Consider the following 72,089-nt stretch of genomic DNA (forward strand, 5'->3'; position numbering starts at 1 on the left):
AATGTCACTTATCAGAGACAGAGATGTTACAACTCTAATTGAGAATCTACTAGTTAATGGCCATTTTTATCTTGTGTTTGATTACCGTTGGTGTTGATTACTTCCCCAACATTTATTAATGAAACTACCCTTCTCAATATAAAATTATATTTTTGTGTCATTTAACACCATTTTACCTTAAATTCTCTTTATTGTTATTCTTACTTTAATGTTACAATGTTGGGAGTCGAAGAAGGGCCTGTACACATAGTAAGCCAATTTTCTATTACTGAACTGCTCTCAATTTTAGTTTTATTTTAAACATTTCTTTTTTTTTATTCAGTTTTTTTATTTATTTAATACTTAATAATAATTCTTTGATTTCCAGGCAAACATCCCCCTCCCCCCTCCCCTTCCTTATGGGTGTTCCCCTCCCAACCCTCCCCCCATTGCCGCCCTCCCCCCAACAGTCTAGTTCACTGGGGGTTCAGTCTTAGCAGGACCCAGGGCTTCCCCTTCCACTGGTGCTCTTACTAGGATATTCATTGCTACCTATGAGGTCAGAGTCCAGGGTCAGTCCATGTATAGTCTTTAGGTAGTGGCTTAGTCCCTGGAAGCTCTGGTTGCTTGGCATTGTTGTACATATGGGGTCACGAGCCCCTTCAAGCTCTTCCAGTTCTTTCTCTGATTCCTTCAACGGGGGTCCTATTCTCAGTTCAGTGGTTTGCTGCTGGCATTCGCCTCTGTATTTGCTGTATTCTGGCTGTGTCTCTCAGGAGCGATCTACATCCGGCTCCTGTCAGTCTGCACTTCTTTGCTTCATCCATCTTGTCTAATTGGGTGGCTGTATATGTATGGGCCACATGTGGGGCAGGCTCTGAATGGGTGTTCCTTCAGTCTCTGTTTTAATCTTTGCCTCTCCCTTCCCTGCCAAGGGTATTCTTGTTCCCCTTTTAGAGAAGGAGTGAAGCATTCACATTTTGATCATCCGTCTTGAGTTTCATTTGTTCTAGGCATCTAGGGTAATTCAAGCATTTGGGCTAATAGCCACTTATCAGTGAGTGCATACCATGTATGTCTTTCTGTGATTGGGTTAGCTCACTCAGGATGATATTTTCCAGTTCCAACCATTTGCCTACGAATTTCATAAAGCCGTTGTTTTTGATAGCTGAGTAATATTCCATTGTGTAGATGTACCACATTTTCTGTATCCATTCCTCTGTTGAAGGGCATCTGGGTTCTTTCCAGCTTCTGGCTATTATAAATAAGGCTGCGATGAACATAGTGGAGCACGTGTCTTTTTTATATGTTGGGACATCTTTTGGGTATATGCCCAAGAGAGGTATAGCTGGATCCTTAGGCAGTTCAATGTCCAATTTTCTGAGGAACCTCCAGACTGATTTCCAGAATGGTTGTACCAGTCTGCAATCCCACCAACAATGGAGGAGTGTTCCTCTTTCTCCACATCCTCGCCAGCATCTGCTGTCACCTGAGTTTTTGATCTTAGCCATTCTCACTGGTGTGAGGTGAAATCTCACTGCTCTCAATTTTAGTTTTATTTTAAACATTTCTTAATATACAAAGAATATATAGTTTAATTTTCTCCACAGGATATGAACCTTTGTCTTTAAGTTTAAAATTTAGTACAATTATCAATGCAATTATTGATAGTTACCATGATTTCTAGAGGATTAGCTTTCTGTGTTTTTCTTCATGCTTTACTTTCTGTTATGGTAGGCGATGATCTTCTTGAATCAATGTTATCAACCCAACATATCCGGTTGATTCTCATGTGATTTGAAGATGTGTAGATGTGTATGCTTTCGTTTTTCTACCTCTAATTGTATAACTGTAATAGTATCTCTTCATTCCAAATAATTCGTGACTTTAGATTCATATCAATATTGCAGCTATGATATATAATAATGTTACATTACGCTCCTTAGCACCATATCTGTAGCAAAAGGAGGTAGGATGGGGAATGATCAGCCACTGACATCTGTCACCCTAAGCTAGACACAATTTTCAAAGCCAAAGTCCTCACAGTTCTGGGAAATGCTTGCTTGTGTCTGATCATTTAAATTATTCAAACAGTTGTTGCAATAAGAAGACATGAAGATGAAGGGGAAATTAAGACCTCACAAATTAGTGTTTGAAAGCCATGGAGACGGCTTGCTTTCAGGACGTCAGCAGTTCCTATGAATAATGTTTGTTCAGCGGGAGGAAAATAATAAAGAAATGAAAATTTTATCAGGACTACAGAAATGCAACTGTTTCCAAGGTTAATTTATGACCAGCTAAACTCATTGTAGTGTATGCAAAGGAAATGAAGAAGAAATCTTTGGGAATAGATAACATTTTTTTTCTTAATTGAAGAATATAATTTTAAACTATTTCTCAGTAAGATCCCTAGCAACTTTAACATCAAGGTGCCAATGAATATAGGACCAGAACAGAAAGTTATTTCCTGCACAGGAGAGATAGTGACTTTACAAATCCATGGCACTCACTTTATCTAGGGCACTGCCAGGTTCTAATACCCTCCTTGCCTGTCTCCCTACAGGTGTTAGATGATGAGGAGTCATTAAATCCTTGCAAATCAGGGCATCACTCCCAGGAAGCCTACCAGTTACATTTCAAGCAGAAGCGCATACATGACTGTTCTTCTGAGAAGCCACTGGTAATGGTTGCTTCCGTACATACAGCTCTGAGTCACAGCCTATGATCCCTTACCACCCCTCGCAGCTCCCAACCTGAATACAGAAGCACAACACAAGTGTTAGCTCAGACTTTGCTAATGTCTTCGTTTTCTTCGCTAAGAGAGGCAGCCATCTTTAAATGAGATTAAACAATTTGGAAAAGATGTGTGGTGCCTTCAGTATCGTGCCATGATGTGGCACAGCTTGGCGCTATTAACGATTTTCTTAAAACTCATCGGATGGAGGGCAGAGCTTCGAGATGCTGCCCTCTGGATGTGACACGGCTGTTGTACACGCAAACTCCCAAAAGCTATGCTCCCCTCATAAAATCTGCACAAAATCGAGCCAGTTAACAATTCCAGCATGGAGAAGGCTCGTGGAGCCTACCTCTAGCTAGGGAGGAATTGGCAGTTGAAGGCTGCTGGATAAGGAGACACACTTTGCTTTGGCAGTGTGACCCCTGGAAAGTTGGCCATGCCCCAGTGGGTGACCCACATCTGTATGCACTAATAGAGCTTTCTAATCTATAACTCGGCAGAGCATCTGTAGAAATCGCACAGGATTCTACCACTCTCCATGTCTTGTCCACAGTGATCACAATTTAAGCCTTTCCATTACTTTCCTCTATTGTTTCTTGTTGAGAACTGTCTTAGTCAGGGTTTCTATTCCTGCACAAAACATCGTGACCAAGAAGCAAGTTGGGGAATAAAGGGTTTATTCAGCTTACACTTCCACATTGCTGTTCATCACCAAAGGAAGTCAGGACTGGATCTCAAGCAGGTCAGGAACTTGGAAGCGGGAGCTGATGCTGAGGCCATGAAAGAATGCTGCTTACTGGTTTGCTTCCCCTGGCTTGCTCTCTTATAGAACCCAAGACTACCACCACAGGGACAGCACCACCCACAATGGGCCCTCCCACCCTTGATCACTAATTGAGAAAATGCCTTACAGCTGGATCTCATGGAGGCATTTCCTCAAGGGAGGCTCCCTTCTCTGTGATAACTCCAGCTTGTGTCAAGTTGACACACAAAACCAGCCAATACAAGAACCTTCCCTTCCCACCTTTAAAACATTCATTAGATATTAAGTTCAAAGCTAAAAGAATAGAGTCTGTCTGGACGAAACTACTTTAAATATTTTTAGTAATCTCTTCAGACTTCAGAACCAGGACCCCAGGAGAGACTATTCCTTCTTCCACTAGAACAACCACATAGGAGCTCTCAACAAGATGAGCACACACAACCACCTTTCCTGTCTTATTTTGTGTCCAGTTTACTCTTCTGTGCTTCACTCCCTACTAAACCCTTTTAGCTGAGACAATCTTCCCTTGTCCTCGTCCCTTGTACCATGACCAAAGGCCATCTTCTCTACCTGACTTCACACCAGCTCACTACCCTGGCATCTTGCTCATGCTCAAGTCTGAACTGCCAGCCCCAGAGGACTGAAGGTCAGAGGCCTCCTTTCCATTTTTGATTCTGTACCAAAAGCTGAAGATACTAAAAGGAAGTCTAAGCCTCTGCTTGTTCTTTGCTTATTAATAACACTGAGCTTGATGCATGCAAGAGGGTCTCTCCATAGATACATATTTGATGAATGAATAGGGTAAACAAGAATGTCAATGGAAAAATGAATGAAACACCTTTTTTGGAGTAATTTAAACAAATCTCATAGAATCTATAATGCCCGTTTCCTCATGGGTAACAACTGGCTAAGTTCCTACTTATAAATTAAGGAAAACCTGCACCCGAATGTCTTCCTTACACCCCACCAGTTCAATTTATCCAAACAGAGGCTCACTTCATGAGAAGATTCTACCCTCCTGTCTGTAACATCTTGGCCCCCAGCTCTATCATATGCTGTAAACCCATGGGATGGCCGCAGCCCTAGAGCATCCTGGTGATGTTTGCAGTGCTCATGCCCTGCTCTCTATACTGTAGTCTCCACCGTCCATGTAGACTTCCCCCTGCCTCACCTGGTTTCCCAGTGGAGCTTTCTACAGTTGTTTTATTTTTATTCATTACGGAGTTACCTAAGCATTATAAACTACTTTCCCAATTAGAAATTATCACAATGAAAAAAGAGAAAAATCACCTAATGACTATTTAGCAGATCAATACTAGAAACCAATATAATCTGAAGTCATTTATCTCAATGATGAAGCCCAAGTTTGACCATACAACTTTGTTCTCCCAACACCCAAAACACTCAACCCAACATCACCTTTATAAGTACTTCTTCATGTGTGTTGAAGTCTAACCTTGTTTAAGGGTAACTTCTGACCTTAACACAAACACTGTATGTTTTCCATATAGGACCAGTCTCAACTTAGTTTCTTGCTAAATCTGTCCTCTATTCAATTCTTATGGAAACATTGGAGAATTATCCCATGTGGACTAGAGAAAAGTTGGTGAAGTGATTCGTTGAATTGGTGAAACTGGAGTTATGATGAAAGTTAAGACACCAGTGACCTTGGCATCCTGCAAAGTCAAGGCTCTCTACCATGAAAGTAGCCATATTGACTGAGCACACGGTTCTTTTCTGCATCCAGTGTAGAAGGGAGAGTGTGAGGAATTGCAGGAGTCTAGTGTACCACACACCATGCAATGATTGCAGATAGAGAGAGTTCAGTTGGACATTCAGGTACCATCACAATAACTGTGGTGGTTTGAACAAGAATGACTAGGCTCACACAGTGAATGCTTAAGTCATTAGGTGTGGGCACTATTTGAAAACATTAGAAGGACTTGGAGGTGTGGTGTCCTTAGAGGAGTTACTTGGGATGGGCTTTGAGGTTTCCAAAGCCCATGCTAATCCCAGTGACTCTCAGGTACTGCTCCAGCCTATGCCTGCATGACACCATGCTCCCTGCCATGACCATAATGGACAAACACCTTAAGCTGTATGCAAGCACTTAATTAAATGCACTCTCTCACAATGGTTGTTTCGGTCATGGTGTTTCTTCTCAGCAATAGATCACTGACTGAGACAACAATGAAGTCACAGAGGATAGATAGTGACTGCAAAGGCAATTCCAGCACTTACAAGTGGAAAGGTTTTATGTGACTGTCTTGTGTTGTAACAGAGAAGTCTTGCATCGGGCCCACTGGCAAAACTGTGCCCTACTTTCAACTCATTTTTGGAATGAGAATGTAGTTGACTACTTATTGTTAGCCTCAAAATAGTTAATCTACCCAAGGGACTGAAGTTGGGGATATTTGTTTGTCCTGTGTGATTTTTAACATTTCCATATCTAATTCTAAAGAACAGGAAACACTAATCTAATATTTGGTTAACCAAAATATCTACACCTCTCGTACTGCTATCTTTGCTTTTTTCTTCCTCCTGAATTAAATAGGAGCTTATCGTGAAGCAAAACATTTCACTTTGAGTTTGCCTCTTTCAGTTTGCTTTCCTACTTCAGGATTCACTATCTTGTTAACATGTGGTTCCTTGACTTTATATGGATTTCTTTGATGAAAGCCTCAAGGTAAATTGGTTCGCTTTACCTCCTGAGATGGTAATTTAGATAGACAAGGAGAATCAGATTCCTGAACACTCTCATTGGCCTTTCATGATCGAATCTTCCCGTAAACAATCAGAAATGGGCAAATGTGATGGATTGATTATTTGCTAACAAAAAGAAGTCATTCTTAGGCATAATCACTGCAGAACTCTCACCTAGTCTCATCATTGTCTCCCAGAAGACCTATTCACAAGGCCACCCGCCATTTTTAGTACTGAGAACCATAATCACCATAGAAGGTTCTGGTAGTTGTCCACTCTTCTCCTGTTTCCACTCTTCGATATGGAGACTTACCTCAAGTATGTGACCCAAAGTCTAGCCCAAAGAATCAACCATGACTAATGCCACTTCTAGACACACATCCGTAGGCTCAGTTTCCTTGAATCAGAGAAACCTTAGGAAGAAGTGTGTGCTTATCCTGGAAGATGCTAAGGATTTTAGAGGCCACACATTATATAAGTTGATAGAAGATTAGCTCACAGGTATAAGTGGTACAATCTTCCTGACTCTCAGAATAATCTTCTGTGGAAGGACCAGAGCTGAAGGAAAACCATAGAGCACAGGAATACTGAAGCTGTTCTGCCAAGTGATGTTCATGTTCAGTCCATGTGGACCTCAGCTGTAGAGAAGGAGCTGAGAGTCTGTCCTGCCCAGACCTAAAGATGAGGACTAGAGAGAGAGGCTGCTGGAGAGGGAAGAGAAGGTAGTTGGCATCTATTTTTGATAATCTTCATTGATTAGCATGGAATGTGTCTCATGTTCTTTCAAACAGCTGGCCTCTTTTAAATATATGCATATTTATGGATTTTTAAGAATCCCATTGAAATATGAATGACCAGGAACTCTGTCTTCATCTCTGCATTTCCAAGCTCTGAAAATGTAAATGCTACAAGAATATCAAGGTGAATGCAACTGAGCAAAATCCTTGGCTGGGGTCACTTTGCAAGACTAACATTAACAGATTTTATCTCATACATGAGAATAAGATGAGTATATTAGTTATTTAATCACTGGTGTGTACATGTAAAAAGCAATTCCTGGATCAGAGTCGGTACAGATATCATGGCAGGGTAGGTGTGGCACCAAGCCTGAGACATTGCATTTGTACGCAAGAACCAAAGAGTGTTGAGAACTGGAGCTTACCTCTCTTTTTCATTCAGCCCAGAACTTCAGCCCAATGTGTCACCCACATTTAAGATGGGTCTCTTTACCTCAGCTAACCCAGTCTAGAAAGTCTCTCTCTCTCTCCCTCTCTCTCTCTCTCTCTCTCTCTCTCTCTCTCTCTCTCTCACACACACACACACACACACACACACACACACACACACACACACCCTAGGTGATCATAGAACCCGACAACTTGACAACCACTATTAACTATTTCAGGCACACATGAAATAGTTATTTTAGGCTCCCACTGGGGAGCTAAATGCTGCTACAAATTTCATTGTACATCTATCCTGGCCATAAATCTGTGAAATGGCACTTCACCTACAAAACGGTCTACCTCCCAGATGCACTGCATTCTCAAAGAAACTGGTACACTCTTCTTGTCCCTTCCAACTTCACAACCAATTCATATCTCAGCACACGTTGTCGGCTGCTCTCAGGGATGTGGAAACGTGCTTACTCTCCCCAAAGCCTGCAGTTTCTGGCTTGGTTTTGGGGTTAACTCTTCTATTACATAGTGTGCTCCCAACAGAGCCTACCTCACATCTTCTAAGCAGCAGGGAGAGTAAGATTCTCCACTAGATAAGAAAATGCCTAAAATTTATTTATATGGGCTACTTAAGGAAATGTTAATTATTCTTTTTATTTTTGTAAACAATACAATAACATACATAGGGAACTATAAATATAAAGAAATACAAACAAGTCAGGTGCAACACCCTAGGACAGCTCCAACCAAGAACTCAGCCACTGGCAGCTTTATTTGACAATATTGGGTCACTATCAAATGCTCTCTCTATTCTTCTTAGTGAGAAAATAAGGATTTCTACCACCCTAAAGTCATTTAATTCTTTCTTCCCATTTAGAAAACAAGCATAGTTACTCACAACAGTCCGACATTCCCATGCATTAATCTTAGAGGTTTGCATGTGTCCTGGCCAGTGGTTTACTCTACTGGGTAGTTTTATGTCAGCTTGACACAAGATAGAATCACTTAGGAAAATGTCTCCATAAGATCAGGCTGGAGGGAGGCCTTGCAGCATTTTCTTAATCAGTGATTGATGTCGGAGGACCCCATCCATTGTGGGTGGTCCTGGGCTGATAGTCTTGTGTTCTATGAGAAAGCAGGCTGAGCAAGCCATGGGGAGCAAGTCAGTAAGCAGCACCCCTCCATGGCCTCTGCGTCAGCTCCCGCCTCCAGGTTCCTGCCCCATTTGAGTTTCTGTCCTGACTCCCTTCAATGACGAACAATGCTGTGCTGTAGAAGTATATGATAAACCCTTTCCTCCCCAAGTTACTTTGGTCATGGTGTTTTATCACAGCAACAGTAACCCTGACCTAGACTTTTACAATCAGTGGTAAATGTACAAATAGAAACAAAACTCACACATTTCTCTTCTTGCTAAGTTTGTAAATTTTCCACAATTTAACCAGGTGCTATGGATAGTTAAGTTCCAACATCACTTGTTTAAAAAACTCTTGCAAAGCAAATCCTGTTGTAAATGTCCCTCCTTTTCCTCTGCATCTAACACAGGACAAAAACCCTTCTTTGATGTCTATGATCACTTTTCAGGTTTATTAGATCTCTACCATACGCCAGCATTTCTCCACCACCAAGTAACTGAAGCAAAGAACACCAGGTTGATGTTAGACTGTCAGTCATGATTCACCAATGTGTCAGCCCCTCTCTCCCAGAGAGTTAAAGGTTGTACTGTTCTGCTTCACTGAACAATGGAATGAGAATTATATCAGGGTGTTACTTCTAGGCTGATGCATTGAGAGCAAGCATTAGGAGCCAGGAGATGGATCAACACTTAGAGTACTTGCTGCTCCTACAGAGGACCTGGATTTGTTTCCCAGCACCCACAGCTCTCAACTGCCTGCAACTTCAGTTCCTGGGAATTTCCTTCTGGCTCTATCTACCTATACTCATAGGAGGCATATAAATACACTCAGGTACACACATTTACATATAATAAATTAAATGAATGAATTTTTTTTAAAAAAAGAAGCACTACTTATCTTTCCCTTGTCCCAAGTAGCTCATGATCCTCAGAGGATGTCTGAGGCGCCAGGGAACTGCGCACGTTTGGATGACTACAGGGAAGTGACTTAGTGGGGTGAGCCTCTGCTGACCAGTGGCAAACTGAAGACAGCACGCCTTTGGATTTTTGCTTTTGTTATTTTGGCACTGAAATGTCTGTAACTTACCTCATGTAATGCAGAGTCAAACATTAATGATAGCCAGAAGAATGGAAAATATAAATATATCGTAGCTTTGCTTAGTATTCTAACTTGTGTTACTCATGCGTGTGGCAGCGATGAAACACAGTAACGAAAACCCACCTATGGAAGGAAGGTTACAGCACATCATTGCTAGAGAGTCAGGAGTTCAAGACACAAGCTGGTCACAGCCAGTCAAAAGAAGGGAAATGAGTCAATGTGAGCAGCTTGCTCTCAGCTCCTCTCTCCTCTCTTAGTTCAAGAACACCTGAGTAGAGAATGTGCTCACCGTGATGGCTTGGTCTTCTTGTAGCAACTAAAAATCAAAATACTCTCTCGAGATACCCCCACAGCCAGGGTGTTTTTCTTACTTCAAACTCTCCTCCCAATCAGACTCTCGGCTTTGTCAAGTGGACAGTTGAAGCTAACTGGAAGACCTAGATTGGATATTGCCTGTTTCTTTAAGTGAGCCATTAGGCGAATTATTCAAGCTTTGGAGTCTTTGCTTCTGTCCAGGCTGTTTCACTGAGCCTTAGAAAGCACAAAAACATAATTACAAGCGCTGCTCTTGTTAAAAGGACAGACATCAGCCACAAAGACCCTCCATTACTGTGGGCAGCTGAGGCAGGACTGATCTGTTAACTGAGGGCAACTAAGGATATTAGGAAGTGAATAAAAAGATAAAAATGAATGGCCCCTGTTCCCTGAGAGGCTGTACCTTAAGATCAATCATATAAAAGCTTTGAGAAAGACTAGATTTGGACAGACATTTTCAATGTGTCAGTGGATAGAGACAAAAGTACAACTACTCCCTGCGAGGACAGGTAGAATAGGAGATGGCAAAGCAGTGGGAACCATGAGGTCAGGAGTGCTAGGACGAAAGGCAGTGAAATTGTGTGTGTTTTAACAATGTTAAAAGGCCCTTGAGAGTGTGTGGTGTATATCACATATACATATATGTTCTAATATACATATAAGTACACCTTATATACATTGTCTATTCCTGCACAGAACATCATGACCAAGAAGCAAGTTGGGGAGGAAAGGGTTTACTCAGCTTACACTTCCACATGGCTGTTCATCACCAAAGGAAGTCAGGACTGGAACTCAAGCAGGTCAGGAAGCAGGAGCTAATGCAGAGGCCACGGAGGGATGTGTCTTATTGGATTGCTTCCCCTGGCTTGCTCAGCTTGCTCTCTTGTAGAACCCAAGACTACCAGCCCAGGGATGGCACCACCCACAAAGGGCCCTTCTACCCTTGATCCACTAATTGAGAAAATGCCTTACAGCTGGGTCTCATGGAGGCATTTCCTCCAGGGAAGCTCCTTTCTCTGTGATAACTCCAGCTTATGTCAAGTTGACATACAAAAGCAGCCAGCACATACATATACATGTATATTCTTATATATCATATCTCACATACCCTCATATATATGTATATACATTACATATAAGACATCACATACTCTCAAATATACAAATATCCACTGTTGAGGTCATCATCATCTCCCTATGTCTTCAAGGAGAAAAACGAAGGCTCTCACATGTCCAGTAGTGTCACCTCTGTAATCAGAATCCAAGCAGGGCTGTGTGACTTCAAAGCCCACATCCCTCTGGCCGGCCTCACTTCGGCCTCTTTGAAGACAGCTGTAAGTGGCATTTCCCGTCACGTATGAACCTGAAAGTGCCGGTGGCATATTCCATTAAAGACCATGCCCTTTCTGCCTCTCTCCCAAATGAGGTGGTTAAATTTTCTCTTCACCCAGGCAGCTCCCAGTGCCTGTGGGGCCTAATTGAGCTGGAGCCTCCCTGGGGCTCCTCTCTGCTGTTTCCTGATGAGTATGGGGAGAGGGAGTGAGAAGGCCGCCGTTCTCATTAACAGGGGGACCCCCACTTGTCATTGCTGTTACAGACATCATCGCTATGTTAATTAACCATCCTCGCCATCAGGCCTGCAAATAATTGTCTCAGCACCATCCGTAACACAACTATGTCTACTTTTAAAGGTACAGGCTTTTCCCTCCCTCGGCCCATGCTAATTACAGCCAGAGTTGTTTAAACTCAGTGTGCAAGGCCCGAGAGTCAGGTAGGATGTGACCCTCATTAACACAGGAGAAGATTACAAGCCCTGCTGCTATTACCCTAGCCCCAGGACCCCTTCTGAAAGCCACCACTTACTGACACTTACTAAGAGGGACTGTTGGGCCCATGTAGACTTTTACCCTGTAGAGAAAAGTTAAAACATTTTCTTTTACCTTTCTGTTTGGAGGGCAATTTTTTATTTAAGCAGCAGGTAAAAAGCAAAGGAAGAAAGGCCGCCCAATGTCTCACTGTGAAAAATTATTTATATGAAAAGGGTGTACTCTACTCATACAGACGGTAAGGTACAGGCTCTCCTGAGACTGATTCAAGAGTAAAATCACCCCAGTGGTCTGAGTTCACAGAAATGCTGACTCTGGAGATGGACGTGATGGAGAGCCAAAGTAAATCACATGGAAATCTATAGAGGGCATCTTAGAGAAAACGCTTTACAAAACTGTTTCCCAGTTCAGGAAGCAGGGCTACATTGTGACCACAGAGCTATAATGCGACCACAAGCAGTTGGAAGTGTGACAAAGGCTGGTCATAGGTCCCCATTTCCAAAGCACAGCGTGCTACCGCCTTGATAAGCTCACAGTGCTCCAAAGGCCTTGAGAAAAGCAAAACTTTCTGTCAACTCTTCCTCCCCTTCTGCCATGGGTGCTATATGAAGTAGCCCCACAAAGGCTCATGGGTCAAAGGCTTAATAGCCCTGCAAAGGCTCATGGGTCAAAGGCTTATTTCCAACGCAGCCATGTTCAGAGGTGAAGCTTTGGGGGGGATACAATATCATGAGGGCTATGACTTTATCAGTGGGCTAATCCATTGCCAGACGCAAAGCTTGATTGAATAATTAGCAGGTAGAAAGCGGGTTGATAGCAGCCTGCCTAGTAATATATAATTCGTCTCCCAGCACCATTCATTCATTCTCATTCTCTCTCTCTCTCTCTCTCTCTCTCTCTCTCTCTCTCTCTCTCTCTCTCTCTCTCTCTCCAACCCAGGAAGCCACACTTCTACTCCTATAGCATTTAACCACAAATGTCCAGGACATCATTGATAACTGGGAATTCTACTAATTCTTAATCCACTCCAATTTAGGATCAACAAAAGGAAGGAAAACATATACCTTAACCAATCACATGTGCAGCCCTGCATCTGGGTAACTGAAACAACCAATCTAGACCAACACCCTCCAAGTCAGGTCACATCTTTAACAATCCCCTCCTGGCCTTCCTCTTCTACTGCCTCTGAGTCCCCATCACCTGCTGGTGAAGGCAGCTGATACGGCTCCCAACAGTAGTGAGTTCTGAATCAGTAGCCATTATCTCTCCCATGAGAGAAAGTTCACACGTTTAATAACTTTCTAGTTCATTATGAACGACTCTGTGTCTTATTCTCCAAACCCATCCCAGGTTAATCAGTATGTTAGTCATCAACTGTGCTAAAAACTATTCTGCCTTATCGAAGCTTTATCTTAGCTTGTGTATGTTAGTGAACGTGTATGCGTGCATGAGTGCGTGCGTGCGTGTGTGTGTGTGTCTGTGTGTGTGTGTATGTGTTGTTGAGCCTGATGCTACTGTCCTCATGATCCTTCAAAGCTACAAGATCCCTCCAGGGACTAGCATCTTCTGCTGACTTGGTAAGTCAGGAAATGCTTTCAAATCAGCAGTGGTCAGTGGATATCAGCGTGTTGCAGACCTGACACACTGCAGATTGGACCCAAGGCTCCCCTGTCCTCTGGCCACTGTTTTTGGTTCTCTCCCTAGGGAAGCTCACGGCCTCACTCCTAACTGGCTTCACCAAAGTGAGCACCACAGTGAGAAAGTGTCAGACATATGGAAGCCACTGTCTTCCAATTCAAGCTCAGAAGCAACACCTATCACCATGCCTGTGTCAGCTCAATAAGAGAAGCTTGTCAGAGGAGCTAACAGCCAAGGGTGTGTGCACACCAGGGGGAGGGATGGCTAGCAGGCATTTTGGAGGACTGCCAACTATGGTTGGCCAGAGAATATCTAGCCTGCTGTCCTCTGCCTTTTCTGAGACTCTCTCTCCACATGAATTCCCACTAATCTTCCTCACTCTTTTCTTCTCAAAGATTACCAGCAAAATCCTTCTCTTCTTCCTTTTCAGGAAACAGAGGCAGCCCCTTTCTTGCTCAAATTATTTTGGACCGTTTTCACTTCCCTTTCCCAAGTCCTATAAAAGAGGCAGAGTGGGTAGTACTTTTTACGGACTCGAGGGAGATGATTTTTGCCTTGGGCCAGTAACAACAGGGCCAAGACTGCTGCTTGGATTCCCATCTGTCCTTCCCTGTCTTCAGATCACCAGACACATTTCAGGGCTGCCTGGAATCCTGCCTCAGGCCATTGGTAGGATCACCTGGGTCAGTGGATATAAAATCTCCCTGCGAAAGCTGAGAGTGATTGATATATGACTTCTCAAATTAAGGATGCTTCCTTCCCAGCTGGGTGGCCTTGATGTTGTTAATTGCACTGAGGTGGAAACTAACGTGTATGATGTCTGGTGCTCAGCTCTTGCACACAGGTACCGTGGGGTGGTGGGTATTCTGAACTGTCCCTGCAAAATGTCAAGGAGAGATACAAAGAAACTTTATCTCCAGCAACAATCAAGAGACTCTGGACAATGAAAGGAAACTCCTTCTACAGGCTGGAGGGATGTCCTGGTCCTTTTAAATAACCTTTCCTGGGCCAAAGGTTGATGCCTACAATAAAATCCACCAATAACCTCCCCAAGCTTAATCTTATAAGGCTCAAGCCAAACTGCCATTAGCTGTGTCTTCCCATTTATTTGGGAAGGACAGGAAGGATGCAATTTTAACTGACACTTTCCTAAACTAAGGAAATTCGAAGACGGAATTTGTATATAACGCTCATGTGTCCCCGGCATAAACCCGGAGACATAGGAAGCAAACGCATTGAGTTTAAGGCACCTTCGTGAAGAAAACATTCATAATGCTAACAACCCATAATTCTCTAAGCATAACTAGGGGATAATACCATATGGCTATGAAATGAAGTTAAACGTACTTTATAGGATTTTCCTGGATCCTCATGCTATACATTAAGTACAAAGGTGATGTGTGTTTACCACACTTACTGGGACAAAGACAAAACACCTAGTCAGTGCAGTCTGCTTCTAGGATGTGGCCATTGCAGGGAAGGCACTGAACTTCCCACATCCCAGATGAGCCTTCACTGCCCATCATCCATATTCACACTCATTTCTACGTGGTCACCGAATACTGTGTTACTCCCTGTTTGGGTTTGGAGATCCTTTGATGGCGTATTGTAGAATGCCATCTAGAAATCTCCTTACAAAAGCAACATGGTGGATCAGGCTTGGTGTCTAGAGGTCAGAAATCCAAGGTCATCTCAACTACTCAGCAAGTTTGAAGCAAGTATTCATAAAATAAATAAATGAAATATAGCATTCATACCTTGTTTGAGCACTGCCTCAAGCCACCTATCCAAAACATTTATGAACCACCAATCAAAGCCCCAGTGTAAATATTCTTTTGGTTAAGATACTATGATCACATCTCAACATTTTCATGTATGTTTACACATACATGTATGTACACACATGCATCTAGAATAAACCAAAGTACTTACAGATGAAAATAAATGCATGCAGTAAATGAAAACCGCTATTACCACCAATTGCTAGCTACACTCAAGTTTCCAAGCAACAGAGTGAAATTGTGTGGGTTTTAATGACTACTGTCCAGGGACCAGCGCTATCTCAAGATAGAGAAGTCAAAACCATCTCACCCTTTCCCTCCCATGATCGGCCTCCTCCCGTCATGTGATCACACCAAATGAGTTTCATTAGTCACCAGTTCCCATAGTGTATTCTTCCTGGCTTTGGTCTGCCCACCTCTCCTCCTTCCTGCCTTGTGATAAGAGCCTACCGTTTGCTCCCATGTGCTCTGAAATCCCTGGGATTTCGAAGCACTGTAGATCAGGTAATCCCACTGTCATGGCTTTTAGAATGAGACCTAAGGTGCTTTGAGTTTTGACTTTCTCTTGTATCCACATAGAACTCACTTAACAAGTCCTGAAATAACCGAGAACTTTGTCATCTTGTACCACAGCCTCTGTGCCTACCCTGATGCACTTATCAGAGCATCGTGCCTGGATCCCTGCAGTATCCTCTCTCTGGTTTATTTGGTTTTGGCCCTTACCTCAGGCCATCCTCATCAGGGAAGACAGAAAGAGGCTTTTCTGTTTATTTTTTCTTTGTTTAAACAAAAGTCAGATCCTATTACTAATTAATTAAAACCCTTCAAAAGTTCCCCTATCCAAAATATCTATAATTTTTATATAGATATAGATTTATAGATTAGATATAGATTCGATATTGATTAGTTATAGAGATGAGATAGAGATAGAGATAAAGATAGATGATGGTTCAAGAATCCCATCCGTATCTGTGCCTACACCTCTGCCTAATGTCGGACAGTTACCCTCCCTCATCTCCAGCCATGTGCTCCCATCTCACCTCACTGCAGCCACACCCATCTCCTATCCATTCCCAGATATCCAGGTTCACTCTAAGACCCAGACCTTCATGCATGCCTTCCCTTCTGTCTGGAAGACTCTCCCTTCTTTAGTCCTGTCAACAAAATGACCGAATTCCACCTCAGTAACAACATGCCATCCCAACCCTGCCAGATCCCGCCACTTCTCCCTCTGATTCTTTCCTTTGGCGTGTGCTGTCCCCAGACAGACCACACATTCTCTTTGTATTCTTGATTTTTCCCTGCAGCTTTATTTTAAGTTTTAAAATATTTCTGATTAAAATAATTATGCCACTTTCCCTTTAAATTTTCCCACATACACACTCTTTACTACACACACACACACACACACACACACACATACACACACACACATACACACACACACACACACACACACACACACACACACTGCTGAATATATAAATAGAACCTGATGTGTCTATATAATGTTACCAGCATGTATATGATATCAAGGCGTACCACGTGGTATTGGAGAACCAATTGTGAGTTTCTTCCCTGTGGAAGACAATTTCTCCCACTCTCCTTAGTTGCCTGTACCTTTTCGTCTAGGCTTGAGGCCCCATAAAATTCCCCTTCACTTTAGCTTGCCTATTGATATCATCCTTGTTCATATCTTGCTTGGGGCAGCCATGTTGATGATGGGTCACGGGTAGAGTTTCTCTAACATTACTAGGAGGTAGAAGTGTGTAAACGACCTTCCTGTGTCTCTGGTTCTCACAACCCTTCTGCTCCTGCTCCTGCTCTCTACGATTCCTGCACCCTAGGCATAGGAGTTGTACTGCAGATATACCAGTTGGGGCTGGACACCACTTGTTCTGTTCATTTTGATTGGTGGCGGTTTTCTGAGATGGTCTCCATCTGTTGCAAGGAAATGTTTCCTTGGTGGGGACTGAGACCTCTAATTTTCTGTAAGCATAAGAGTAAATATTTAAATTTAGTTAGGAATTACGCTGGTTTAGTAAAGTGGTGGTTATAGGTTCTTCTCCGAGATTCATGACTTCACTAGTTCTGGATGGTTGCCTAGGTTTCCTCTGGTACCAGGCTTGATTTCCTTCTTGTTAAGCATGCTAAAGTCCAATTAGGAAGATGGTCATCACGTAGTGTGTGTGTGTGTGTGTGTGTGTGTGTGTGTGTGTGTGTGTGTGTGTGTGACTATTGCATCCATGACATGGATCTCTTGCCATGTTGGTAGTTGTTGCAGTCCATAAGCTATGTAGGACTACTGCTTGTTTCCCTCCCTGGGAAGCTTGTAGGGTATGGAAAGGAACCTTCAGAAATTATTTTGTAAGGGGCATAAGGGATACCTTAATTGTTAGGAGCACTTACTGTCCTTGTAGAGGATCGCGGTTTGAGTCCCAGCACCAATATGGAAGCTTACAGGCATCTTTAACTCTAGTTCTAGGTCATCCAACATATTCTGGTTTCTTTGGACACCAGGCACATACACGACACACATACCTGCATGCAAGCAAAACCCCCATATGGTGTTTCACGTTGTGCAAATTATTTTGTAACTGAAGAATCTCAGAACCTAACATATTGCCAATTTCCCAATGAGTACTTAACACTCAGAATAAATGTGTGAATTTATTACTCCCTTGCTTGTGGCATTCTGCCCTGTATCCTGCCCCAGTGTAGAAGGCTCCATCCATATCCTTCCTGTACAGCAGGGATGTAGGAGGCTACTTTCCTTTCAGGTTGACTTACTTCTTCCCTACCTCCCTCTCCACAGACCTTTATGTAGACCTCTGCTATATTTTCTGAGATTACTCTGGTCATCTCGCAAGTGTCTGTCTCCACCAACTTCTTAGTCCTTCTAGCTTGCCATAGTATCCAAAGTAAAGTAGATGTGCAATTTAAAAAAAAAAAATGCTACATTCTCCATTGTACAGATTACAATGGAGGAGTGACTTTGAAGACTGGTTTGTACATTCTAAGTATATCTGGGAAGCCAGCACGGCTCCAGGCAAATCTAGAATAAATTCCACAAATATTTGAATGGTGATGGATCTAGAATTTCACAAATTTACCTCATTACAAAATGCTGCCTGAAAAAAATGTATTTTTAAAATGTCTTTTTTACAGGATGCATTCCCAGTCTGCCAGATTAAAATTCTGCCAGGAAAGAATCCAGAAGACCTGGTTTATTACTAACAAATACCACAGGGGAGTATTATGACTGTGTAAATTTAGGGAAACTGTGGGCTGCTAAAAACAGCACTTGAAGCAGTGCCTTGAAGCTCACACAGAATCTCTTTTATTCCTTTCCCTTACTTTTTTGGCTGCATGGGGGTGTACATTTTTCAGCACCAAATCCTTCTTTCAAATTTCTAGAGCAGAATTCTGAGCTGGTGTTTGCTTGGGCCCCAAGGAGCAAAGAACCATGGGATTTCGTCAACGTTTTCTCATAGATTTGCAAGTTCACTTCCAGAGTTGTGTCTTCTGTTGGCCTCAGTTCACCCATCTGTAAAATGAATAAGAAGCCACCTCCTCACAGGGGATTGGGAAGTTTAATTATAGTTTGAAATCCTTTGCATCTGTCAAGGAGTAAAGACATGCAAGATGTAATTAAGAGCAAGCTACGAGTTAGAATTCTGGGTTATCCTACCGTTAATGTCATATCTGCATTTAAATTCACAGATTAAAGAGCCCCTCGGTTTTCACAGCATTAAGCTCCTACACTGTGGAGCTCCAGTGCCAAGTCTATAGATGAACTGTGCGTGTTGCAAATGGTAGATCATGAGCGTTGGGGCTGCATAGTAGACCCTAAGTAAATCCCAGAGGTCTGACCCTGGGCTTCCTACTATGGCAGAGTTTAGTTTTGCTTTTATTTGAATGTGTTGCTGTACCATGGTTCTCCCCTTTTGGAACAAACAATCATTTTACTTGTTTATTTTTTTATCCTACAGAAACCCATGGTTGAGAGACTATTTCAGCAAGGCTTTACACTTTGAAAGAGACTTAACTTTTACACTGTTAACATTTCAAAGATCATAGGACTTCCAAAGTTATGTTTATATCATGATACCCTGCTGATAAACAAGGAAGTTTATTGTTTAATAGTGTTGCATGGCTGTGTAAAGTCGGTGAGGGGACAAATTGTCCTGGTTGTATCTTTTCCAACTTGACACACAAGTAAGGGTTACCTATGAAGAGGGACTCACAATTCAGAAAATGTCCTCATAAGACTGCTCTGTACGAACCCCTGTGCGGCATTTCTTGAAAAATAATTAATGTGAGAGAGCACAGCCCATTGTGAGTAGTGTCACTCCTGGACAGATGGTCTTAGGTTGTAGAAGGAGGCAGCTGAGCAGGCCATGGGGAGCGAACCACTAAGCAGCCTCCCTCCATGGCTTCTGCTTTAGTTCCTACCTCTAGATCCCTTGACTTGAGTTTTTAACCTTGACTTCCATCAGTGATGGCACTGATAGAACTGTAAGGTAATGTCAACGGTCCCCTCCCCAACTTTCCTCTGGTCATAATGTTTGTCACAGCAATAGAAAGCCAGTAGGCCACTTGCCTTTTAGGCTACTCCACTCACCACAGCTTGAGAGTGTCTGAATAATATTCAATTTTCAGGGTCATAACACTTTCGCCCTCCCAAGGTTCAGAGCGATCTCAGATATGCAATCTGAGAAATGTACCAAGCTAATTGCCTCATAGGTAAGGAACACTCCATGGTCTCAATAACACAGGTAATGTTCCTTTCAGTGATTTTCAAAAATGAATTTGCAGGGAGACTGATGCACTGTATGGGAGAAGGTATCTTTGGGGCATCTTTCCAAACACTCCTCCTTGGAAACAGGAGACTCTAGGGACAAGATGCTTTTATCATCCAGGAGGAAAAAAAAAAGAGAGAAGGAACAAGCTCAGAAATCTGAGACATGGGAAGGCAGAAATAAGGCCACCTTGTATAAGGGCTGATTTCATTGTCTTGAGTCTGAAATCTGAAGAGCCAGAAGAAAGTTCAGTATTACACAAAATGGAAACTTCATTCTTCCCTTCTAAGACTCCAACTGACTGGATTGATAAGGCCTATTCACACATGGAGGGTTAACCTGCTTTACTCAAAAGCCACTGATTTAAATATTCATCAAATGTGACTTAAACTCATCTTAAGATATACAATTATACAATCAAAAATAAATACCTTATATAACCTTGACACAGAAAACTTCCCATTTCAATATTCAATTCCATATGAGATTACTGTCATTTAGCAAGAAAAAGACTAGTTGTTTCTGGTTCTACTGGAGATGTAAGACAGATAGCTATGATGTCAATTCCTGTGACCCTGTCACTTTTATGTTGGAAATAAGAGGATCGAGAGTCAAGGGCTGTATTCTCTACGCAGTGAGTTTAAATTCAAGGTAAGCTTGAGTCCAGCCCTACCTACAGAAAACTCTGCCTAAATAAATAGTAAGATGGGGAAGTAAGCAAGCAAACACACGGCAGAGAGCGAAGGCCATGCATAATAACACAATCTACATGCAAAACTACTGCCATTTTCAAAGAAACTCTAAGTCGCTTTTCCAATCATAGGCCTCCCTACAAAGCCTCAGCCGTGGTTAAGTCTGTGTCTGCTTCCGTCCTCACAGTTAGTACTTTGCATTTAGAATGAGATGTCTGAAAGAACTAGAGAAATGGGACTACCTCCTCCGGGAAAGAAAGAGAATAACTTATAAAGTGTGGCAGTGGATAAAAACAGGAATCTGGAAGAAATGTACAGAACCTGGCGCCCAGAGAAAACGCTGCCTACACAGCTTTCTGCCCAGGTCCATGTTAAGTACGACTCCTCCTAGCCTGGAGAAGAACAATCCTCTTATCTTCTTGGGCCAGCTGGTGCATGGCGTTCTCCAGGCAATCAGCATGGTTTCCATCCCTCGGCTTCCAATCAGCAACCCAAGGCCCTCCTCCCCACCTCCTGCCATCCAATGACGCTTCCTTTTCCAAAATGAGCAGGAGTGGATACAATTGCTGGTGTCAGGGGCACCATGGCGTTTGGATCCATTTTGCAGTTGGAAATATGAAGCGTCGTGACAAAGGTGCTTTACAGAGACAGGGTCAGAGACGGCAGTCGGCATAGCTATTCCCACAGCTGGCGAATGTATGTGAGCATGCTACAAACCAGCCCAGTCAGAGCTAAGTGAAAATCACGCCATTCTGATCCGGTAGCCGCTAACTTTTGGTTCTTTGAGGTTTGGGGAATGCCACTTTCCACAAGATCATGATGACGGTCGCCATCATGATGACAAAGCCATTTACTGACCTTTTATTCTGCATCAGACCAAATATTAACTCTTCGATCAAGGTAAGAAGGTTAATTTTGCAAAAGAAGAAAATGAGACCTATCATTACCCTAAGCCAGAGCAAAAGACCATGTGCTCAGAGTCTACTCGGGTCTAACTAACTGACCCTTTCCCCAAGATGGTAACATTGAAATACAGCAATCCATCACCAACCCTGATCTAATTGCACTCAAAGCTGTGATGTTCCCATATCATGTACAATTATCTATTATAAAATCAAGATATTTAATTTGGTCAGATCTCACAATTCAAGCATAAAGAAATATTTATCATTAATGTGTGTGTAAGTATGCACATGTGCTCACATTTGAGGAAATGGGAACGTACTTGACATAGCACATGCAGGTACGTCAAAAGACAAACTATGACCATGGGCTTTGCCTTCCACACTGTTTGAGACAAGATTTCTTGCTACAGTTGGATTTGTCCGGCAGGCTAGCCTGAAGGCGTCTGGGGACTCTCCTGTCACCCACCCACCCCCCATCTTGCAGAGCCGTGACTATAGATGTGAGCTACCAGCTACCAGATGTCTAGCACTATGTGATGGACATCTGAGCTCACGTGCACATGTCTTCACCCCAAGTGCTCTACCCATGAAGGCATCTCCACTGCTCAACTTGAGGAATCTTTAACCCAGAGTTTCACACATTATCACCCTGCGGCTTCATTACAGAGGGCACACATTTAGCTTAAGAAGGGGCTGGGGATTCTGCCATAGAAATCCAAAGAGGAATGCATTCTTTTTTTTTTTTTTTTTTTTTTTATTAACTTGAGTGTTTCTTATTTACATTTCGAGTGTTATTCCCTTTCCCGGTTTCCAGGCAAACATCCCCCTAATCCCTCCCCCTCCCCTCCTTTATGGGTGTTCCCCTCCCCACCCTCCCTCCATTGCCGCCCTCCCCCCAACAATCACGTTCACTGGGGGTTCAGTCTTAGCAGGACCAAGGGCTTCCCCTTCCACTGGTGATCTTACTAGAATATTCATTGCTACCTATGAGGTCAGAGATTTCACCTCACACCAGTGAGAATGGCTAAGATCAAAAACTCAGGGGACAACAGATGCTGGCGAGGATGTGGAGAAAGAGGAACACTCCTCCATTGTTGGTGGGATTGCAGACTGGTAAAACCATTCTGGAAATCAGTCTGGAGGATCCTCAGAAAATTGGACATTGAACTGCCTGAGGATCCAGCTATACCTCTCTTGGGCATATACCCAAAAGATGCCCCAACATATAAAAGAGACATGTGCTCCACTATGTTCATCGCAGCCTTATTTATAATAGCCAGAAGCTGGAAAGAACCCAGATGCCCTTCAACAGAGGAATGGATACAGAAAATGTGGTACATCTACACAATGGAATATTACTCAGCTATCAAAAACAATGACTTTATGAAATTCATAGGGAAATGGATGGAACTGGAAAATATCATCCTGAGTGAGGAATGCATTCTTGATGGAAGTAGATGAAGCCATGGTTTGGAACACCCGTATGCTAATAACAAACTCAGCTGAACTCAGTGTGTAGGAAGCTCACTCTGGCTGATCAAGACGGAGAGGCATCTAGGAAGTCAAGAAGCTAGCCACCGTCTCTTGCTCTGAAGCTCTTCCCTCTGTTACTTTTTTTTTTTTGTGTTAATACTTTTTATTTGCTGTAAGCTTCTTCCTGTTAGAAACCCCATTCAAATATTTTGGAGAGGTCTCATAGGAAAAAAAAAATATTTCTTGTTTTCCAAAGAAATTGCCTGGGAATCGTGTTTGCAAGAGTATGAGCATCCTGTTAAGTGATGGCTTGGTGGGCTCAGAAATTAATTTCCTTCACGTCTCATGGCCTCACATGCTGGTCCCCACTGTGGCTTGTTGCTCATACATCACTCTCTCCAATTACAAACCCTGCTTGAGAAGAACTGGCTGGAGGACACGCAAAAGTGGATCAATCATATTATCTACACCCCTGGGAAGGAGCCCATTTCATTTCCCTGGCCCTCGAATAAAGTATTAAATTAACTTCCCTTTAATTTATCAAATGTAAGCCATTTATTCATTCGTGTATCTAGTAAATATTTATTGAGTGCCTACTACATATCAGCCACTGTCCAGGGAGACAGGAGGGACAAGTCAAAGGACAAGTGGCCCTCATTTTCCTCCAAGTGGCACCCAGGTGGGCACATGCACACACTCAGAGCTTAGAAACGACGTGAACACTCGGAGGGTTAGGCTGTTCTATAGTTTGTTGTTTTCCTTAACTTTATTGCCCTCAGTTACTGTAATTATCTTATCATTGGTGAAGTACGGCATGCTTAAAATTCTCACTGCAAAGAGAGGAAGAAGAAGATGACACCATGGGTCAAGCGAGATGACTTGGTGGGTAAGAGCACAGGTTGCTCTTACAGAGGACCTAAGTGTGACTCTCAGAACCCACCTCGAAGCTCCCGGCCTTCTGCAACTCCAGGTCCAGGGATGGGATGCCCTCTCCTGACTTCCACAGGTTCCAGGCACATGAGTGGTACACAGGCATTCATGCAGGCAAAAGATCCACAGTAAAATAAAATAAAATTTAATTTAAAAATGGCCTTGCATTATCTGTAGATAAAACTATTATCTGCCTTAAGATTCCTATTTGCCCTCTCGGGTGAGTAACCCTCTTCTCTAATATTACCACCAAACAAAGGTCTGAACTGTGCTCCTTTCCCAATGGTTGTGTTAGAGTGTTTGTGTGTGTGTGTGTCGGTGTCTGTGTCAGCATGTGTATATGTGTGCATGTTATGTGTATCTGTATGTCTGTATGTGTATGAGCCTGTGTGCATGAGTGTGTGCATGTGTGTGTGCATGTATATGTGTGAGCATGTGTGTATGTGTGTGTGCTATGTGTATCTCTATGTGTGTATGTGTGTGAGCGTGTGTGTGCATGAGTGTGTGCGTGTGTGTTTATGTGTGTGTGTGTCTGTATGTATGTGTGTGCTTATGTGTACCTACCTGTATGTGCGTGTATGTGTTTATGTGTGTGTGTGTGAGAGAGAGAGAGAGAGAGAGAGAGAGAGAGAGAGAGACAGAGAGAGACAGAGAGAGAGAGATCTATACTGTTATATGTGAACCCAGTTTAACTCATTAGACTGATGTCATGACTCATCACAATTTATTCTTTGTTTCCCTGTTGTAATTCTGGTTGTTTGACTTGCAGTCTGTAGCTGTTGATGCTATTATGGACATTGTTTCTATCTATGTGAACGTGTATGTGAGTGTGTGCGTCTGCATGTCTGTGTGTCTGTGTGTCTGTGTGTCTATGTATATATGTAGGTGTTTCTGCAGAGAGAAGACATTGGGTCCCCTGGAGCCAGAGTTACTGGTTGTTTTGGGACCTGTATGACATAGGCTCTCGAAACCAAACTCTGGTCATTTGGAAGAACAGCAAGCTCTTCAACAGCTGAGACAATCTCCCCACCCCTGTGTGGACAATCTTACATATACATTTTGGAGGCTGTGGCCTTTGAAATAAGCATCTAGTTAAAAAGCACAGGCACGTGGGCTCATGGTTGGTGCGCTGCCTAGTGGCTCCCTGCACGGATGTTCTCTTTGCCTCTTGCACCTCCTCCACATCCTCAATGATACTTGCTGTTCTGTAACTTTTCATCTTTAGCTGTTACTGCATTTCGCTCGGGCAAATGGGCCATTTATGCCTCTCAGGTGACTACTAATGTTGAGAGCTCTTTGGACTGAACGTTTGTGCTAATGCACCTCTTGAAGTCTTTTGTCCTGTCTTGTGTGGTCTCACACTTTCTCGGGTGGGGGCTGTAGTAATTCTTCGCGGTGGTCTTTTGTAGTATTCCAGTACGTCTCCCTACTTGGTAGCTTTCTTTTCCCTCCTCATATTCCTTTGTATGTCTAAAAACATCTTAATTTTCAAGCAGTCTGGCTTCTCTGTGTTTTCTATGCCCAGCTCTTTGGAAAGCCTCCTTTTGTGGTTTGAGTTTTACCAATAGTCACCCAGGCATTTTGTTTCCTTTTCCTCTGTAAGGCATATTATGTAAACTTTAGAATTTGTGATTATAATTTAACTGAAATTAATTTTTACATTGGCACTATTTATGGGTGGAAATTCACTCTTCATTGGATATTTTAGGGAGATGACTTTTGACAAGAATTAATTCAAGAACTAGAACAGATGGCCAGAATATTAATATCTAATAAGAATATAGCCAAAATTTTATGTATAATCTTAAATGCAAGTACCGCCTTGAGCATCTTTTATATGCAATTGATTTGATTGGTGTGTACCACTTCTATGCTATTACGGTTCCCATCTTACAGGTCAAGAAATGAAAGTTCAGAGACAACAAGGAGTGTTCTCTAGCCAGAAGATGGGAAAGCCCACACTAGACATTATGTATTCCAGCTGTAGAACTACCTCTCGCAGCCACAAGACTATACATTGCCTCTTGAGAAAGATCTCCTACAGTGCACCTTTTTATACAGGCCGAGCCACAAAATCCATACTTAAATAGCCAGTTTACCCAGGACAGATTTCATGACTTAAGAAGCGTTAGGTTTGGGGGGCATAGCTACAGGATGTTTTCGTTCCCACTCTGTTACTTTCCCGGATTTGGGTACCTCTGCCTCCGTTGCAGGCAGGCAGAACTTCTCGGCGGCGAGCAATTTCTCTTTAATTTACAAGAGTGCGTCGTTATCAGAGCTTCCACCACCCTAGGCATGCTAAAAATGAGCCACAGAGGTCTGCATCCCATTACGTGCGTCTCCTTCAATCGTTGCTATGATTTTACCGAGACTCCAAGCAGTCTCCTTCCCAGCTTCCCTGTGTCTGTGGCTTGAAGCCAGCCCTTTAAAATCAATTTCGCTTGCCCTTGGCTCCAGTGGTCAAATTTCTATTTGATTCCTATACCGCATTCTCTTATTTGAATCCTGGATCCCATCCAAAAAATGGAGCAAGACGAGAGCCCAGACTTTTGGACACCGATACCACCAGCAGACTGTAATGGGATAACCCACTATTCTGACTGGAACCTGCATAAACCATATCCCAAGTCCACTGACTTGTGTATGTTACCTCCCACCTACTTCAGTTGCAACATATACTTCACCAAAGTGGAGCGTTCAAGGTATAGAATGAGATTGGGGGCTTTTGGAGACAATACTTCGTGAGTTGAAATCAAGAGGCAAATGTGGGCACTGGGAGAATGCAACCGATGGTCCTTCTCAAGCAATGAACTCAGCCCTCCTCACGTGAGCTGAAGGCAAAGGTTTGGAGTGGCCATATTGTGATGTTCAGTTCTAATTAGACTCTAATCCAGCAGCCCATGTGATTAAACGGTTTATAAATAGAGCTTCAGATACAGGAAACAGAACTACAAATGTTAAGTCATGACTGAATGAGTTCAATTTAATGAAAAGTTATTTGAGATGGTGTTGGGGGATTGTCGCTGCCTGGGCATCTAGAGAGACCAAGGTGGGATTAGCTTTGAAGTACAGACCTCAAAATGGAATCTTGATGCTTGAAGACCTCGGTGCTAAGTGCTGGAGGGTAGAAGATGCTATTGCAAAGCTCCAAGAACAGCCAGGAGCCCAGTGGGATAAACAAACCCAGAGTAAGTTCTCCACAAGGAGAATCATACAGAAAAAAAATTGTTTGTCACAGGCTTGAAAACATTCCAATGGTGTGCTTCTTCTGTGTCTCACGAGTTCCACCATTTTGGTTTTTTGTTTTGTTTTGTTTTGTTTTTTTGTTTTTGTTTTTCAGAGCTGGGGCACCAAACCCAGGGCCTTGTGCTTGCTAGGCAAGTGCTCTACCACTGAGCCAAATCCCCAACCCTGAGTTCCACCATTTGTAAAACCCTCTGGTATAAAAGTCATTTGCCGACACCATGACCTCAGTTCAAATTTAGCAGTGGCATGACCTTGAGAAAGTCATTAGCTACTCCTCTCTGACCTAAGTGTCTCAGAGGCAAGGGCGTCTTTGCAAACATAATCTATTCCAGTCAAGACTCAGATTTTTGTTTTGTGAAGAAATGAATTATGGAGGAGATGCTGCTAGATGGTACCTAACTTCTCCTTAGACCTAAATATGCTGTATCTATTTAATAATGCCTCATAATGAGCAGTTTGGAGATGTGCCACCTGTGTTTACAGATCCTAGTAAGTAGTAAGAGGTGAGGTGGGGGATGGGAGAATGGTTCATCCTGTAAAGGAAAAATGTTGGAACACTGATATGGTTTAAAACGAAAATCAGATGCTGACACTCAGTGACTGACTTTATATGTTGATTTTAGTTCTGTTTTAGACTGCATATTGACCATGCAGCCACTCACTGGCAACTCACCTGACCCAGTGATAGCCACCTGAATGATGAATTCTAGCTTTCCAGAAGTTTTTGCAGGATCACATTCTGTTAATATTTATTCCATAATTGCTTTTCTAATAAAACTCAGCCAGATGAGATAAAGAAGAAGCTTTATAAGTAAATAGCTTCTTGTATTTTGGACAGGTTAGGCTCAACACAAGTCATTAATGAAACAATTGTAGCATGCATGCACGTAGCTCGTCCACACACTCTCACACACATACACACATACAGATACACAAAGCACACACACATACACACATGCGCACATGTGCGCACGCACGCACGCGCACACACACACACACACACACACACACACTATGGCTCCTCCTATTAGAAGAGATAAATGACAAAATTGTTTGACAGTTCTTGGAACTAAAGAGTGCTCTAACCAGTGGTGGTAGCAATACCAAAGGAAAGAGGAATACTTCAAAACTTAAGTCTCAGTTGGAACTACTTGGCCTTCTGAGCTGTGGATTACTGCAGGTACCAGACAACTCTGCCATGCAGCTCATTCTCGGTCCTTCTAATCTGTACCTGTAAGACCTCTACTACCAAGAGCCTCTCTCCACTCTAAATTCTTAATTCACTTCCCAGACATTTTATGATCATTTACAGAATTCTCCTAACAAATACTCGTAAGACTTGGATTTCCCGGTTAGGATGGGAATGATGTCACTTCTTGTCTGCATTGTATCTCCCATGTCTCTCAGAGTGATGCTACAAAGAACTGATGGCATTCAGGGTCTTCATTGATGTCTCTGAGGTAAGACAGTCACAATTAGGTATCAGGGTCAAGCGATCCTCCTCAGTTCTCCACCAGGCAGCAGCGGGATGCTTGCCCTACATTTTTCATCAGCCACCACTACCCCAAACTCAGGAAGTGCCCAAAAGTAAAGCAGGTCCCAGAGCATTCCGCTGACAGGATTAGCTTGAAGTAATTGACTTCTGAATGATAAGTTTATTCTTCAAAGAATAAGGATTTGGTGACAGTAAGAGTGATGGCCCCACAGGAACTGACAGCCAGTGAGCTGGTGAAATGATTGATATGCATGTGAAGTGCCTTCTATAAGCAACTATATTCTGTGAGCACACACATACACAGGCACACACACATACACATATACTCACACAAACACATACACAGCACACACACACACATGCACACACACATACACTCACACACACATACACAGGCACACACACATCCATAGCACACACATTCACAGACACACACACATACATACATACACATACACAGCACATACACACACATACACATACATAGAACACACATAGACACAGCACACACACAGCACACATACATATACACACATACATACACATCAACAGCACACACACATACATGCACATACACAGCACACATACATATACATATACACATACACATATACAGCATATACATATACACATACACAGCACACACATACATAGCACATACACATACACACATACATACACATACACAGCACATATACACATACACAGCACACACAATAAACACGCTTACATACACAGCACATACATATGTACACATAAACAACATACACACATACATAGCACATACACACATACACAAACAGCACACATATACAAAGAGCACACGTACATATAGACACATATACATATACACACACATACACAGCACACACATATATAGCACACACCCATACATATAGCACACACACTTACATACACAGCACAGAGAAAGAGAGAGAGAGAGAGAGAGAGAGAGAGAGAGAGTTGCTGCGACCTGGCAAGGGTATTGCCGTCCAAGCATATTGCTCCTTACATACCAGGCATTGTACTGGGCACTGAGCCTTGACAAAGGCCGGGGAAATGAGGATGATCACATGAACAGGCTGAGTTAGCACTGGGAATGATGAATTCTGCCAAGGACACTGGGGAGAATACTCAGAGGGGTTAATGGCCAAGCCGAGCTCTGAAGAACAAATCTGATGAATGCATTGGAGAGCTGACTCACTATGGCAGGGATGAAATCGCTTCATTATCTGATGCTCTGCTCACTGACTGTCTGTCCTCCGCAGAGTTTCGAGCTGGGAACACGGGATGCAGATAAGCTCATCTGGGGGGTAGCCAGAGGCTCTTCTGGGGCGGTGAGTTGGCAGAGGAACTCTACAGATGCATGACTTCTCCACAGGATGGAATATATGTGCCATGTCTCTCAGTGACCTCCTGCATTTCTTATAGCTGACCCTGGGAAACGTGCGTCCTTCTCTTATAAGGTTCAGAGCAAAATTGTGGGTTGCTCTGTAGAACTTGGGACCATACTAGAATTTGTAAACAATGTGGATTTTACTTTTTAAATGAAATCTGCACAGGATAAAAGAAGCTATGTAAAGGAGACAACTCCATCACATAACATTGCTTTTATCTAGTTTTAAAGGAGTTTTCATCACCCCAAAGTCACCCCACACCTACTGAGCAGCTACTTCCCAGACTCCTCCCTCCCAGGCTCCAGGCGACCGACCACACACTACTTTCTGCCTTTACTTACATGTGTCTCTACTTTGCATAGTGTACTTAAACAGAACCCTATCATGTGCAACCTTTGTCCTCAGCTTTGCTGGCTTAGGATAAGGGTTTAGAGGTTTATGTATGTTTTCCCATGCATCAGTAGTTCCTTTGAATAGACTTTCATGGATAATAGTGTGTGTATGTATGTTGTGTATACTGTGTATCTGTGCTTTGTGTGTATGCTACGTGCGTGTGGTGTGTGTGTTCTGTGTATGTGTACTATGTGTATATGGTGTATGTGCGTGCTGTGCTGTGTGTATGTGCTCTGTATGTATTGTGTGTGCTGTGTGTGTGTGTGCTGTGTGTATGTGCTGTGTGTATGTTTTGTGTGTGTGTGTGTTTGCGTGCCGTTTGTGTGCTATGTGTATATGGTGTATTTGTGTGTGCTCTGTGTGTGTGCTTTGCTGTATGTATGTGTCTGTATGTATTGTGTGTGTGTGTGGTGTGTGTGTGTGCTGTTTGTGCTGTGTATATGGTGTATATGTGTGTTCTGTGTGTGTGTTGTGTATGTATATATGTGCTCTGTGTGTGTTTGTGTGCCATTTGTGTGCTGTGTATGTGTATATGTGCTGTGTGTGTGTTTGTGTGCCATTTGTGTGCTGTGTGTATATGGTGTATGTGTGTATGCTCTGTGTGTGTACTTTGCTGTGTGTGTGTGTGTATGTGTGTGTGTGTGTGTGTGTGTGTGAGTGCGCGCGCCCGCGCGCGCGCGTGCGGGATATATGGTATCTGTGCTGTGTGTGGGCTTTGTGGGGGTGTATGCGTACCTTCTCTCACTTGCTCCTGTGGAGGTTAGAGAACAGTTTTGGGGAGTCAGTTCTCTCCTATCCGTGCGCAGATTCCTGGCATGTAGCTGAGGCCATTATTCTTAGTTTTGAGTACTTTTACCGGCTAACCTGCTAGTGCACCTCGCTGGCCTCACACTTTATTGAGGCATAATCTCCCACTGAAGCTGAAGTTTACTACTGGCTGGAAGGTCGGTCCTGAGACACACCCGTCTCTCCCCTGTTTACTCAGCACAGGGATCCTGAATAGGCACAGCCCCCGGCTTTTACACAGACCATCTGAGGATCTGAGGATCTGAGCTCAGGTACTCGCGCTAACTGGGCCGAAACTTTGTCCATCGGGCTATCTCCCTAGCCCTCACTTACTGCTCATCATTTTAATTTTAATTAGGCTAACTATCTCTATCTGGTGAGTTCTAAGAATATTTTTTGTATCCTAAATATCGATCATAGACCGCTCAAAAATCTAGCACGACTTCTGCATCTTTCCTGCTTTCTGCAGGCTGCGGTTCCTCTCCTGTGATCACATCCCTGCTGTGTGCGTGTGTTTCACTGTAATAAAATTCCACTTCTCTCTTTTTTTCCTCCTGATTTTTATGACTTCAGTATCATATCTAAGAATGTTGGATCCAAAGAGACTTACCACTGTGTCCTTTGGGGTCTTTGGTTTCCTTTCTATTTAGTTTCCCAGTCCATTTTAAATTCATCTTTGTACCCAGTTCGAAGTAGAAACTTGACACTGGAGATTCTGTTCCCTGGAACTGTGTGTTTGTAAGATCTCCCCCCTGCCACACTTGTGGCTCCAGCGTCCTTGTTGACAATCCGGCCACCACAGATACAAGTACCATTACCATATCCTTACTCCTTGTATGTATCCGATTTTATAAAAACTCTCTTGACGAAGATCTCAACCACTCCATGCTCCATTTTATTCAGGTCTCTTGGTAACTTCAGGACATGAAAGCTCACCTGTTATTTTCCTTCCCTCTCTCACTGAAACACTTCTTGACTTCTAAGGCTGAGAAAAACTCCACTTTTAAGATTACGTTTGACCACGGTGTTGAGGGAGCCTCCACGCATGCTCCGGAAATATAGCAGCTCCACGCATGCTCGGAAATCATGGCAGCTCCAGGAATGATTGGGAAACACAGCAGCTCCAAGCATGCTCCGGAAACATGGTAGCTCCACGTATGCTTGGGAAATATGGCAGCTCCATGCATTCTTCAGTTGCTCTCTAGGCCCCTTCAGAGACCAATTATTAGAATTTAGACCTCCCCCGACACCTTGGACCTCCTCTGTTGACAAGGTTTTATTGCATATATATATTGTGTTCTTTCCAGGAAGTGGAGAGGCTCTTGTGTCCAAGGCTGGCTTCAAACTAGCTACAAAGCCAAGGATGGCCTTGAATTTCTAAATACCCGGATTAAAGGTGAACATCACTGAACCTGGATTGTGAGGTCCTAGGAACAGAGCCCAGAGCTACCCGCAGCCAAACAAGCAGTCTAGCAGGTAAGGTATGCCTCTAGCTACAGAGGTTTTCTTTCCTAAAAACTCTGTGTAGGAGGGCCTGTGCCCTGCCCCACATTGGTAGTCTGTTGGCCCAAGCCCTCTGACTGATTATTTACCTGTTAAAATATTTACACTGACTCTTTGAGGACACAGCTGGCCCTGGCAGAATTATGGTAGAGTCCCCAAGGGCCAATCTCTGAACTTTTCCAATTGGAAAGGTCAGGCCATTATGGGAACTGACAAGTTTTAATTTTGTAACCTCTGGAAAGGTGGATGGGAGTAGACTCAGACAAATAAATTAGTGTGAGCTTGACAGGAAGTCCAGGGAAAGGTACCACAGGAGGAGAGAAGAGGCCATTTGACTCCAGTCAACAAAAGAGGGAAGCCAGGTGTGCCACAGACACACGCAAGCTGTGTCATCATGCGGACTGAGGGAAGGCTGAGTTATTAATCCTTTAAATCTCCTCCAGGCCTTGTCCAGCTGAGGTTCGCTCACTCTGTTCTGATCCAGAGGAGATTGCTGGTGAGTTATGGTGCCTCAGAGGTACGGATGCCCCGAAACTGCTCTCAACAGGCCGTTTCGAGAACTTTAGAAGCGTTAAATGCATTGACCACAAAGAGGCCCTCACAGTTTTGCTCTTAACAAAGCCAGTTCCTACTAGCACTAAGAAAGTAAGAACGTGTTCAGGCCCTGCTTTAAAATACCATGACAGCGCTGGCCGTTTTGTTCTTTAATTCTCCTGTGTGAACAGTGGGAAGGAAAGTATGCTACACCACCATTAAGTCCTCTCCTCACCCAGACTGCTTCTGCTTCGGGCTTAGTACACTCTCCACATTACATTCTGGGCTTTGTATGAAAAGTTAGAGGGAAAAAAATGTCACAAGAGTCATGAGAAAGTCACAAAGCACTCAAATTAGCATGTTGTATATCTAGGCTCAGGATATATAAAGTTGAGAAATGCCTTATAATGGTTCTTTACATCCCTTTATTGTGTGTGTGTGTGTGTGTGTGTGTGAGAGAGAGAGAGAGAGAGGGGGGGGGAGGGGAAAAGGAGAGGAAGAGGGAGAGGGAGGGGGAGAGACATAGTGTGTGGTTACCTGAAGAGGTATATGTGTAGAGGCCAGAAGAAAGCACTGAATCTCATGGAGCCGGAGACAGGTAGTTGTGATCTCTCTGACGCCAGTGCTGGGACTTGCCTACTAGGAATCTGTGGTACCATGAATGAGAACACCTGGTCCTTGGTTGGTGGAACTATTAGAGAAGGATTAGGTGCCACCTTGTTGTGTAGGTGTGGTCTTCTCTAAGATGTGTCATTGGATGTTGGGCTTTGAGGTATCAAAGGCCTATGCAGTCCCCAGTTAGCCTAATGGTTGTGTCTCAAGATAGTAACTCTTGGCTACTCCTCCAGAGCCATGTCAACTTGCCTGCTACCATGTTCCCCATCATGACGGTCCTGAATTCTAACCCTCTGGAATGGAATGGTAAGTCTCAAATTAAATGCTTTCTTTCATAAGGTGCCTTGGTCATGGTGTCTTAACACAGCAATAGAAAAGAAACTAAGATAGACCCAAACTGGGCTTTTCCAGTAAAGTAGCAGATGTTTTTATATTTTGAAACATCCCTCACACAACTCCTATACTACTATTAACATCTCTTGAATCAGTTTGGGTCTCCTAAAACCTATTTTACCTACTAAAACATTCACGTCAAAAGCACACCTCCTGTGAGATTCAAAACTCCAGTTTCTTCAGCTTTTGGTCTTACTTTATAGGATCTCTCTCTGAGTCCTTCACCAGTTTCTCAAAGACATGTTTCAGTAAATGTGACCCAAGTCTCTGCTTCTCTTCCTCCATATTATCTCTTCCTGGATAGTATTATTATTATTATTATATCTCCTCTCCTCCTGCATTCAGGTGCCCCTCAAATCTGTATTTCTCTCAGGCTTCCTGTGGATATCCTCTAGTGAAGTTCCCTAGAAAAAGTACCCTACTCTTGCATCTACAGAATGTCTTTTAGAAGATGGGAAATGATCCAATTCTCTGTACTGTGCCTTAGTTAACAGCCATCAGCTGCTGTACCAGATTTTCACATTAATTGTAACAATCAACATCGCTTAAACCGGGTTTACACGCTTATCTAGGACTTGAGTCTTTGCTCTGTTTCAGATCATTGCAGTCTAATAGTCTGACGATCAACAACTCAGAGGCTCAAAATGAACAGGATCTTTTGTCTGTTTTGCTCAAAATGTATTCCTACCACATAGCACAGCCCCCAATGTATTATAGACAAATTAAAACATGTTAATAAACAAATAGTCACACTTTATTTTTAGATTTTCTCTCCTATTCTGCATAACTATCCCAAAAAACAAAAATAAACTCATGAGTTCAACATCATTTATCAATAACCTGTCAGTGGTCACCTTCCCTGTACATGAAATAATGACGACTATATTTGCTAGTAACATTTTGTCTTAGGGTTTTACTGCTGTGAACAGACACCATGACCAAGACAACTCTTATAAGTACAACATTAAACTGGGGCTGGCTTACAGGTTCAGAGGTTCAGTCCGTTATCATCGAGGCAGGCGCCTGACAGTCTCAAGGCAGGCATGGGACAGGAGGAGCAGAGTTCTACATCTTCAAGAAGACTAACCAGAACTATTCTAGAAAAGTGCTAGAAAACAGGCAGCTAGAATGAGAAAAAGGGTCTTAAAGCCCATTCCCACAGTCACACACCTACTCTAAGGCCACACCCACTCCTACAAGGCCACACCCATTCCAGCAAGGCCACACCTCCAAATAGTGCTACTCCCTGAGCCTAACCTACTTAAATCATCACACATGTGCTATCCCATTAATCTACCATCGAGTTGGTCTGAGAAGCTATGCCTCTGGGTCTCCTGTCATACATCTGTCTACCAGCAGCACACTAGTTGTGTACGTTAAACCATCTCTATACCTTTGGTGTGCCACAAGTCTTTTTGTGTGAGCATTAATGTGAGTATATTTATGTGTGAGTGTATGTGAGAATATGTATTAATATGTAAGTGTATATTTATGTGTGAGTGTGTATTTGAGAGTGTGTATTTATGTGTGAGTGTATATTTATGTGTGAGTGTGTATTTATGTGTGAGTATGTATTTATGTGTGAGTGTGTGTGTATTTATGTGTGAGTGTAAATTTATGTGTGAGTATGCATTTATGTGTGAGTGTGTATTTATGGGTGAGTGTGTGAGAGAGAGTGTGTATGCATGTGTGGGTGTGGGTGTGTATCCATGTATCATACAAAGGATGAACAGCACTCCACTCCATAATTCCCACATAGCACCTACATGACAGTACTCAGTGTGCACATGGAGAAGTGAACAGAGCAAAGGGATTTTTCCAACCACCCAAACTGAGAGGCCAATTTCACTTACTGCTTTGGAAACAGTTGCCTCCAGCTCCCAGACATAAATCCTGACAATTCAGTCACAGACATGTGGTTTTCTTCTCTTATTTCAAATGTTACCTCCCCAGACACAGGCAACTGTTCCGTCCTCTGGCTGCTATTGCCTGCCTTGGGTCTCAGTCCTGCTCAGCTAGATCATGAGTTCTTGGCGAGCAAAGCTTTTGACTCAATAACCTCAGAACCTCACTTAGGGGTCCTCGTGCCTTGTGGCCACTCAGTAAATATTATTGATTTGGCTTTGACAGATGCTGTAACTGTGGCCCAAAGCAGCTAAATGGTTTTTCTGGGGCAACAATCAGCAGCAGAGTCATGATGGAATGTCAGCTTTTTCTCTTGGAGGGAGAGTTCATTTCTGCAGCCTGAAAGTTTTTAATTGTTTGCACATATTTGTCTCTAGAAGAGAGTCTTCTACAGAATAAGTGTGATCCTTCTATTCCTCAACTATGAAATAGTAGTCTATGAGTTTTCAAGCAAGTAATGATGCCATGTAGACAGTGCGAGGACAGGCTTGTAAAACTAGATAGAACATTGCACCACAGAGCAAAAGAAATTGAGAGGTGGGGTGGGGTTGGGAAGACATTTCAGTGAGAGAAACACAACATGAGCAAGGTTGAGGTGGCAGAAGGTGAACAAAATATATCAAAATATTGAGTATGGAGCCATGAAGGACAAATAAGCAAATACAGACAGACCAGCCAGGCCCCTGCTTTGGTTTTGTGGACAAATCCCACTCTCCTGAACCCGTTCATCTCTCCCATGAGAAAACACTTGCAAGAGCTGAAACTCAGCCTGTGCTTACCTGGAACAGAGCAGAAGGAAACCCATGGGTAACTGTTTCTCAAGTAGATTAACTGTTTCCCTTGTTTATGAAAATTTGCCAAAACAAGAAATTCACGTTGTAAAATTAGCCCAAATATCAAAAAAATATGAATGGAATAAAGTCTATGTTATTCGTTGACATGCTGCTTCTTCTATAATACTTGACCTCATCTAGTTTTTATCGAGGTGAAAACATAATGAAATTCGCCATTGTGGCCATTTTAGGGCACCCAACTCAGACATTAAGGAGTCCACATGGTTTGATCACAGCCACTTCCTGTTCTATCACAGAGCCTGAGGGAGCTTCTCTCTTACCGAAGTGCAAATGACACCCCACGTTCTGCAGCACCCAGGCCCTGAACATGTTGCTTTCTCTCTGACTTGTCAGAATTTTCTACTGAAAACTCCCTATTTCAAACCCTGCTGCCTCCTATGCTTCCGGGATTCCACATTAGGACTCTGTCTCAATACAGGTAGGTGTGCAAACCCTTACACAACCCCTGGAATGAGATTGGGTGCCTTTCCTCTATGCTCCTAGACATATGTCTCCCATCCTGACTTCTACTGGCCTTGTTCTTGTAGACAGTGACTCCTCCAAGATAGAAACTCTGCTCTGTTTGCCAAGATTCTCCTACACCAATGATTGACATTAGGTGACATCACAGAAATATCTGATAAATGAAGGACCAGCCAATCATCTACTAACTCTTATCTGAAGGCTACTTATTATTTCCCTTCACCAGATTATTGCACTTGGATCCTTAAACTCGTGAGTTAGCCATCCCTAATAATTTAAGAGCCAACAAATAATTTAAGAGTATTCTCTATGAGCCAGACACTGACCTTGAAACTACCAGAAAGAGACACACATCAAGCATATTGTGGAGGATATATTATACTTGACAATTGGAAGACAATGAGAAAGAACTGGAAAATAAATAAATAAATTATATTATCTTTTACAAATGCCCTGGCAGTAAGGAAGATGTCCTCTAATAACTAAAATCTGACACAGACCCACAGCTGTACACTGTGCAGACAATGAGAGACAGTGGAACACTCCACCCTAAGCAGAAAATAGTGGTTACCCCTCTTCTCAGGTCCTCCCCTTCCTAATCCACAACTTTTCTTGCTCTCATTAGGAAATAAGCATCTAAGTAATAATAATAATTATTATTATTTATTATAATAGAAGATGAAGAGGGAGGAAGAGAAGAGGGAGAGGGAAAGGGAGGTGGAGGGAGGAGGAGAAGGAGAGAAATAAAACAAACCTTAAAAGGACAAAACAAATAGCAAAAAAAAAAAAAAGGACAAGAAACAGATGCAGAGACAGATGCAATTGCAGCTGGTACACGAGAAAATTCCCTAAAATGCAAAATTGGAAACTATACTATATATTAAAAAAAGATATTTAGGGTCAGAAAAAAGTAATTAAAATTTTTTTAAATGCCCAAAGTATTCTGAGACAAAAAAACAAACCCTCCCCAAATACCACAGAATTAGTTTTATGTTCACCATCTATTGCAGAGCATTGGGACTACCCATTAGAGTGTCTTCTATGCCCAGTGAGAGTTAATTTAAGAAAACCAAGTTTTCTCAATTGGAGATAACTTTTGGGTTAGGGATGGGAACTTTCATGTCAAGTTCTCTCAGGGCTGGGACCCCATCTGGTACAAAAGTGTGCAGGCTCTGGGCATGCTGACACAGGCTCTGGGAGATCATATGAACATAGGCCCTGCTGTGTTGAGAAGGCTTGGTCAACTTGTGTCATTCATTCCCTGTGGCTCTTACAATCTTTCTTCCTCAATTTCTGTGTGGTTTCCAGAGTGGTTGTACCACTCTTGCTCTGGTACATTTTGCTTTCAGGTCAATAGTGTAGATCAAAGGATTTTTTGCCTGGTTGATGTTTACCTTTTCTTAGTAAGGTGCAGAGTATCTTCCAATACCACAAACAATACTCAGTAGGGGTGAAGGCTCAAGGTAGGCACCAGATCAACTTCTCTGTGTTCAATGAGTTGTGTAGGAGTTATCTTTAGCCTTACCATCAGTTGGTGGAGAACAGCCAATAGCTTTGATGTCCTCCTAGTACCTTCTGAAGGGCTGGATTTGTAGATGATATTGCTAAAATGTGATTTTATTGTGGATTATCTTTGTTTGTCCATCTACTGTGACTGAAAGTTTTGCTGGGTATAGTAGTCTAGTATGCCATCTGTGGTCTTTGATAGTTGGTAAAACTCCCATCCAGACCCTTCTGGATTTTAGAGTTTTCATTGAGAAACCAGGTTTCTCTCTGGCCCAGTCTATTTGAGGCTCTATATGGTTGTTCTATCTTGATAGGCATCTCCTTTCTTTATATTGGGAAATTTTCTCTTCTGTGATTTTGTTAAAAACATTTTCTGGGCCTCTGACCTGTTTCTTCTCCTTCCTTTATTCTTAGTATTCTTAGATTTGACCTCGTAGTCTTCTAGATTTCCTAAGTGTTTTATGCCAGGATTTTTTCTTTAGATTTGATATTTCCTTTGTCAAAATATCCATTTCTTATAACTTGTCTTTAATGACCTGAGATTCTCTCTTCCAGCTCTTGGTTTCTGTTGGTGAGGCTTTCCTCTGAGGTTCCTATTCAAGATCCTAAATTTTTCATTTCTACATTTCCTTCAGTTTGTGTTTTATTGACCCTATTTCCACTTTCATATCTCCAGCCATTTTGTCCATTTCATTCCACTGGCTGTGTGTGTTTTCATAGATTCAACGTGGATTTATGCACACCCTACTTAAGGTCCTTGATCATATTCATATCAGCTAATTTGAAATATTTGTCTTGTGCTTCATCTATATTTCACTTCTGAGGACCTACTGCAGTGGGATTGCTGGGCTCTGGTGACCTGGTTATTAGATTTTATGCTAACATGTAGGCATATGGGTTTGGGATGATTGTCATTCTAGGTGTTGCTATCTGATCTTGTTTTGGTTAAATGAGTTTTCTGTTCCTTAGTTCCCGTTGCCCTCTCTAAATTTTAGGAGTGTGTGGTGGCTGTAGGTTGTCTGGGCCGTAGCTCCTTGGGTAGCTCTGGGTAGACCCAGAGCTTTTGAGACTCTGCCAAGTGTAACCCCTAGGGATTCTAAGTAGGACTTCTGTCTAAGTATTGGGAGTTGACACGCAGGGAAGGGAGTAAATTAGAAGAGCAGGGATCTGGGGTTGGAGATTTAGCTCAGTGGTAGAGCACTTGCCTAGCAAGCGCAAGGCCCTGGGTTCAGTCCCCAGCTCCAAAAAAAAAAAAAAAAAAAAAAAAAAAAGAGCAGGGATCTGAGAGGTTCCACAGAAGATAGAAAAGCTGGGTACTCCAGGAGCATCCAATTCCTTAGCCAGCATGTCCTATGGGTCTCAGGAGAGTGATAAGAAGACCGGCTTTCCTTGAGGATTCTGGGAAGGCAGACAAGGGAAGTTGGACGGATAGAGAAAGGGAGGCAAAGTGCTGGAGTTGGTTAGTGTTAACAAACTCTAATGAAGAGTCTGTATCTTGGTAGGGGGAAATCAGAGATGGCCTGTGGGAGAGTTGTCTTTTCAAAGGAAGGAGCCAAGGACACTTTGCCTGACCAATGTCATACCATCGCACCTCCTGCTGTTACCCATCTACAGCACAAAAGGAATTTGGGACGTAACTGGCTTTTAACATGCTGTCAGAGGTGACAGCATGCCTCTTGAAGTCACTCATTAATTTTAAATACAAAAATGAAATATTGGGACTGAGGGGGATGTCTCAGTGAATAAAATGCTTGCTGTACCAGCATGAGATCCTGTTTGGCTCCCATTCCTGTTATAAAAGCAGGATAAGATCACCTGCCTCTATGACTCCATGTAACCCTAGCACTGGCTGGGAGAGAGAGAGTTGAGATAAGGAAATGCTTAGGGGTTGCTGGCTAGCTAGCTCCAGGTTCACTGAGAGACCCTGTCTCAAATACAATAGACAGACAATTTGACACAACATCCCCGTAGAACAGTATTCTCAGGTTCAGTCTAGGGTCCCGTGGTCCCCTCAACTGTGAGTTCTTGGTCAAATTTGCAGTACCAAGTTATCTGTTTCATCCTGGGCTACAGGATTCATGGGGGGGTTGGTTACTCCTATACCATGTGTGCTACTTCACCACTGTACACTTCTCCGTGGCCTCAGCAGATACCATGCACTTCGCTGGGTTCACAGCTGGATGAGATTGTTGATAACAGCAGTGCCTCCCAGTGCTGTGAAAGCTGGCTCACACGAGGAAAGAAGCTTCCCAATCTGTACTAACTTTATCCCTCCATACCCTGTAGCCAATGGCTGTGTTGTCTCCCACAGTGTGATCATACATCAAATTCTTGTACAAAAGTAATGCAAATGACCTGGAGCATTTTGGAGATCTCTGGGACATCACTGACCAACAACCCAAGGGGACATGTAGAAGAAACTCCCTTTTAGTTTAACTCCAGCTAAACTCGTAAACTTATAAAATAGTAACTTACCATATGGCTTACTCAAATATCCTTCATGGTAGCTATCCATCCGCCAACCTGTCCTGTTCACACCCTCCCGTCATTCTCCCCACACAAACTTCCAATTATTTTCCCTTCCCCTTCATAGCACCATGTTCTACTGTAATCCTCCCCTTGAGTTCTTTCTTCCCACTTTCCCACCAATGGTCCCTCCGCAGTCTCTTGGGTTCCACACATGCTTAAACACAGACATACAAAAATGTAATGCTTAGATCCACATATGTGTGAGAACAGGCATCTCTCTACCCATGGATTAGTCAAGTTCTCAAATGTTAACACAGAAATTTCTCCATGCAGTGGATGGTAATAAACTCACCACTGGTCAAAGTACAGGGAGTAAGAAACCTCGGGGTGCTCAATAAGGTTGGGAAATCGTTCCCCGTCCCCAACGCTTGTGGACCATCTCCAGAGAGAAAGTGAAAAATCCTAAGAACTATAGACTTGTGGTGGGGGAGAGGCAAACCAATGTCTTGTGGACAGAATGGATGGCTGTACTCATGAGAATCACAAGAGCTGTAGTTGCCTGCCCAACCTGCACGTCATCAAGGCAGCCAACACTCTAGCACAGAATAGAACATGCTTCTACCTCTAAGCATGGACAGTGGGTGGTTTCTGAGGAAGAGTCACTTTCCGTATGAGTGTGCCTGCTGGTGGTTGATTACACTGATGGCCCCACAGCCATCTAAATGGATACCAGAAATTGAAGTAATGGGTTATTAAATCTAAAATGAATTAAACATGAAGACACGGGTCAAGTGGAGAGATGAGGTGGGAGTGGGTCTGTGAGCAGTTAAGGAAAGGAGTTGGGGAGAGTATGATCAAAACGCATTGTATGAAATCCTCAAGAAGTCATAAAAATATATTTAAGTACTAGGAAGAGATGAAATAATGAAGATAACCTAAATTAACCTCTGACCTCTACATAGGTACCCATGGATAATGGATAAATACATACATACATACATATATATATATATATGTATGTGTATATGTATATATGTGTGTTATTTATATTCAACACATCATCGTCATCAAATAAAATAAATTCAATACAAGCCTGCATATCAGGATAACTACCTTTTGAAACTCTTTCAGAACTCTTTCAGATTGTGAACTTTTTTCTCTTTTCTTTTCTTTTTTCTTCTTACTAGCTTACAAATAATTGAGTTGACTTATGTAATTTTTAAAACAAAGTTTGCCTTTGACGTTTCTCCACCCTTCTTGAGATTCAACGCCCTCCCACCCTTTCCCCTTCTACCCTGCATATCATCTTTTCCACTTCATGTTATCTGTGGCTTTTTCCTGATGCAAACATCTTTTGATCCTGTCTCAAAGACTCCTGTACCCATCCCAGGACCTTGTTCACATAGAGGAAACATTAAAACTTAGGATCCATGTTAGACAACATGGATCTTTCTGAGACTGAGTTACCTCACTTAGAGTAGTACTTTCTAGTCATACATTTTTGCACACTTAATAGTTTTGTTTTTCTTAAAAATCTCAGTAAAATTCCTATGTACACGTACATGGGCACATATATGTACTTGTGTGAGTGCATCTCTGTGAGTGTGCTTGTGTATACCATATTTTTATTATTTATTCTTGTATTGAGAGGCATCTTACTAGTTCCATTTTCTTGCTGCTGTGAGCAGCTATGATAAGCTATTTTAAAGCAGGGTGGCATTTTCTATCTTTCTTCTCCAGACTCAAGCCCAAGACCTCTGACGGAGCAGAGCAACATGAACCATGTAAGCACAGACCAAGAAAAGAGTTTAAGACTTTGTTTGGAAATACCTTAGCTTGTCTATGCATCTCCCTTTTTCACTTGAGGGCTTTTCCTTTCGTTTATTAAAACATTTTTCTCAGTATAAAGTAACATTTTCTTTACATGCACAATGCTTAGAGAACAGGGAAATACACAATCTATATTTTCTTGGTTCAGGTGATTCGAAAGCCTATAAAGAATTTTCACTGGTGTTTTTTCTCTTTCCTCCTAAGGCATGTCCTCAGATCTCTATATAGCTATTACTTCCCATTTAATAATTTTACTTTTCTTAAAATCTCAGTAAAATCCTTGTGTCTATATGTGTGCACATATGTGTGCATGTGTGTGTGTGTGTGTGTGTGTACCCTATTTTCATTTTCTAGTTTTCTATTAACAGACATCTTACTCGTTCCATTTTCCTGCAGCCCATTTATTTATAAACTGCTTTAGAAATCTGTATCACTTAGGATCACTCAGAGTGAAAGAACCACAAAGTGTATACTCACATTAATTATTGAGGCAACTATGTCCACAACTGTGTCATTGAGAAGAAACAGGTCACGTGATGGCATCTTAGTCAACCTGGAGATCAGGCATTAAATGATGTATCTCTCCATCCTCTGCCTTTTGTCTTCTGATGTTTAATGGAAGCGATTTATGAGGCTCTTCCTGGGAAGATTTGTATAACCATCTAGTGAGAGATCAGACGACAGTGTTCACCCAACCTTGCCTGACAGTAAGGTGGTTTATGGGGCCTACTTATATGTGGATAATTATGTAGATAATGCCCACCAACAATGAGGAGGGCTATCTAGTTTGTCCATGGGGAATTCATACCAAACATCCAATGCTAATCTCATCCAGAAACACCCTTAGAACATACCAGGAAAATCATGTATGTTCAGGGAACTCTGTGCCCCCATCACATTACCACAAAACTAACCCTCAAAGAGTACAAAAGACCAGAGGACATAGGTTGGCCCACTGTCTGAGACATTTGACCCATTCTTTATTTACAGTTCTATCTACACTCAAAATAAGTCAGCTGCTTCCAAACTTGATGATAAGACCATGGACTCATCTTAATGTAACTGCTCCAAACTCCCCTTTCCTTGGAAATTGGACCTCTAGAGGCTTCTGTTAGCCAAAGAACTCTTGATGCACCCAGGGCTCTGAGAAGTTTCATGTAGACACAGGTATTAGTGATGATTAAGGAGTTTTGATCTTATCTTGGTACTTCCTAGATCTCTTAGGCTGGACTTGATGACCACAAAGTACACTCTCTGACCCTTCAATGACTGAGCCTTGGGCTCCTCGTTCTGTTACCATGGTCTGGATGCTTGTCACCTGAATTCAGCTAACATGTAATTACTAGCTTCTGAAACTATTGGGTGGAAGTGATTAAATCATGACACCCAAGACTGTGACTGTAATTAATGCCCTCTTTATGATGCCCCAGGGAGCTGTCTTACTCCCTCCACCATGTGAGTATTCACCAAGAAACTAGGAACTATTACCCAGAACACAAGTTCTTCCCTTCCAGACAATGAATCTGCCAGTGACTTGATCTTAAACAACCCAGACTGCAGAACTTTGGCTGAAACACTTCTATTGATCCCAAGCAACCCCACATGTGGCATTTTGTTATAGCAAGGTGAACAGCCTCTCTTCAAAAAATGTCCACCACTCTCCCCTCACCCTACTCTGTGCCAAAACACGCCTACAAGTTTTAAAATGAGTGTTTGACAGATGGTTAGAGGTTCTCTTTGTTAACATTTTAATTTTTTTCATTCCTCTTGATGTCCATTGCATATTTATGACAAAGTTGCACTGTGTCGGTGTATGAGTTTAATATATGTTTTTAATTTGCTAATCTCAGGTACAGCACATTAAATATATATGCTTTCAGTTACAGATGGCTTCACCAATGCCTGTCAACATAAGAAGATCTTGTGTTTCAGGGTAGGGATGTAGCTTAGTGATAGAAATAGATAAGTATGTACCACTTAATATGTACATTGGATAAAATTGTTTTTTGTACTTATTCATTAATATACATGCCCTTTTCAAGAGTCTCATTTTAAATTTGCTGCTTTGCTTAGCTCTGCTCTTCAGATATATGGAAGCATACGCCATCCACTTGTCAATCCGTAGCAACTGTCATAGCCTCCTTCCTTTCTCCTCCAGTGTTGAATGTGCCAAGTGCTTTGCTTTCTGTCGACCACAGTCGCCATCACAGTGAACACCCCATATATGCTGCTCAGGTCCTGTGTGGGAAGATCTTCAGGGGGTGTATTCCAGCATGAGGTTACCTAGCCATAGGGGGACTCGTGTTTTTGGGAATACTGTCATGTTGTTCCACAGCGTCACCCAAGCCTCTACCCGCCACGTTGTTTGGATTTTGAATAGTGGACCCTTACATATTTTAGCACAATGCCTACAAACCCATATGGTTTTCTGTCATTCTTCATATTTTTGATTGCTACAGAATTTTAGCATGTTTTTATAGAACTGAACTTATCGGAGGCTGCCCCACTTTGAAATTTATATTCACAGTTTTATCGGATTTGTCTGATAAAATTCAGATGATTTTTGCACTAGGCAATACATCTTAAATATTTCCTCATACCCCTCAATACCATTATTTAGAACGGGTATATAAGGTTTCACAGTATTGCTTATACTGTTTAACTATCGTTCTTTTATTTTACTAAACCTTTGAGTGCTTTGCCATTTTTCTAGCCCCGATAAGCGTTCCTGTATATGAAATCTTCTCTACACGGGTGACTATTTCCTTTGGATCATGTAATGGGAAAATTGATTCATGTCGTGATTGATTTGAAGGGAATGAAACATTCTGAAGTCTCTTAGTGCCTACTGTCAAATGGCTTCTGGAGAAAGGGCGCACCATTTACGCTTCCATTAGGGGCTGTACAGTAAGAGTATCTGTCTTCCTAAACACTCACAAATATTTTCCAAATCGTCACCAAGCTCAGACATAAAAAGCTCTAGTTCAGACAAAACATTTCCCTTTAGCCATATCTAGACCTATTTAACATAAATTAGAGGTTTACATTTGATATAAACCTAAAGATGAACAAAAAATGATCCGTTCTCTCTGCTCAGCTTCTCGAGACTGCTTGGCTACTTTGGTGACTGCAGGAATTGTTTGTCTACATAGGGCTCTCACGCAGCTGCTAGCCGCTGTTTGGATGTACCACGATACTTTCAAAGATGGTGACTGTTTGGTGCTTGCCTTCCACGAGTACCTAACAACAGCAGATTGCTCCAGCAGACATTTTAAAAGGTCTATATGCATAAAGTGTCTCCAGTCCCAAAGTGACATTGGGCTTGCTGAAACCAGAGAATCATCCAGAAGGCCTCCCATTTCCTCTCAACAGAAAGATCCAGAGTCACCCTCGTTCCACCTCTTGCTCCGCCTCTCCATTACGCATCATCTATTGGATCTATTGCTCCAAGCTTGTTTGCAATTCTCAGTAGGTGGTGACCCAGTTCATGTAACCCTGTCAGATTCTTCTGGAAGGTAGTACATTAACCTACAGGGAGCTTCTAACACATGTGACCAGTGCTCCTGTTTACATTTGGCCTAGACACATGTGAGGCTAATCATGGATCCATGTAGACATCTAGGCTGAAATCCCACCTTTCACTCTCTTCCTCTCTCTCCTGGGAAGGGACAGTGCATGGAGTCATTTAGCTGAGAGCTGTTTCTAAATGAGTACAGAACATAGGACTCATACTAAATGAAATTTCTCAGTTGATTTTTTTTCCATCCATTCCACAGTCAGGTAAGCTTCTGCGCAGTCCCAAACATTCTTTGTTGACTGAAGCACAGAGTCTCTACAAAGGTGCCTCAATTTATAGCAGAATTACACCTCTATAAACCTATCGTAAGTCAAAACTATTGCGAGTCAAAATGCATTTAACAGCTGTAGTCTATTGAACATCATAGATTATCCTAGCCTACTTCAAATATATCCCGGATGCTTATACTGCCCTACAGTTGGGGAAATTCTCTAATACAAAAACTATTTTATGAATAAATATTGAAAACCCTTCTGAAGTTTATTGTTCGTCTGTGTAAAACACGTAAACATCACGGTAGACTGCAGAGTGTGTGCTGCTTCCCCCTCGTAATCGCATAGCTGGCAGGGGCTGTGACCTGCTGCCACTGCCCAACATCATGGGAGTCTCACACTGGTTATTGCTGGCCGCCTGAAAAAATATCAAAACATGAATTACAGCTTCCGCTGAATGCAGGTCCCCTCTGCCCCGTCGCAAAGCTGGTCAATCCTGATGGAAGTTGTGAAAAGGTGAATACTTACCACTGGAAAATCGTGAGTCATCTTCATTCCCTGTCACTAGAGTCCGCGCATCTGAACAGTATATTAAACACTGCCCTCATTATTTCAACAAAATCCCCAACCGAAGTAGTGTAAGGGTGAAAGGTCATTTTCTTCTAGCTCACAGTTTTAGGGAAGACAATCTAAAACACCGAGAAAGCCTTGGTGAGAGACAACTCCACAGCCATGAAAACTTATTTGTATAACCGAGACCCCTGACTTCCTCGCATCTCTCTGGAACAGGAATCAAAGATGAAGAAGTTAATGGGTGGCTTGTAAGTCTGCCTCTGGTACAACCTGCAGAAATGAGTTGGGAGGATGGGGGGGGGGAGCGGGGCGTAATGGGGGAATCAGGTGTAGGGAGAGCAGGGGAAGAAAGGGGAAGTCAGAGTGGGAGGGAGCAATCTCTAGGTCATGCCAGAGACCTGGGATGGGTGGCCCAGCGGGTAAATAGGGGCAACTCTAGCTGAGATTCCTATCAGTGGGGCATGTGGATCCAGAAGTGGCCAGTTCCTCTAGCCAGGCAGGACTCCCAGTGGAGGGGCAAGGATAGTAACCCACGCACAGAACCTTTAACCCAAAATGTGTCTTGCCTACAAGAAGTGTAGGGACAAAAATGGACCAGAGATATGGCCAACCAATGACAGTCCCAAATTGAGACCCATTTCATGGACAAGAACTAATCCCTAACACTGTTATGATGTCTGTGATGCTTGCAGACAGGAACCTGGCGTAACTGTCCTCTGAGAGGTCCTACCCAGCAGCCGATGGAAACAGATTCAGAAACCCACAGCCAAACATTAGCTGGAGCTCAGGGCGTCTTATGGAAGAGTCAGGGGAACGGTTGAGGAACCCGAAGAGGACAGGGATTCCACAGGAAGAGCAACAGCCAACTAACCCGGACCCTTGGGGATTCTTAAAGCCTGAATCACTAACCAAAAGCAGCCATGGGCTGGGTCTAGGCCCCTTGCACATGTGTAGCAGACGAGCAGCTTGATCTTCATGTGCGTCCCTCACCAACTGTAGCGGGGGCTGTCCCTGAGTCTGACACATGCCTGCCTGTGGATCCCGTTCCTCTGAATGGTTTGCCTTGTCTGGCCTCAGTAGAAGAGGATGTGCCTAGTCCTGCATCAACTTGGTGTGTGTGGTGGGGGGATGCTATGTGGGAGGGCTAACACCCAGGAGGGGAAGGAGAAAGGGGGGTGCGAAATGAGAGAAGGATCTGAATGAGGGGATATAAAGTGAATAAATAAATACATTTAATAAATAAATAAATAAATAAAACCTCAAGTCTTGCCAATGTGAGTCAATGATATCACAAAGCACTCACCAACATTTCTGTAGAAGCAACAAGGCTGTGTGTGTGTGTGTGTGTGTGTGTGTGTGTGTGTGTGTGTGCGCGCGCGCGCGCGCGTGTGCGTGCATGCATGTACGTAAAACAATACAATCAATAATCAAAACACTTTGACAGAAACTCAAAGTTGTGGGCTCACCTCAAGTCTTAATGTAAAGTTCTATTAATCAGAAAAGTGTTGTATTGGCACAAGGATAGAAATAGATCTAGTGAAGCAGAATGGAGAGTAAGGAGTTAGGGCTACATACAATCGTTTTCCAACAAAGTTGCCAAGTCATTCAATGGGCAAGGGAAGCGTTTTTAACAGATTTAAGTGAAAAGTTGTATTGCATAGGCAACAAAAGATTAAAAAAAAAAAAAAGAACTCACAGCCTCTATCTTCCTGCACGCACAAGAACGATTGGAATATCTACAATAAGATTAAATTTAGAAAGCTCCAAGAGACAAGTACTGAAGAGTAAAGAAAATGAGTGTCTGTTTCCAATCTACAATTAGGTAAAGATTTCTGAGGCAGGGTGCAGAAAACACTTCACTGTAAAGGAAAGGAATACAAATGACTGGAATTCATCACAGTAAAAATTCTCTTCATCAAAAGACGCAGACAAGAAAACAGACGTGCACGATATGCATAGGGAGAAAATATTTGCTCTGTAAGTATTTGACAGAGAACTTTTCCTCAGTATCTGTAAGCAGCAAGCGCGGACAGCTGACTGAGATGATGACCCAGGGCAGGAAAGTCAGAAGAAACTGTAGGGGTGGTCAATAAGTAACTGAGGAGTTTCAGTCAGAGGAAGCGAAGGCTCAAATCTGTACTGACTGGCCTTGTGCATCAACTTGACACAACCTAGAGTCATCAGAGAGGGAGGAGCCTCAGTTGAGAAAATGGTCCCCTGAGACCCAGCTGTAAGGCATCTTCTCAGTTAGTGATCAAAGGGGAGGAGCTCAGCCCATTGTGGGTGGTGCCACCCCTGGGCTGGTGGTCCTCGGTTCTGTGGGAGAGAGGGCTGAGCAAGCCATGGGAAGCAAACCTCCATGGCCTCTGCAGCAGCACCATCCCGCCTCCAAGTTTCAGCCCTGTTTGAGTCCCTGTCCTGACTTCCTTTGGTGATGAACAGCGAGGTGGAAGTGTAAGCTGAATAAACCCTCTCCTCCCCAGCTTGCTTTTTTGGTCAGAGTGGTTGTTTTGTTTTGTTTTGTTTTGTTGTTTTGTTGTTTTTTTCAGCAATAGAAACCCTGACTACGACAAAACCCAAGTTCAGACTTTTCTTTACAATCACCCAGGTGGTTAAAGCTCCAGATGATGGTGAGCGTGGGCCCAGGTGTGAAGGACCTGTATCCTCGGACAGCCTTACGGCAGAACAGCCCACCCACTGGGGAAGACACGGCTGGTTTATTTGTTCGATTTTCAAATAAAGCTGAACATGCCTTAACCTAAAGCAAAGGAATTTCAGCCATAGATATTTACTCAGACGAAATCATTTATATGTTGGTTCCATGGTCCTTTGCAGTACTGAGGCTGCCTTCTCCCACTCCACAGCCTGCTTTTCCTACTTGGAGCATGCATGCATGCATACATACATACATACATACATACATACATACATACATACATACATACTCATTTTACATCTCAATAGCCACCCCCTTCCCTACTCTCCTCCCAATCCCACCCTCATAAGCCACTCACCCCACTACCCCCTCACCCCATTACCCCTCCCTTCCAATTGTTAGGGGCCCCACATGAAGACCAAGCTGCACATCAGCTATACATGTGTAGGGGGCTTAGGTCCAGTCCCTGCACGCTCTCTGGTCGGTGGTTCCTTCTCTGTGAGCCCCCACGGGCCCAGTTAGTTGACTCTGTAAGTCTTCTTTGGTGTCCTTGACCCCTCTGGCTCCCTCAGTCTTATCCCCTACTCTCCCACAAGACTCCCAGAGCTCCACCTGATTTTTGGCTATAAACTGCCGCACCCATTTCCAGCAGCTGCTAGACAAAGCCTCTCAGATGACAATTGTGCTATGCTTCTGTCTGCAAGCACAGCACAGTATCATTAATAGTGCTAGGGGTTGGAGCTCTCACAAGGAGTGAGTCTCAAGTTGGGTTCCTTCAATCTCTGCTCCGTCTTTATTCCTGCACGTCGTGTACAAAGGAGAAATTTAGAGTCAAAGATTTTATGGGTGAGTTGGTGTTCCCCTCCCTCCACTAGAAGTCCCACCTGGCTACAGAAGGTGGCCACTTCAGGCTCCATATCCCCAGTTGCTAGGAGTCTTAGCTAAGGTCACCCCCACACACTCCCAGAAACTGCCCCCCATCCCAGGTCCCTGGCTAGTCCCAGAGATGCCCCCTACTGATTCCCATTCTCTCTTCACGCTTTCTTCTGCTCCTGTCTTTCCAACTCTGATCCTGATCCCTGTTTCCCTCCTCACCCTTTCCCCCACCCAGTTCCCTCCCTCCATTCCTTCTGAGTGAGATTAAAGCATCCTCCCTTGAGCCCTCCTTAGTACTTAGGTTCTTTGGGTCTGTGGATTGTAGCATGGTTGCCCTGTATTTTATGGCTAATGTCCACTTATTAGTGAGTACGTACCATGCCTGTCCTTTTGGATCTGGGTTCACTCACTCAGGACGATATTCTCAAGTTCTATCCACTTGCCTGCAAACTTAATGATGTCCTTTTTTAATTGCTGAGCGGTATCCCATTATGTAAATGAGCCACATTTTTTTCTTTATCCATCCTTCAGCTGAGGGACATCTGGGTTGTCTCCAGTTTCTGGGTATCATGAATAAAGCTGCTATGAACGCAGTTGAGCAAGTGTCTTTATGGTAGAGTGGGGCATTTGGGGGGATGTGCCCAGGAGATGTATAGCTGGGTCTTGGAGCAGAACTACTCCCAATTTTTCTGAAAACTGTCAGATTGACTTCCAGAGCGGCTACACAGGTTTGCAATCCCACCGGCGATGGAGGTGTGTTCCCCTGCTCCACATCCTCGCCAGCTGTTCCCTGAGTGTTTGATCCCAGCCATTCTGACCAGTGTTAAGATGAAACCCTGGAGTCATTTTGGTTTGCATTTCTCTGATGACTCAGGATGTTGAACGTTTCATTACATGCTTCGCAGCCATTAGAGAGTCCTCCGTGGAGAATTCTCGTTTGTCTGCACACTCCATTTTTGGGGTGTGAGCTTGCAGCTATAGGCGGGCATTGGTGTAACAAGAAGGGTGTGGATGTCTGCAACGGCAACAGTATGCACAAAAGCTTTAGGGTGAGGGAATCAGGACGCTGTACTAGGAACCCGTGAGTACTTAGAAAGGTTGGCCATCACTGTAAGATCGGCAAGCAGTTACAAGAGCTATTATGGAGGAGCGACAGACACAGGCACTGGACGGACTGACTCGCCACACGTGCAGCTTTAATAATCATCGCAGAGCAGTTGGAGGCCCTGGCAACGCCTTGGGACGGGAGAGCGGTGTTGCACTGAGAAAGGTCACGGACTGTGATGTGAATGGATCGGATTACAGCAAGACCTCAGACAAGGAGACCTGTGGGTGCCACCGCCACAGTCTGGGACAGTGATGTTAGTAGCCCGAAATAAGCTACAGCCAGAAGTAGAATTGGAGAATTAAAAAAAAAATTAAAGACTAGGAATGATAGGCGGTGACTTGTGGAAGACGGAAAGGTAAGGAAGAAATCAAATCCTACTGTGACAAGCGGTCAAATACGGGTAGCATTGATTGAGATATCTTATACGGATAGAGAAATGGACTCGGGTGACATGTGATGAATTCAGGTGGAACAAACTACGTCTAAGCTGTCTGCGGATACGTATCTGACACTGTCCACTCGTAATAGTTCATGTCAGCCTGGAACTCAAGAGAGCCGTACTCACTCGAAATGTATTTGAGGGTCGGAGCAGACAGATGGCTGTTGGAGCTTTGATGGTAGAAAAGCTCACAGAGGAGCAAGTGTGGAGCGTTCAGAGGAGACTGCTGAGGAAGACGGACGTTTTAAAGGGCTCACAGAGAGGAGTGTGAACAAGATGGAGATGAGCAGCCGGTGAGGTGGAAAGAAAACGTTATGTTAGGAGCTTGTGAAAGGGCTGAACTTAAAACACCTGAGAACTTCCAGAATCTGGCCAGCTCAACAATTAATCTAAAGGCAGCTGTAGTATCCAGCAAACTACAAGTGGCCCACGATCCACTTCAGAACAGGAGCATCAGAGAAGTGACCAGGGAGGAAGACAGGCTACAGTCATGCAATTAACCAAGTGAGGGGGGAGGAGGCAGTTTGTAGAGGACAAGGGAAGGCAGCCAGAACAAAAATGGGGCTCCAAGTCCATTTCTCATGGAGATGTGTGGCTTTTCTCATGGAGATGTGAAGGGTGAGAGCCCACTGGAAGGCTACTCTGAGTCAGTGTAGCAATGCCTGGGTGACTGGTGACCGATGCTCTAAGGTGGCAGGAACTTGGTGATCACTAGTTTATCTGCGGATATTACCTTTTATTTTCTTTTGGATAGTACTTGGTTAATTCATTAGAAAAGCAAAACCCAAAACTGGACGGGTCTTATATACAAAACAAGATGTTTTTTTTGTTTTGTTTTTTGTTTGTTTTCAAACAAACACTCTAAAAATTTAAGGTGGGAACACGGATGACACAAAGATGTTTATCCCAGAAACACTTGAACAAATATGCACATGGATTTATTACACACAGATCCAGGTCATTTAGGACCACAATGGGCCTACAGAGCCCTGTACCACGTCAAAAGCTCCAACATGGCAGCCACGGAGGATAGTGGGAGTGTGTGTGTCTGTATTTGGGCACAGAAGTGATTTACAATTCAGACCCAGGTAAGTAGAGTAGAAAACTCACGTCCATGTTAGAATACCAACAGAATTCAGCCACAGGGCAGACGCACAGCAATCCAGTGTACTGAGCTGCAGAACTCAGGGGAGACAGGTGTAATCACAGCACAGATGTAATCCTCACATCCGGGGTCCAGCACATCCTCAGCTTCCAGTTGCCACAGGCACCGCAAAGAAGAGGGAAAGTCAGGCATGGAGTAAGATAGAGACGAGTGTCGTTACTGAATTGTACCCTCCGAAACTCACATCGTGAAATCCTAATCCCTGTCTCAGAACGAGACCATGTTTAGAAGCCTGGCCATTACCACTGTTACTAATTCAGATGATGTCATGAATTTGCTCTCCTCTGTCTCTGTCTCTGTCTCTGTCTCTCTCTTTGTCTCTGTGTGTGTGTGTCATTCTGTCTGTTACCCTGTCTCTGTCTCTGTCTCTCTGTCTTTGTGTGTGTCACTCTGTCTGTTAACCTCTCTGTCTCTGTCTCTCTGTGCATGTCACTCTGTTACCCTGTCTCTGCCTCTCTATCTCTGTCTCTGTCTCTCTGTCTCTGTGTGTGTCACTCTGTCTGTTACCCTCTCTGTCTCTGTCTCTCTGTCTCTCTGTCTCTGTCTGTCTCTGTCTCTGTCTCTCTGTGCATGTCACTCTGTCTGTTACCCTGTCTCTGTCTGTCTGTTACCCTGTCTCTGTCTCTCTGTCTCTGACTCTGTTTCTCTGTGTGTTTCTCTCTGTCTCTCTCTCTCTCTGTGTTACTCTGTTACCCTGCCTCTGTCTCTCTGTTTCTGATTTTGTCTCTGTCTCCTCCCACCCCACTCCCTGCCCCTGTCAGGGTTTGGGTATAACTTGACTTTCTCTTAAGTGCCTCTCTCTTTTCTTAATGCCCGTGTTTACATCTATGCTCAGGCTACCGCTTAGGAAAAACCAACTTTGCTTCAAAAAAACAAATGAACAAAACTATGAGGTCACACTAGAGGCAGGTGAGCAGTTACTCAGTAACTTTAGTATCCACATAAAACTTTAGTTCAGTATCGCACAGAGCTCAGTCAGTACAGACAGACCAAGAAGGTGCCAGAGAAGCCACAGGGAATGGTCAAGTTTGTCAGCAAGGAACTAGAAGCCCAAAGGATATATGAAACGTGTTTTTTATAAGCTCCTCCAAAAGAAATCAAATCTTAATTCCATACTTCTTGCCTCTAGTTAATATGACACACAGAAGTCCACCATATAGCAGTCCCAACCAGGCATTCCAAGACCCTCAATGAATGCTTGAAAGTGCAGACAGAATTAAATACCCCATCTCAGCCCAGGAAAACTGATCTGGAGCCATAAAGGTTTCTATAGGATTCAAAGGTGAATGCAATAGGTAGTATGCATACATTTGACAAAAGAACGATGTCATTCTTCCTGAACAAAGGGAAAATTCACATCCTGTGCCAAATGAGGGATAACTGGAGTCTTAAACACACTACTGGGAACACTGTGCAACCGTTTTGCTAAAAGCAAAGCAGTTATTAAAGAGCGACTAACACCTTTCCCAATAACGATTTGTTACAGCTGCAGTCCTAGGAAACTAACACAGCACTAAGTCAGCCACCAGGCTGAAAGGCAAGGTGTCAAGATAGTCTTGACTGAACAGTGTTGCTCAGCCATGCATTTGGGCTGGGTGCCATCTGCCCAGTGAGGGTCAGATAATGCTTGCAGGTAACTTTGACGTTGGTGGATATGCAAAATAACCAGCCTGAATAGCAGCGGGAAGAGGGAAGAGGAGAAGCATGAGACAGTGCTGGGCCCCAGTGGAGACGGAATTTGTTTAGTCTACGTTGTTTGTGTGTAGCCTGGAGTTTTGCTTCTGTTTTTTTGAAAAGTCCTTACCATGGCACATCCAGTGTTACTGTTTTGGGAATGTATTTCCTACCATGGAAGCCAAAGCCAGGTGTACTTCTCTGCACTGCCTACCTTTTGCAAGACCCTAGTCCTTAATAAAGTTACAAATCAGCAGAATTGCTTTATTCATTGGAAAGTCACTAAAATTATTCAGCCAGGCCCTCTGCCAGTATGCTTCTCCTTCTTCCATTACTAGGAATTAATCCCCAGGGCTTGGCTTGTAAAACCCAAGGCTGAAGAACTTCCTTGTCCTCCTCATCATCTTTCTCACAGATGTGGTGGCTCTGAGCTGCACGTGGGCAGCGCTGAAATGCCTCCTCCAGGCGTCTTCTTCACCCTCAAATTCAAGGATGTCTTGAGGGCGTGTCTTCTCTGAGCATGAACGTGAATCATGTCTCAGCAGAATCTGCAACAAACCAGATCTCAGGAGGGACAGTAGCATGACCAATGCAAGAAAATGCAGTCACAAACCTTGCTCGAGGACATCTTTTTCCCTAGGAAGGGTGAGGCTTTTTGGATAAAACGTGGCAATTTCATGCAAACCGTACAGGAACTTGTGAAGTGAAGACAGACACCAACACTTATGAAATCTGTATTATCCTCACGGCTGAACAAATTCTGTCCCCAGATTACCATCCCGTGCAAGGCTGGTCCACAACAGGCACGGGTTTCTAAGAGGTCTGATAGGGGAGAGCATCTTCTGAGCAATGTTCACCGGGGAATTTCGGAAGACGAGAGCCTTAGAAACCTTCAAGAGGGAAACAGGTAAGAAAAGTCACAGCCAGATCTGGACAGAAGTGATGTTCTCTTCGAACCTCAAACCTTCCCACGAGTCCTTGTCCCTCTCCAAAGAGATGAACAGCTCAGACTGGGTAGGACAGGCTACTCAAGGGCTCGCTGGAGAGGAAGTCAACTAATTAGCAGGTAGCCCTGGCAGAAGGAACTTCAAACCTGCAGCAGGATGTTGGCTTGAGAGGCAGGTAAAGTTCTGAATTCACATTGATTAGAAGTTACTCTGCATGCTTGTAAACAGAGCTCACACTCTGAAGCTACCGTGAGATTTTGAGATAGCCTAGTCCTGGCCTGGGACCATCAGCACCATTATAAAGAAAAGGAAGCGGGGGTTGGGGATTTAGCTCAGTGGTAGAGCAAGTGCAAGGCCCTGGGTTCGGTCCCCAGCTCCGAAAAAAAAGAATAAAAAAAAAAAAGAAAAAGAAAAAAGAAAAGGAAGCCAAAGCACAAGGGAGAGGGGGAACCGGAGCGGGGACAGACTCTGGAATGTAAGTAAGTAAATAAATAAATGAATAAATAAATAAATAAATAAATAAATAAATAAATAGATTTACATAGCTTGACAGCATGGCTTCTCCCTGGAAAAATTAGGAGTAAACCTAAATTTTTTTATTTTAATAATTATCTTTAGTGCCCTAAAGCTTAAAAACCAGAAATCAGAAAAATGGAAACTTGAAGGCATCTTTAGGACTCTCACAGAGGCAGTTGTGGCCTGTGTGTTTCTTGTAGAATATGAGTGGGGTTTTTTTTCCTGAACTACTTGGTTTTTATTAACACATGTTTAAGAACATGTGTTTCATTTTCTCCAGACTTTAAGATTTATTTGAAATCCCCTCTCCCAAACGGAATTTCACTTCATTTGGTCTTTACCAAAACAAACAAACAAGCACCCCTACTATCATTTAACATTGCTATCTGCACTGAACTTTAAAAATCAGAGACCAGGGGCTGGAGAGATGGCTCAGTGGTTAAGAGCACTGACTGCTCTTCCAGAGGTCCTGAGTTCAAATCCCAGCAACCACATGGTGGCTCACAACCATCTATAATGAGATCCGATGCCCTCTTCTGGTGTGTCTGAAGACAGCTACAGTGTACTTATATATAATAAATAAATCTTTTAAAAAAATCAGAGATCAGGAGTAAATGACAGGCCCAATTTTCTAAGTTTTGGCCCTATATAGGATCCCCACACCCCTTGATTTCCAGGTTTGGATTTCCCAACCATTCAGTGGACAACTCAAATAAGTCAACATACGTCAGTATGGATCTATGCAGGAGACTGGGGCAGTGCAGAGCTAACTAAAGAAGATGTTTAACATCAAGGGGGGCCGAAACCTATTAAGAAATCTACTAAGTAAACAACTAAATTATATTCAATAAAGAGAATTTTAATACATATCCCCCATTAAAGCACCATTAATCTGCATTGAGTCTCCACTTCCCCATTTATAATAATAACTTTTCTCAGGGCTGGATAGAATGGATGCAAAAAAGTATTTTAATGTGTGTGCTATTATAGTCTCTGCATGAAGGGCAAGATGCTAGCCTTTGTGGGTGGTGAGTGAAAGTTCCAGGCAAAATTGCTCCGACAAAACGGAAATTTGTTTCACTGAACTTAGAAGAATCAGAGTCCCGCTGATTCATACAATGCCCTCTGAGACCCTATAATTTTGAGGGGAAGGGACCAAAGCCTGCAAGACGCCAAGATGGTTCCACGCGGTATAATAGCTCTTGACGAGATCTATTCTGACTTGAAATTTGTTCGCAATGCCGAATGAACGAGAATTCCTTGCTTACTTTCTCTGATTCAGAGCCCCTGAGGGGTGGAAGAGCATAATTATCCCAATAAACAACATGGCATTATAAGTCAATAATAGGATGGCACCTTCTTGGCAGCTAGCCTGTAATCGCATGGATTCAGACCTTGAGTTTGCCAAGGTGCTTGTTACCGCAGGGCTACCAGAGCTTATTACATTCTTTTGGTCTCGAACGTGGTTGTCTCTGCAGCTGAGTTCATTAGGTAAACAGCTGGTGTAATTGATAGTGTGAACACCACTTCATTTCCTGCTGCTCCAAGGGAATTTGCTTTGAGGTGGGAGAAAATGACCCATTCCACCACTGTGAGATCTGGCCCATTTTCCTGAAGGAACACACTCACGCCCGCAGATTGCCTCCTTTCTTTTAAAAGATAGAAGACAACGGGCGGGGGGAGCCTATCAGCCACTCTCTCTCTCTCTCCTGGCAGGGTAGAAATTCCAAAGTCAGAGGTCCTCAAACCTCTCTGGATATCTGTGGCAGTGCCAGAAACACCAGCACATCCACACAAAAGAAAGACAGTCCTTTGGGGAAGGGAAAATATTTTTGTAGTTGACATATGAAAGCAATTCAAATTTAAAAAAAAAAAAAAAAAAAAAAAAACAGAACCTCCAAAGGTCTTACATGTTTTCCCCAGAATGATTCTACAGTGCATCCAAGAGTTACGATAAAATAACCATCGGATTCAGAGTGATCAAGACAGGAAGTCACAGCTTTCACTCTGCCAGAAATAAAATATGCTATCAAGCACCAGTGATTATGCAGTGTGCTTCTGAGACCAGCGCGGGCACACATATTAACCAAAATGAACAAGCCAAACGGAAGAGACACAAGTCCATATGGGAAGCGCACTGCAAATGACATCATTTTGAATCGGGAGCTACTGTCACCTTGTCCCTTGGGTATGGCGTTGGGAAGGGCAGCCGCACGGTTGCTGTAAGGCTTGCCAGCTCCTGAGCAGAGCCAAGCAGGGGCCTCCCGGCCGTGGGGTTGCCTGGCACAGAGTTTGGAATCTCTACACTTTCTTCTGCTCCCTCATTTAGTGGCCTAATGGGAGCATCTGTAAGAAGACCAGCAGAAACAGAAGTACTTAAATGGAAAGAGTGGTCATGAAGAAAATGAAGATGAGAATTTCCATCTAGAAACATGAAAGTATTTATCGAACTCATTAAAATTTTATGTGGATTACAGAATATTATTGATTCTATTTTTAGTATGCAAAGTCACTGATAAAACTAAGACAGCCAACTTAAAATGGGGGAAAGGCCTGAGGATTTAGTTCACAAGACGGTGATCTAAAGGCACAAACGTTCACGGTGGTAAATGTTTTACCTTCACAAAGTGGCATTCAAGCAAACAGCAATAGCATCGGTTTTGTTCATCAAATAAGCAAGCAGAAGATGTGTGTCTAATGAGGAGACAAAAAGACCGTTTGACAGAAGCGTAAGTTAATGCACTGGGGACGACAGTATGTTGGGAATTTGGAAAACATTCATGCTTTAATGTTCGTGAATATCTCATCTTCACCTCTTGGCATCTGATGCACCCAAACTATCATAGATGGTCACAGAGATCTGTGTGTAAGTCATCTAGGAACAGCGTTAGCACAGCTAAAGATCTACAGACATATGAATGGGTTGTGCAATCTAGGACAATACAATGGGAAACTATGTAACCACTGGAAAGGACATTATAGAAGTGTATTTAATGATATGGAAAAATGCTCCTTAGAAAATTACTTTTTAAAAGTTTACACGTCTACATAATTACAATGATCTTCTCTTAGTGGTGAGATTGCTGTGAGTTTTTTTCTCTCTTTTGCATGCTTTTCTGCACTAACATCTTAACAATAAACCTTTAATGCAGTTAGAATTTAGATGCCGTGATGTCCCGTTATATTTTCCGCCTGTAACTTGTTGCAAAAAAGTCAGAGTATTTAATCAGCAACATCTGGGAAACAGTACTACCTCATGGTAGTACTGTGTGCCTGCCCATACCCTCAAGACTGCAGGGTCCCTCATTCCAATCGCAATTGTTGCCATAGATGTAGGCATCATGTCTGTCATTCAGGGCTGGTGGAGCATCCCATTTCTCAGCCAAGGCATAGGTCAGGAACACAATCCAGTCTTTTGGGTTCCACTGAGCTCGCCCGAAAATGTTTTCTTGGGTGACTGAAAAGAAAATATTTTCACTTTTATTTCATTGGACTTAAGAATTTTGAACTACCTGTATCTATTTTTGAGAATTATGAACTATAAGTGAAATGAATCCTTCTCCAAAATGGGGAACCCAGGGGAAAATGCATCGCAAAAGAAGAGACAAACCAGGCAGTGCCCAGGATGTGACTCAAGGCCTTCTCAACTCATATCAGAAGTCTACCTCACTCTGCCCTTCACCAATAACAACCCCAATGACAAGCCACATCAAGTTTTCAGTTAGGCAAGGACCAGCGTGTGGTACTTCAATCAGCACTCTTGGTGTTGACTTGAGTTGGAGCCTCTCACTTGTAAATAAGGAAATGTAACCAACAGGGATTCCACAGAGCTTGCAAGAGATCACTGGGAAAGGACCAGGAGAGCCTGGGAGGATCCAGATAAGTCTGCCACAGAGATCTATTCACCTCCCCCCTTCTGTCTTGGAGCCAAAACAGCCAACCAACCTGAAGACCCCTTACTGCACTTCCCAGGATGCAATAGCTCCTCTTACTGAGTCCTAATAACATCAAAAGGGGTGCTCACCTGAAAGCATTAGAGATGTCTGAAGTGTCCTGCAACACCGTTTGCAAAGCACACCCTTCATTCAGATGGGCATGAAAACGATGGAGCTAGTGGACTTGCTAAAAACCGGTAACTTAAATCATTTCTCATTCATCGTGAATGCAGCCTAGCTCTGTGTTTCCAAACTTCAGGCTCTGGGAAGGGGGCCACCAGAAAAGCACAAACACCATTTGGAAGATGGAGTCTGGCTTATTACAGGGATTGAATCTCACGTCCCACATGACCTGGGAACAGCTATGAAAAGGCCCTGAGAGCCCTTCAAAGCTTTTAGCTGGCATTGTCTGCTAGAGTGGACCCGTCAGAGCTTTCAGGGAAATCTCAGAAGCTAGTGGGGATGAGAAGAGGTGACCTGGAGAAGTCTACAGCATGCCCTTGGATCAGTGTCTGTGAGGAGGGAGGGGAATGAGACCGGGAACCCCTATGACGGAAGACCTAACAGTCCTGAAAGATCTGAGCATGGCGCAGGACAGATAGGGAGACAGGTGGACCTCGAGGACGTGAGTGTGTATGTCTACGCAGCCAGGATGACTAAAGAGGGTCTGGGGCAATGCTTCACGGCCACTTTGTGCAAATCTTCCTTTGAGACAATTCCTACTTGGGATCCTCAGGGACAAAGCCTCTAGCAAATGTACTTCAAGGTTGCCAGCGCACGTACAAACGCCACCAAGGTGGCTGCAGTCCACCTAGAAATCTATTTGAATGTAGACCTGACTCGTAACTCTCTGACTCTGGCCAGCACTTGCTTTTCCAGCAATGGATCAAGGGCTGCAGGCACCAGACTGTTCTTAGAGTAGCAAGATTGGTCCCTTCGTTACACCAGGAAACACTCATTGTGAGCGTCAAGGTGAGACTTGCGGGGGAGGGGCTCTCACAGACCTTGGCTTTCATTTCATTTGCTTTTGACGACAACAAACAAAACCTAAACAAATGCCCCTGAGAGAAAAAGAAAATTGGCTCATTTGTGATGAGCAGAAGCACATTTTTTTTAAGGTGTCTTAATCTTTGGTTTAATGGTGCATTAAAGGGACTATAGCAACCACTTGTCTCCACTTGAGACTGGGTACTTGGAGTTAACTTTAATCCGAGTAACCCTTTAGCATCTGGCATTACATCGGTCCTTTGTGGGGCACAAACTTCCGTCTTTTCTCCCTCGACTAGAAACAGCAAGGCCAAGTGCAGAAGGCCCGGCTGGCTGCAAGGAGAGATTTTCGTGTGTACATTTCTTCAACTTGCTTTCTTTGTGTAAAGCTGTCCCCCGGTTTTGATTTGTGGGGCCCGTGACCAAGTGACAAATTAGGGCACAGAGATGGCATTATATAAGAGATGAGTTATGGAAGTAATAAGCACATGTAAATAGCATTTACATATTTAATGATCATTTTATTCTACGGCAATTTTGCATTAAATATTCAGAAATAATGGTCTCTTTACTCATATAAAAGCTTTCTCTCAAGTGCATTATTATTACTCTGGGAAAAGAAACTCTATTATGCCATTATGCGGTTCATGATGGCATTTACACCCTCATTTCCATGTCAGTCACCTCTAAGCCCTTCTCTCTACAGCCTTAAGGGGTCACCTTTCTCTGTAATAGTGAAGTGTAGCACTGAAGCGCCTCTTCCACATCTCTCTGCAGGCCAGGGCCACAGGAACCAAGGATTTCCAAGGGCTGTGACTGAGCCTCCTCTCAGTGGCTTCTCTGGTTCAGTCCGTTGGCAGCTCAGTTTCCTTCCCAGGTCGTCTGTCCACTTCCTCTCGCCCTCGGTGCACTACGCAATCCTGGCTGCATCCAGGCTTGTTTTGCTTTGTCTTCAAAATACCACTCACTGGAGCCATTTGTGTTTGGAGAGGTTTAGTTAGTTGTTTTTGTGAAGCAGAGGTGGAGGTTGACAGAGAGGTGTTCTTATATAGGCTTGAGATCAGGGATTAAGAGGGGAAACAGAGGCAAATAAAGAGCGATGCCCTCCAGAGGCAGGCCATGGGCATCCCGGAGAGAACCCGGGTGAGGAGGAGGATATACCCAAGCCAACGTGACGAAGCGCAGCCTTGACGTCCTATCCTACAAGAACTTCCTCCACTCAATTGAAACTCAGCACAGGCGTGCGGCACAACCGTGACTTCCTTACAGCTCCATGACATAGCACCCAGAGGTCCCCCAAATGCGTTACAGCCTCCCTATAAGCTCTCGGCTCACTAACAGACTCTCTTAATCAATTAACCTTCCTGAAACTCACGTGTCTCCTACTCCACAGCAAAGCAGTGCAGACCCTTCAACTAGGTGCTCACTAAACAGGACCAAAACGGTTTATCAAGGTACTTTACTACAAAACGTGCCTTGAGTCAGCAGGAACGCACTCACCGCCGGCGATGGAGCATGCGTGCTTGCTTGCCGTTGTTTCCTGAGTCTGTTTCTTTGTCAATGCCTCTCAAATTTTACCCAAAGCAACGTGTGAGGACAGAAGAAAGATCAGAATATACCATTTGTTTGGGATTTATAATTATTCGAGCGAATCCCTAAGAGAAAACGATTTTCATATGGCAATACGTGTAAACCTCCCATGCCTTGTGATGGGGTACCTAGAGTCGTGCATTTAAGCCTAACCATAAGTGGATTGCTTATCCTTCCCGGGAGAGGTCACTCCTAGTACAGCTCCTATTTTCTCTCTCAGGAAACATCTATTATACTGCATTAGAGTTACTTCAGGTTTTCTGTGAGGGAAAAAATGGGGTATTCAGCCTCCCTTCCGTGCCAGGGCTTGGAGCCAAGAGCTCTCCTCACATTGGGCCAAGCAACTTCCCTCTGTGCCCAAAGCGGCCCTGCCAGCATCCCCATTCAGAGAACGACAATGCTCCTACTCCGCTCCTCTGCCAAGCCCGCCTTCCTCATTCAGACCCCTGCTTCTTCCTCCCTGCTTGGACCACTATCAGGGCAGCTCTGGGACAGGGCTGAGCTCCCACCCCACCCCACCCCCAGCCTTGAGTACCCTGGTTCCCACTCTCCTGTGTCTTTTTTCTACTCTGTACAAGACCATGATCACCTAGTAGGTCACTGTCTGGCGCTGGCCATGGCCTCACCATTTTACAAAGACTGAAGACTGGCAGGACCTCTCAGTGTCAAGGATACGGCCTCTGGTCCCTAAACGTCAGCTCCAGTGTCACCCATGTCTGCATACTACTTTCAGTGCTATGTCCTTTGTAAGAGCAGCTAATTTTGCCCCCCAAACTCCCTCATCCTGATTTAACTTCCCACAACAGCACATAAGGAATTTTTGTAGATCTATTATACCAACCAGTTTGTTTTATTCCGGGGCGGAGGGAGGGGGCGTGATAACATACTCCTCTCAGAAATCTTTTTTCTGCCTGTTTGGATATCCTTTAATGCTCTGTTTTACAATTATCTCTCCAGCTTGTCTTCCCTGCCCCCACTTTGGACTCTACACTCCAAATTTGTGCCTACAAGCCCTGACTATATCTCCCCATTGTGGACATTTATGAAATATTAGGCAAATGTTTCACAGTGGTGAACTCCCTAAGTTCTGAGTCCAAAACATCGTCAGTAGCCAAGCTCCACGCTCTTCTGTCTCGGAGACCAGCCACTGCTGCCATGCACATGCCAGGTATATTTCTCAGTGTTTCAATGCTTTCTTCCTCAATTTCTGCCGCTCTCGAAGGTCTGGATCAGCAATCTGAGGCACGGGGGATCCTCTTCCAATCAGCCCCAAACTTTCCATCTTCAGAAAGTAATCGCTTTCTACAATAACCAACTCTGTAATCGTGCACGCAGGTCTAGAAGATGGTGCTGGATTGTCTGGTTAGCTTGCTTCTGTGGAGATAACGGGGTCGTGTGCATTCTCGGTTTCCTTGGCAAAGCTGGAGTCCAATTCGAGGGGAGCATTCAAGTCTCCATTTCATGGTAGGACGTGGGAGCTTAGGGGGAGGTTAAATCAGCGAGGGACCTATTATAAGAGTCACAATAGACAGTGCAGTGATTAAGATAAATAAAAATGTGATAAATTCTAATCAAGGCAATATTAAATAAATGCAAAGATCTGTAAGGAACATAATATCAAACTTCCCAGTGATGTTGGGATCAGTGTTACTGATTTTCCTCTTGCCTCAGGCTTTGGTATTGCTAGACGTAACACCATGGCCACTACGCCTTCGTTTAAAATGTGGATATTTATCAGTGATGTCTTTTTATTTCTGAAATACAGCATTAGATACTGTCAAACTTGATCTCGGCGTTTAGGACATAAAGTGTATAATGTTGGCTCTAGTCTGGGCTCCAATTTGTCTTCGTCTTGGAAAGTCATCTGAGGGTTACCGACAGCTCAAATTCTGGCAGACTGAACAGCAGGCTATTATGGGAGAGCTCCGAGTCCTTACGGAGTAAGAACCATAGAAGGAATTGTATTGAAGCCAAGAAGTCAAGCATCATATCACACACAGGGAGAGCCATCATGGTCCTTCACACAACTTTATGTCCTTTTCTCACTTCATTTCGTGGATGTTTTAAAAACTGTTTTATAGTAAAAATAGTAAATTTGGAAACTTATCTAGCCGAAGATGTATTATTTTATTAAGAGGAATTGAACCATCAGCTTTGAGACAAACAATTTCTCACAATGCTGTATTAATTCTTTGTGAACATCCACTTGTCAAAACTGGATCTGGCTTTGAAAAGGCTCTAGGGTCCAGACTGTTTCGGAATTTCATCTCAAACAGAATGAGATTGGATCTCCGGGGCTAGCGACACGGGGGTCTGTGGCATTCAGGTGGATTCTGAAGCACGGTGAGCACTGACTGGCAGGCATTCTTAGTCAAGGAATGCAGTGTGCACGGCAAAAGGAAAATGCAAGTGAACGAGCTATGGTGAGGTGGGAGCCATCTGAGGGAAGGAAGGTCAGAGAAGGCACAGTGTTCTAGTCAGATCTTGAAGGAGGAGAAGAAACTCCCAGGCCTCCACATTGCACTCTGGGCACTGTTTCTTCATAGTTGGCACAGCACAGCGCCTGTGTGAGTCAGGATCAGAGTGTAAACCTGTGAGGCACAGGACCTGGTCACACTGAGTGGCCATGAGGGGTGGGGTGGGGGTTAAAGGCATGTGATTCTGTGGTGAGAGGTGTCCTGCATAAGCTGCTGTGTGTTCTTCCCTCACGGGAGACTCATGTCCTATACTAACACAGGGAAGGCTCTTGGGACCCCGCTGATGGTCTAAAGGAGAGAGGGATTTAACCATCGTTTGGTAAAGATCGCAAGAGTCTTTTTCTGTCCTTTGCTTCTACCGCATGCTGTGACATCATAGCACGTCCACTGACTCCCCAGCCTCTACCTGCAGATCAGCAGCCCTAGGATTAGATTACACGAGACTCACGTGAGAAAAACGTAGATCAAGTGAGCATCCGGGAGCAACGGTCCACCAGCTGGTGGTTGCCTTACTTTCTGTTGCAGCGTTATAATTTATTTCCCTTTTAATCTTTTCTCATACTGGTCCATACAGACACAGTTAACATTCTGTAAGCACAGGTGATACCTTGTGTCCTCGTTTCTGACTGTGCTTTATCTTTAAACCTCTTGTCTTACCATTCTAGTGATTAAACCCTGATTATTCTAATGATTCATTGAGGGCGTACTCAGTTGGCATACTACTTCCATTTTTATGACCCTAAAGTTTATCTCAATGGTCCTGCAATTATAAATAATTTTGCGGCAAAGGATAAGTAGAAAACGTACTTGCCTTTCTAAACTTATGTCCTTGAAAGGCATTCCCAAATGTGTGATAACCCAGCTATGAGACCTCAATATTATTATACTGGTGGAAATATTTGGTCTTGATGGAATAAATAAGTTTGTCTCTCTGGAGTGGAATTAGGGAACAGATGAGATTCTCAGGAGTTGTCACGCCATCTCCTTCATGATTTAGTTGCTGAAATCAGATTTCCCAGTGGACAGACTTAAAATACAGGAAGAATTCTTATGCCAGGGAGATCAGGACTCCCCAACGCTCTTCCTTTAACTGTTGAGTCTACAGGGACAGAAAAGTGCATATTTGAATTTTTGTGACTCTTAGACAGCCTGCTAAGATCTCCTCCTTGCTTTCCTCCAGGTCTCCTTGATCGTGGAACCACTGGCTTCTGGAACCAGTACCCAGCTCTGGCACTGGAGATAAACGCCAGCTTGAGGTCTTGTAAACGACCCCAACTCTGCAGCTTTTGAGTGTTAATGTTTATCTGCAAAAGAAGAAACAGAGCCAGGCAAAAACACTATTTCCTTGTGAAAGCTATTCACACCAGGAGAGAGGAAGCTTCTCTTTTAGAGAGGTTTGCTGCTCTAGAGTCTAAGAGGTCGAGTTCAGGTGTCACCGTAGCTTTTGTAAAGGCTGTGAGAAGAGGAGTGGCCCCTAAGCAAGCTTCACAAGCACACAGATAGTTTCCTCTCCGTCCTCCATGCTACCCTTACCAAGTCTCACACCCCATGATACTCACCTGTTACGGGACATTCGATCATAGCTGTGACCCTCAAGATTACGAACTGGGAAAACCTGTTTCTTGTTGTGGTGCGGCTCAGTCCTAGCACACACACACACACACACACACACACACACACACACACACATTCAACCCAAAAGTTCTCTGTAAACAAGAGCTAATAAAGTGAAGAGGTAGAGCGAGCAACCATTTGACAGGGAGTGAACATAAATAAATAAATAAATAAATAAATAAATAAATAAATAAATAAAATAAAATGGAAAACAGGAAAGAGAGTCTTTGAGTTGAAGCGTATTTAAGACAGTGTAGAGAGGAAGGAACTTTCTTTTCTTCTCGGACATCAGTTGAGGAGGAAGAGAAACTGGGTGCTCTCTCTGCCTCTCAGAGCTAGCAGGCTTTCACCACAGCATCTGGCTCCTGCACCTTCACTTGGTAAATTGAATTTTGGTGATTTTGTTTTAGAAACAGCACTCGCTATACCATGTATCCTTCTCAGGAAACCTCCCTCCCACTCTTCACTTCATTTCTGTACTATAAATTAGAATGGCCTCCATCCTCTTCCCTTCCCCATCTCCATTTCCCACAGAGGAAAAAGGGGGCACCTGTGGTTTGCTTTCCAATGACAAGAAGGAAGACATTCAGTTAAATTCTTTCCCACTGAGCAAGAGTCTGGAACTCCTCCCCTTGTCCTCGTACCCTGGATATAGATTGAGTGTGTCACTCAAACAACCGAACCTTTAAAACATGATGGCTTCTGGGAGGTCCTTGGGTTCACAGGAGTAACTAACTACCTTTAAGGAAATCACCTAACCCTCCTGAGCCCGCAAACCCTCGCCGCTGCAAATGTGACCTTGGAATTGGTCTCTTCTTCCTTTGGAGGTCATGAAACTGTTTCCTTGCATGGTGATGCCCTCCGCTTGAAGTCCTCAGCGTATCAAAGCTAGTGCTGGCATCACGGCTTATCTGCAAAAGGAAGCGGAGTGAACCCCTCCGTGAAGTCCCTGCTCACAGGTGTTTTGTTCTAAGAATAACTAAGGGTGGCACAGGATCTGCACACGACATGAAGGGCGTTCGTTGTGCCAAAGGAACAAAGCTAAGCACAGGAAGGCCAACACCGTATGTCTGCACTCCTGGGTGGTGTCTAAATCAGGCAAACGTGTGCTGGTTAAAATTGAGTGGCGGCTAGCGAGGGTGGAGGTAGAGGTTGTGAGATGAAGGGATGTCAGTCAAAGGCGCAAAGGTCCCTTCCTCAGGACCCATGCATTTCGGAGTGTATCTCATAGTACAACTAGTATTATCACACTGTAAGTGACAAATTTCATAAAAGTAGATTTTAGGGGTTCCCATTGCATAAAAATATAGGCATTTGGGGTGATGAAAATTTAATTACTTTGGTTTCCTCGATGTATGCAAACATCAAGTACCAAAGCACATATGTTGTATTATTAATTAAGATAAGCGAAATATGTTTACATTCTTAACAAGATATGGAAAGAAAACCCTGTACTCACCCCCCAATAAATGGCACCACAGACGAGCTGATGCTATTGAAATGGCAATGACTTCCTTGTGACTTGTCAAAGAAAGGGAAAGATCTATATTGCCCTGTGTTCTGAGGACCCTGGAGATGTGAGCTGGTGACCTTCAGGACCAGAAGGAAACTTTAAGATGGTGATATCCATCTACTCTTAGAGCTGGCAATGTTGCAGCCAGAGAGAAAATTCATCACAGGTGACAGGGTAGGCGCCAGTCAAATCCCCTCTGTGTTCTCTTTACTTCCCATGCCAAGGCCACCACCAGGTTTCACAGCTACGGTCCGCTATACATTGACCCTGCAGGTTCTAATATGCAAAATGATATTTTCAGGGCCCGTATGTAATCATCCTTGTGTCGTAAAGAACAATCATCACTACTGAAAAAGACCGAGGTGGGTAAAGAGTAACTATCGAGCCAATCACATCGTTCAGCTACGAACATTTGCCCTCTTGATAGTCATTTAGTAAAGCGACCTCAAGCCAACGGGTAAAGGCAATACCCACAGTGTTCCAGCGTCCGGTGTCCTGCTGAATTATGGTCCTAAGCAGTCCAGGTTCTGCTGAACTAAATATGCCATTCTAGAGACAATATCCAGACTAGAAATCTGTCCAGATGGTGCCAGTTAGAAATTTCACACGGTGGACACGCACAAGCCACAGGCACCGCTGGGCTTTGTGCCTTCCTCTTGTGAGATGTGGGGACCGAAGAGAGGGCCTCTAGAAATCTCCCTGACCCTCTGTGGATCTGGGGGATCCGGAGTCTTTGCCACATGATCACATTTCAAGCCATCCGTATCCTAGGAAATAAGCTCTCTTGTTTTTGTCAGAGCACGCCCGTTTCTGACATTCAGTAGGGTAACTGGTAGCGCATTATTTGACAGAGACTGGGTTACCGGAAGTGCATTTCCATGTTGGCTCTGAAACGGTACCTGAGGGTGGTGCCATCTGACTTCCTGGACACCGAGCTCCCTTGAGTAGCCCAGTCACTTGCCTGTGGAGCGAGAGAGGTCTTCTGCCAGACAGTCACAAGTTCTCACTCTTAACGACGAAGGGCTTGAAATATTTTTCAGACTCCAGGACAAGGTAGAATCCCTAAACCTCCCGTCAAGTGTCTCAGTCCCATCCTTTCTCTCCTCGGGGTTCTGGAGTACTGACTACTGACGAGTATTGGTCTAAAGTTTCTTTCCCCAGATCAGAGCATACGCTCCCTTAGAATTTAATTCCAAAAAAGTCATCTCCAGGCTCCTACAGAGTCCATCTGGTTAATTTATTCCGAGGAACAGGCACGGGAGACATAGGAGGTGAGATGTTAGATTAGTGGTCTTTCATTAAGTGGCTAATTAAGCACTTTTCATCATGACCCATGCTGGGAACATTTGCTCAGATTGTGTGGAATCACGAGAAGCCAACAGAACCACAGCAGAGCGCAGTGGTCATATGTGACATTTGATCCAAAAGGGATCGTCTGTGTCATTAGGATCCGAGTACATTCTGACCCGCTTTCCCATGCTTGGCAAACGGTGGTCCTCACACCTCAGGCTACCAGGATGAAGCAAACAAATTCTGCTCCCCTTCTCTGTGAGGGGTGACCCTTTGGATTCTACCAAACACAGACTGAAGAGCACTTCAAAAATTGTGCAGCCTTTCCCCTTGGGGTCGTCTAAGCAGTGTCATTCGGCAGTGATTTGCACAGTGTTTGCACTATGTTATGGATTATACGTGATCAAGAGATGATTTATAGCATATGGGCTAAAGTATGTAGGTTGTTTGCAAATATTGTTCATTTTATGCAGGAGACTCGAAAATTCATGAATTTTGGAATCCGAGTGGTACGTGAACCCGTGCCCTCTGGATGCTGAGTATCGCCAACAGCACCACCACAGGCGCATTTCCAGTACTAAGCTGTGCAGTTCGAGATTTATTCCATCACCTTCAACTTCTGTCACGCCTTGAAATGCAAATACCTCCAAGGATGGCATTTGACATCACACCACAGGCCAACGGAGGAGACAGATTGTGCAAAGAACTTATTTAGATAGCGACCCTGCCCTCCTCCTCTGAAATCAAGCCGTGTTTACCTACTTCTGCCTGCCTGCGAGATCGGCTCCGATAAGGAGGCAGGACTGAAGCCTCTTTCTCTGACACGCCCAAATCCCCTGTGATAAGGGATCAGAAGGAGTGCGGGTGGATTTGCACTCCACGGGTGTAATATTTGCCTTGCCTCATTTGTCATCATACACAAACATCGGCTATTATTTTTATGGCCAGGAGAAGGGCAGAAGCCGAGGCTCTCGCGGTGAGTAAATACTGTATTCTACAGTGTCGGAGGAAGACATTAAACACTGGTAAGCAAGGGGCTCACCCACGCAGAAGCCATCCTCCTGATTTACAGCTTCCTCGATGGCCGCCTGCAGCCCCTCCCTGGAATGGCATGCTGACCCTTCTTTTTTTTTTTTTTTTTTTGGTTCTTTTTTTCGGAGCTGGGGACCGAACCCAGGGCTGACCCTTCTTAAAATGGAAAACTGGTGGTATTTTATCGGCCTCCTTTGTGATCGACTGTGTGTGAAAGTGCTCATTGGTAAAGCCTGCGGGGTTGGAGAGGGGGTGATTCAGCAGTTAAGACCACAAGCTGCCTGTGCAAAGAACCTGAGTTTGATTCCCAGCACCCATGCCAGATGTCTCACAATGGCCTGCAAATTCAGCTCTAGAGGATTCAACACCATCGGCCTGTATGGGCACCTGCACTCAAAAGCAAATACACGCATATGCGTGCGCGCGCGCACGCACACACGCACATACGCACACGCATACACACAGACGCACATACGCATGCACGCACGCACAATTTAAAGTAATAAAAATAATCAGAGAAAGAAAGGAAGCTCGGGAAATAGCGCTTACCACCCGCTGTGCTTG

At 43.6% G+C, this 72,089-nt stretch overlaps 1 long non-coding RNA gene across 1 annotated transcript; it reads left to right on the forward strand.

Moving 5' to 3' along the window:
* Positions 1-32,382: 32,382 nt before the first annotated feature.
* Positions 32,383-43,422, forward strand: LOC108352977 (uncharacterized). Its single transcript, XR_015638569.1, has 4 exons — positions 32,383-32,749; positions 33,220-33,272; positions 34,159-34,231; positions 43,255-43,422. It is a non-coding gene; the product is annotated as an uncharacterized LOC108352977 (long non-coding RNA).
* The last annotated feature ends 28,667 nt before the right edge of the window (positions 43,423-72,089 follow it).

The sequence above is a fragment of the Rattus norvegicus genome, chromosome 15, assembly GCF_021556685.1.
Source record: "Rattus norvegicus strain SHRSP/BbbUtx chromosome 15, alternate assembly SHRSP_T2T, whole genome shotgun sequence".
In the NCBI taxonomy this organism is placed as follows: Eukaryota; Metazoa; Chordata; class Mammalia; order Rodentia; family Muridae; genus Rattus; species Rattus norvegicus.